This window comes from Nelumbo nucifera, chromosome 8 (assembly GCF_055504915.1).
Source record: "Nelumbo nucifera cultivar China Antique chromosome 8, China Antique-T2T, whole genome shotgun sequence".
Classification (NCBI taxonomy): Eukaryota; Viridiplantae; Streptophyta; class Magnoliopsida; order Proteales; family Nelumbonaceae; genus Nelumbo; species Nelumbo nucifera.
Genome location: NC_142656.1, coordinates 48975143 through 49047231, shown reverse-complemented (window position 1 = coordinate 49047231; position 72089 = coordinate 48975143). Strand labels below are relative to the sequence as shown.

The 72089-nt window shown below is 37.6% G+C and overlaps 1 protein-coding gene, 1 long non-coding RNA gene and 1 pseudogene across 2 annotated transcripts; 1 reads left to right on the top strand and 2 right to left on the bottom strand.

Moving 5' to 3' along the window:
- The first annotated feature begins 17835 nt into the window (after positions 1–17835).
- LOC104611744 (uncharacterized) lies at positions 17836–19838 on the top strand. Its single transcript, XR_016079256.1, has 2 exons — positions 17836–18595; positions 18756–19838. It is a non-coding gene; the product is annotated as an uncharacterized LOC104611744 (long non-coding RNA).
- A 10401-nt stretch (positions 19839–30239) lies between these two features.
- Positions 30240–47325, bottom strand: ORP4C (OSBP(oxysterol binding protein)-related protein 4C). Its single transcript, XM_010278905.3, has 8 exons — positions 47239–47325; positions 41234–41359; positions 40413–40568; positions 38122–38367; positions 35218–35314; positions 33013–33304; positions 32047–32149; positions 30240–31262 (listed from the first exon to the last, which is right to left on the bottom strand). The coding sequence occupies exons 1-8, from the start codon at positions 47239–47241 to the stop codon at positions 31005–31007; spliced, it is 1281 nt and encodes a 426-aa protein (XP_010277207.2). The 5' UTR covers positions 47242–47325; the 3' UTR covers positions 30240–31004.
- A 16375-nt stretch (positions 47326–63700) lies between these two features.
- On the bottom strand, positions 63701–66177 carry LOC104611745 (L-type lectin-domain containing receptor kinase S.1 pseudogene; annotated as a pseudogene).
- Between the last annotated feature and the right edge of the window lie 5912 nt (positions 66178–72089).

The following is a 72089-nucleotide window of genomic DNA, read 5'->3' as shown; positions in this document are numbered from 1 at the left end:
GGCCAGTGTGCCGGCCTGATCCAGTACACGGCACAGCATGGCCCATGGGCGTGCAACAATCCAAGTGCACCTCACTTGAAAAACCTAGCCATTGGGGCCCTTGGGTGACCCTACAAATGGCTAGTTTCAGCTTTTTAGGGGGTTTTACAGAAATACTCCCTTGTTAACACTCGATTTTTGCTCGGTCTATCACTTGAACCTCCAATTTACCCTAAATTCCCAATCAGACCATTCCAATTCCCTCTGAAACACCTAAAAGGCCTAAAAAACCTAAATTCCCTTCGAGAGCCCTTAGACCCATTGTTAAACCTATCCAATATCAACCTGATGACCCTCGATCAACCACTATTTGCACCTCAAACCTCATATCAAACACTGCCATCAGACTCAAGGCCTCTCAAAATACCTATCCAGCAAATCTCAACTCAAAATTCCTTTGTTTACCCTATCATCAAACGAAGATTCCATTTCAGCCCCTGTTGTTAGCCTAAAACACCCACAACCTAAATCTCCTTGATTTAAACACATCTGAGCCAATAAAACCATATGATTGAGCCCTGGGCACACCAAAACACCTGACCATAAAGTTTCAATCCAAGATTCCCCCGTTTACCCCTTCATCAAACCAAGATTCCATTTCAAATCCTCTCGTTGACCCAAATTCCTACGATCTTGACTCCATTGAACCAATTAGACATTACCACTAGATCCCGGATACCCTAAAATACCCACTATAAAATTTTAACCCCAAATACCCTTGTTTGCCCCTACATCGCACAAAGATTATGTTTTGAGGCTCTAAATCGATTAAATTGCACCCTTTCCAGATCTGCCTGATCCCGACCCACTTGGCCCAATCCGACCCCACCAGTCAACTCAGAATGTCTAAAAACCCCATCCTGCCATATTTCAACCCAAAATACCCCTACTTGACTGTTTATCCAAAAATATTATATTTTGGCCAATCCTATTAGCCCGTACACACAAAACCAATCTCTGCGCTCAGATCCATCGCAACCCTTTGACCATTGACCCAGAACACCCACCATTGGATTAGAACCCCAGTCTGACTCCATTGAGCCCCTTATAAATAAAAGGGTAAATTTCTTAAACTACCCTTATGGTTTAGCAAATTGACTAAGTGTATCCTTACTGTTTGACAATTGACTAATGCTACCCTTACCGTTTCTGACAATTGATTAATACTTCCCTTACCGTTAACACCTCTTAATTTTCCGTTAACAAAAAGATAAAAGGACTATTTTACCCTTTAGATCTTCGTTTCTCTCTCTCTCTCTCTCTCCTTATTTTTCCTCATCGGCCTCTCCCTCTTTCTCTCTCCTTTTTCCCATCGTTGTTGGGTTCACAGAGTAATAGAACACAATTGTTGAATGTCGCAGTGGTCACCGGTCTTTAGAGAGCTTCAGTAGGACGAATAGGGGAGATCCGTCGCTGCTCTCTATCACTTGGTCCGGCCAACACATGAAAAAAAGAAGGGGAGATCCGCTGTTGCTCGATCTACTGCTTGGTCCAGCCAAAACACACAAGAGAAAAAAGGAGAAGGGGAGATCCGCCAGAAGTTGCTGGTGATAGTCATCCATATTTTTTGTGAGCATTAGGGGTGTTCACGGGTCGGGTTGGGTCGGTTTATTAGGGTTTTCCCAACCGACCCGACCTGGTCGGGTTGCTTGAGGTGGAAACCGAAACCGACCCACTGATTGGCCAAACCGACCTGGTCGGTTTGAGTTGGGTTGGGTCGGTTTCGGTTTTGCTCCTGTACAAAAGGACACCTAATTGAATTCTAATTGTAATTGCCTAATGGGTTGCCTATTTGGTGTAAAAGATTATAGAAAATTAGAAACTAGGATAGATTACCTATTCTAATTGTAATTGCCTAATGGACCTTCTAGTTTTAGTAGAAGACTAGTTATAGTTAAGTAGGAAACTGCTCAAACTATGAACTACCGAACTAGTAGAAGACTAGTTCGGTTCGGGTCGGGTTGGTTTTGGTTTTCACACAAGAAAACCGAAACCGACCCGATATATCGGTTTATATATTTGCCCAACCCGAAACTGACCGGTACTGATGAAAACCTGGCCGACTCGGGTTGGGTCGGTCCGGGTTGGTCGGTTTGGTCGGGTTGGGCATTCTTATGAACAGCCCTAGTGAGCATGTTGCTGAAACTGCCGTTGTGGGTATGTTGCCGAAACCACTGCTATTGACGAACAAAGGGTAAGAACAGAGAGAAGAGAGAGCTTGCAGCGGCGGTTGAAGAAATCGCCGCTTGCCTTCTCCTCCACTACACAAGCCACTTGATTTTAGGAAAAAAATGATCTCAGATCTACACAAACCACCTGTAGGTTGAAGAAATCGCAAGTAGTAGCAATGACGACCACCACTGTCTCTCTGAAGCTCTTTTCAGTTTGTCCTTCTGTCTGTGTGACGGTCATAGTGGAGCTTGCACTAGAGTTGATCAAAGCCCCGCTTCACATAATGGAGTGGTACACCTCTCAGATCCCCTGTTAGACTTTCATCTCTTGAGGTTTCCATTATTTTTCTTCATAGTGATTACTTTCATCTCTTGAGGTTTCCCCTTTTCTTACTTTTAATTTAATTGATGGATGGGGTTGATGGGGAGGATGAACTCCAATAACAATCTATTATAGCGGACAGCCTTGAGCTTCTTCCCATTGTTCCGCCTGTGCATCATCAAGGAATTGGTCAACCTCTCCACAATGGGGCACTGAGCCTTCTTGAACCTCTTCACAGAATACCTCTCCACAATGGGGCACTAATCCACCAAAGATATGTCACCAACCTGGACATCGTCCAAGGACCATCTGTTGAATAGCTTCACCTCTGGTTCATTGGCGTTCGCCATGGCTGCAGAGTGTCGGGCCGGGATCGGGTCGGGCTTTGACTCTTTATTAACAGAAAACTGTTAGGCCCGAGCCCGAGCCCGGCCCGACCAACGGGCCTATAACTTGGGCCCGAGCCCGGCCCTGATAAAAAGCCCGAAGCCTGACCTAATAAAAGAATTTCAAAATTTTCCCTATTCAAATGGACATTTTTTATTTTAATTTAGATGTTTTTCCCTTATTTAAATGAACAATGAGCCTACAAGTGAATCAATGACCTTTTCAAATCAAAAAAATTATTCAAATAGACATCACATAGGGTTTTTACTTAGTTTTAACTATAGGTCGGGCCGGGCCGGGCTATTTTGGCAAAGCCCGAGCCCGGCTCGAATTTTATGCGGGCCGGGCATTTTGGCCCGAGGTTAAGCCCACGGGCCAAAAAGCCTGTTCAAAACCGTCCGGGGGTTGGGCCGGCCCTTCGGACCACCCGGCCCATGGACAGGTCTAGTGATAAGACAAAGACAGAGACAGGGAGATGAATCAGAAACAACATACATTGGGAACAAGAACAAAGATGAGAAACCTTGCTACCTCTTCTGCTTCCTCCTATTTTCTTTCGTCAATGCAAATAATTGCTAGTGATGAGGTGGTAATTGCCATTGGAAATGGGAAGAAGCATAACACCATTTGTGGCTGGGACACATGTAAACAAATAGAAGATTGCTTCTTCAAATTACACTTTTCACGGCTTTCATTTTTTCTTGTTTCTGACAAAACAATTTGCCGCAGCGTGACGCATTCGATCGGGCTAACTATACAAGCACTAGGACGATTGAGTCGGCTTCGGACTTGAAGCCCCACAAAAAGAACTAGGCATAGAGCTTTAGTAGAGAGAGAAGTGATAAAAGAAATTCTTGTGATTAAAGCTCATAAATAGAAGTATTTATAATAGACATTGGTAGACTCGTAGAATAAAATAACTAAGTAATTCAGACTTGTAAAACAAGTAGGAAATGTGACTTGTCGTCCGATGTCAATGCCTTCGACGCCCACCGTTTGATGTCCACCATCATCCGAGGTCAGTTGGCATAAGGAGTCCTTCTAATCTTGAGCTGGCACCGGCTGGTTCGGTGGGTCCCGCGCTGGCCCTCCATCACAATTGATCTACGTAATTGTGCCATTCTTGTTTCGAAACGGACGACAATCTCGTATTGGCAGAGATAGTTAGAGAAAGATAGAGAGAGGTTGGAGGAGGAAGGGGACGAGAGTAATATTGGGTTTTTAAAATTTTAAATGTCACATGATGTCACAAACATACGGGTTTTGACGAAATATCAACGGTAAGAGTACAGCAAGACAATTGTCAAAATGGTAGGGATAACATTAGTCAATTTTCAAAGAATAAGGTACACTTAATCAATTAGCTAAACCATAAGGGTACTACCATAAATAATACCCAACTTAAGAGTTCGGCCCTAATGACCAATCGATGAAATCCCAATTTCGGGACTGTTCATCTTCTTCGAGTTCTCGACACCCGAACAGCAGCAGTGGCGAACAAGAATCCGGTTGTCTCCTTTCTCTCTCATTCTCTCTTGTTTTTCTCCGTCAATCCTTTCTCTCCTCTATCTCTCCTCTATCTCTCCATTCCATTTTCTCCTCTTCCCCTCATTCTCTCTCTTTCCTTTCCCCTGCATCGTCACCGCCGCTGCAACTTCAGCAGCGGATTTCCTTCCCTCTCACTCTTCTCTCTCTCTCTCTCTCTATCTCTTTCTCTCTCTCTCCGTTTCTCTACTCCCTAATCCCTTTCGCGACCTCTCTCTACGTCGCCCCCGACTGCCCCCGAAGGCCATTGCTATCTGAGACGGAGAATCCCCTGTTTTCATTTTCTTCATGAGTTGAACAAGAACAATGATTGATCTATCCTCATCAGGTTCCAAGCAAAACCCGCGCCAAGATGGTCTAACCTCTTCTTCTTGTTTTCGGTTGAAGTCACGCCATTGTCGATAGAAGAAAAGAACTCAGGAGCATGTTTCGGACTCAACCAATCCCCGATACTTTGTCATATTCGTCGTGTTGAACAAATTTCATTGCAGCAACCGGAGATCTCATTCTTAATAAACCGAGATACCCCCCATTGGAAGCTCGCCTTGCCTCTACCGACCTCCTGGTCACATTCCCCTATCATCGTGCCTACTCGAAGATTAGCAATCCGACACAAAGATTGCTGAGATCTCCGGTTTATATCGTCCGAAATCAAGCTGAAATCCTAACAAAGTACCCTGTCATCTAATTTGGCTGCACCTAGATTGTGACTTCTTCTCTTGATAAACTTCTTCCTCTTGGTTTCCTTTTTCCATGTTAGATCTCACCATGTGTTATTCAAATAAGCCTTTGTCGGAACAACTTTGAAAGGTTATTCTATTCACACGTTTAAATGGAGTCTGATGAGGGTGATTTGGCCCGACCTAGTAAAAAGGGGACATGTGGACACGACCTGACCAAGAGATGACAGTTTAGCCCGACATGCCTAGTTCGCAATAGTTGAGCTTGGACACCAAACCACTTCGGTATTAAGTCACCTCGGTCCCAAGGCACTTCGGCATTTAGTCTAGTTCGGAACTAAAAAGTACTAGCTCAGGGATTCTGACTCAGACCACTACGTGACGACCCCGGAAATCTCTCCAACAGACCCCGAACCTCGCGGGATCACACCGCATAATGGCAAGCCTTATCTCCTCCCCACCCGGTTCGGGAGGAATTGATAAGCCTTATCAGTTGGTAACGTTATCCTCCAATTAAAGCGAAAACGGATCCCATCATGACGAAGATCCCGTAACCGATCCGCAAAACCCCTCGACTCAGCTATATAAAGGCTCCAACTCCGATGGCCCAAAGTATGCGTGATTTCTCTGCTCTCTAGCTCTCTATACTCTCAAAGCTATTCAGCTCGCAACTTCTATCTAACTTAAGCATCGGAGTGACCTCGTCGGGTTAGCCACCCCGGGTTCTCTGATCTTGTCTTGCAAATCCATCTAGCTCGCCATCTGATTGGAAGCCAAATTATCCTCCAGCAGGGAGTAGTCAGATTGCGCAACATCAATTGGCGCCGTTTGTGGGAAACGCTACAAAAATCCTTCTCCACAATCAACAACTTATCTGAAATCAATGGCATTTTCCAGTCACGCCGGACAGAGCATTGAAATGAACGTCTCTGGGGGGCAACCTCAGTTGCCATTAGTGTGCATTGGTCAGTTCACCATACTACTTACTGCGGCTGGGATCCCAACACTGACCGTGCCACAAAGTGCTACACAGGTAAATGCCTCACTCCCTCAAGTCGTGGGCATGACCTTCGCTGAACCGTCTACGGTTCCCCCCGGAGTCGGGCAGTCCCAGTTCGATGACCTGGTACATTGCGTGCAGGCCATTTAGGTCCAAATGCAATAGGCCCAACAATTCCAGCAATACCAGCAATAGATGTTCTACCAGTTCTACTAGCAACAGTTCCCTCCACTGCTGCAAAGCCAGCAACCAGTTCCACCATAACACCCAGCATCTTAGTGGAACCGATCTCACGTGCAGGGCATCACTCGATCTCCCCACCGAGGCGAGGAGACTTCTCAGGTTCCAGTCCCTCCCAGGAGCCAAGTCTCACCTCGTGGGAGGAGAGACGGGGACATCACTCCGCCTGCTTTGCAAGACAACCTCGAAAACATGTCCGGAGACACTCAGCCTGCCAGAGCCATTCTTCCTCGGTGTTTGCATCAAGAAGGTGGTTTGCTCGCAGGTAACGGATTCGGGGTTCTGGCTGCGAACTCAAGGCAAGGCCCTTCCATCCATCGCAGTCAGTCTCAACATCCAGGGAATCAAGAGCTACCTCGCGGCAAAACAGTACCAGACCACACAGAGGTTAGCAGCACCATTGCAGAACAGATGAAGAAGTAGCAACGAAGGAGTCGCAAGGCATGCCGAACTTCAGCCCAGAACAGCCAACTCGCGAGGCCAAACCAGCAAGAACAGATTAAAGGTAAAGAAGAGGCGAGCTCAGTAGCCACAAAGACCGCTCCTCTCCTCTCCGGGTCATCCCCTCTGTCCTCCGAGCTGTTGGCGACCTCGATGCCCAAAGACTTCAAAATGCCTCCCCTCGACAAGTATGACGGATCTTTTGATCCTAATGACCATGTAGATTCCTTTCAGCCCTAGATGCACCTAGCTGGGGCTGATGAGTCCTGCATGTGCGTGGCTTTCTCCAACACATTTAAAGGAGTAGCTCGCACATGGTACCGAAACCTCGTGCTAGAAACAATCAAGAATTGGGCGCAGTTCATGGAGTTGTTCACCTCACGCTTCATCACCAGCAAGAAGTACCCGAGGTTCCAAGAAAGCCTCCTCAATGTAGTTCAAAGAGAAGGGGAGTCCATCAGAAGCTACATCAAACACTTCAATGACACCTGCCTGCAGATCCCTGACCTAGACCCAGCGGTGAGGCTCATGACAGCAAAGAAGGGCATAACTCATAGGGAGTTCAAATGGCATGTAGTGGCCAACAAGCCGAAAGACATCACATAATTCTTCAAGCTCGCTGATCAGTTCATCAAGACTGAGGAAGAGATGAATCAGAGGACCGATAATCCAGTAGAAAAGAGAAAAAAGAGAAGGTGACAACACAAGTAATGACGGGAATAAGTGAAGAAAGAGTAAGTCCCCGACCAGAGGAGGAAATAAGTTCGGGAGCCGATCTCCTTTGTGATCTCGCAAGTCAGGTCGGCGTTCCAGAACTCCGCCTGTTGAAAGGACGAGCTATACACCCCTCAATGCGAAGCGAGGAGAAATCCTGGTGGCAATCAAAGACTCCTCCTATGTCAAGTAGCCACCTTGCTTGAGGGGAGATCCCGCCACCAGGAACAGGAACGTCCACTGTCACTTTCACAAAGACCACAAACACAGTATCGAGAACTGAGGAAACCTCCGCGACGAGATCGAGGAGCTCATCCGTCGTGGGTATCTAAAAAATTTTATACAAAGATAAGAAAGAAACCAAGCAAATCAGCAAACAGACCGGTAGGGGGACCAGAGAAGAAACGCTCCCGAGTCCAATAATAGGCAGAACGAATAGCCGCCATGATAACTGCTCGAGGAGAGACCGATCCACGGAGTAATCAATATGATTACTGGTGGGTCCATCATCGCGGGCTACACTTCGGCAGTAGGTCGAACTTCAGTTTGCGAATTAGAAAACGAGGAGTAGAACCCGCCGAAGTGACCCAGACTTGAAGACCCTATCTACTTCACGGAGGATGATGCGTGCGGGATCCAATATCCTCATGATGATGCCTTGGTGATAAAGCTGAGGATAAATGATTTCGAAGTCAAGTGCGTTCTAGTGGACTTGGGTAGCTCTGCCGGCATTCTGTTCAAGGACGTCTTCGACAAGCTCCAGCTCCAGCAAAGCGACCTTAAGCCAACGGATACCCCCTTGGTAGGCTTCAGCGGCGAGGAAGCCAGACCTCTAGGGTGAGTCAAAATACCCGTAGAGGTCGGCACGTGGCCAAATATTGTAAGGTTCGAGCACACATTCTTAGTGGTCACAACTCCTTCCCTATACAATGCCATAGTAGGTCGGCCCATTACGCACACACTTCGTGTGGTAGTATCCACCTACAACTTGGCAATGAAGTTCCTTACAGACTATGGAGTAGGGGTTGTGCGAGGCGACCAGCTCGAACCTCGCAAATGCTACGTTGCCGCCCTCAAGGGGAAAGCCAAGCTAGCGGCTGACATCGAGCTCGAGCGACCTACGAAGTATGCCGAGGAGCGAGCTACATCGATAGAGGAGACGGTTCATATCCCGGTCTCAATAGATGATCCAGCTAAGACCCTCTAGATTGGCGCTTCGATCGAGGAACCACTTCGCTCTCAGCTGGTAAGTTTTTTACTTAACAATTTAGATGTATTTGCATGGTCCACAACAGAAATGCCTAGAATAGATTCTAAAGTTCTAACTTGCAAACTAAATACTGATCCCTTAGTTTGGCCTGTTAGACAGAAAAAAATGCAACCTCACCCTAGAGCGCTGGAGGATAGTCGATGAAGAGGTCGGGATAGCGGCAGACTTCATCAGTGAGGTCCATTACCCGAGCTGGGTAGCTAACTCAGTTCTGGTAAAAAAGGCCAATGGTAAATGGCGCATGTGCGTCGATTTTACCAACCTGAATAAAGCCTGCCCAAAAGATTGTTTCCTGTTGCCCAAGATCGACCACCTAGTGGCTGCGACCTCAGGGCATGAGTTGCTGACCTTTCTGGATGCGTACTTGGGTTACAACCAGATCAGGATGGACCCTGCCAATGAAGAAAAGATGGCCTTTGTAACTGAGCTCGGACTGTATTGTTATAAGGTTATGCCCTTCGAACTAAAAAATGCTGGGGCAACCTTTCAAAGACTTGTAAACAGGATTTTTGAGCCGTTAATCAGCAACAAAGTTGAATGCTATGTAGATGATATGGTTGTTAAGACCCAATTTTCAAAATTTTTATTAAATGATTTGCAAAATGTTTTTGAAATTTTACAAAAGTACAACATGAAGTTAAATCCTAACAAGTGTGTCTTCGGGGTCACCTCGTGTAAATTCTTGGGCTACATAGTCAACCAACGTGGCATCGAAGCCAACCCAGAGAAGATAAAGGCCATCTTAGATATGAGAGCACCTCGCAAACTAAAAGAGGTTCAGAGGCTGAATGGTCGCATAGCCACTCTGAGCCGTTTTATGTCTAAGTCGGCAGATCGCTGCCTACCTTTCTTTAAGGTTATAAAGAAAAGTAAAGACTTCGAGTGGAACGCGGAGTGTCAGCTCACATTCTACGAGCTAAAAAGATACTTAGCTAGTATCCCGGTTTTGACCTGACTCGAGGAAGGGGATATTTTAAAGTTGTAGCTCTCCGTGAGTGACGAGGTGGTCATCTCGATACTAATAAAAGAGGTAGATCGGGTCCAACAACCCATATACTATTTTAGCAAGGTTTTGCAGGATGTTGAAACATGGTATCCGGAGATCGAGAAGCTGGCGTACGCGCTAGTCATAGCAGATCGGAAGCTTCATCCATACTTCCAAGCTCACACCATCATCGTCCTCACCAACAAGCCTTTGAGACAGATCTTGTTCAAGCCCGAGGTGTTTGGTAGATTGACCAAGCCTTGGTCGATTTCATGGCAGAATACATGTTCAACACTGCAATCCCCGAGATGGACGAGCTCGAGCACACAGAGAAAACTTTAACCAGTGCAACACCAATCCTGATTAGAGCAAGTCCGACCTGGGACGAGGAGCCCTGGATCCTCCATGTTGATGGCTCGTCCAACCATCAAGGAAGTGGTGCGGGGATAATTCTGTACAGTCCAAGTGGGGTGAAGTTGGAATATGCGCTCCAATTTGGGTTCACAACATCCAACAATGGAGTAGAGTACAAGGCATTAGTAGTCGGGCTCGCTTTCGCAAAGGAAGTGAAGGCTAAGCATCTCATCATATGCAACAATTCCCAACTCATGGTCAATCAAGTCAGCGGCGAGTATGAAATCCACGACCCCACCATGGCTGCTTATTTGGCCAAGGTCAGAGAGGTTCTACGCGGCTTCACATCTTATTTCATCAGGCAGATCCCATGATCTGAGAACGCTGAGGCCGATGCCTCGTCTTGGTTAGCCAGCACAAGCAGCAACACCATGCGGGCCGTGTACATAGAGGACCTACCTCGACCTAGCATTCTCGGGGGGGAGGGGGGGCTGGAGAGGTTGCTTCTGTAGCACAGGCAGGCCGAGCTGGATTGATCCACTCACAGATTATCTGCTTCACGGGACCCTCCCTACAGATCGCAATGTAGCCTGAAGGGTAGAGCGCTTGTCGGCTAAGTACGTCATTATAGATTGACAACTGTATAGGAGATCTTTCACGCTCTCCTACTTGCGTTGCTTGTGACCCTCAAAGGCTTGTGCGGTGGACACTTGGGGGGCAGGGCTCTCGCCCAGAAGGCGCTACGACAAGGTTACTACTGGCCCACAATGAAGGCAGACGCAATCGAGCTCATCAAGAAGTGCGACAAATGTCAGAGGCATGCCAACATCCACCACCGACTTGCTGCCGACCTCAAATACCTCACCAATCCATGGCTCTCCGCATAGTGGGGAATCGACATATTTGGCCCATTCCCACCTGCGACAGGACAGAGGAGGTTTCTGGTGGCAGCAGTGGATTATTTCACGAAGTGGGTGGAAGCGGAACCCCTAACGACGATCACGACCCGCAACATACAAAATTTCTTATGGAGGAATATAGTATGTTGCTTCGGGCTACATCGGGTACTCATCTCCGACAACGGAAAGCAATTCGAGGACATCAAGTTTCAGAATTGGTGTACCGAGATGGGAATACAACAAAACTTCACCTTGGTGGCACACCCCTAGGCAAACGGGCAAGCGGAAGTCACCAACAGAGCCATACTCCATGGACTGAAAGCTCGCTTAGCCCGAGAAAAAGGACTGTGGGTGGACGAACTGCCCAGTGTGCTATGGGCCTACCAAACCACTATCAAGACTGCCACGGGTGAGACTATCTTCAATCTCACTTATGACACAAAAGCGGTGATCCCAGCAGAGATCGAGGTGCCTATGCTACACTTGGAAGCCTACGACGAGGAGACAAATGATGACGAGCTCCGTACCAACCTACACCTGGTGGAAGAAGTATGAGATCTGGCATACATCTGGACTGCAACCTACCAATAGAGAGTAGCTCGTTACTATAACGCCCGGGTCAAAAAGCGACACTTCCATGTCGGCGACCTGGTTCTTCGAAAGGTTATGGTACCTAAGCCTAGTGTTGGTAAGCTCGGGCCAAACTGGGAAGGTTCGTATCGAGTAAGATAGCTATTCGGGGAAGGTACGTACAAGCTCGAGACCTTGGAAGGGAAGCAAATACCTCGAGCGTGGAACTGGAGAGAGGACTGCAAGTCACTCCCAGAAGCCTAAGGGCCATGATGCCGAGCTGATATAAGACCTTGGCACTATGATAAGTCCCAGTCGCCTCTTCGGCATGGGCGCACAAATCCTAGTCGCTTCTTCGGCATGGGTGGATAACTCCTAGTCGCCTCTTCGGCATAGACAGACAAGTCCTAGTCGCCTCTTCGGCATAGGCAAATCAGCCCTCATGCCTAAGGTATAGACAGCTCGGGTACAAACCCTATGACGTCTAGCCCACCTCGGCGTATAACGATAGGTTGATCCCATTCGAGGTCAAGCCCGGTGGCACAACCCTAAGGGACAACCAACACCTAAGTAGCCCGTGAGCAGACAGGTCGGGTATATACCCTACGATGTCCGCTCACCTCGACGTACAATAGTGATAAGTTACCCCTACTCGGACTCTAGCTTGTTAACTCGACTCTTCGGGGTAACCAACACTTAGAAAAATTTCTTCAATATCTCTACTCCTATTTGGTTTAGTTCGCCAGTTTGGGAGTTGCTCATACTTGGAAACTTTTGCACAAAAATAGTCAAAATGTTTTCATTTCATTGATGTAAAAATTTTTGAGTACAAAGGAAAAACTTTCACTATAAGCCGAGCTCGGAGGCCCGGGGTATACATCATAAGGGTCCAAGAGAAGAGGCAAAAATTATGCATCCGGACTGCCAGGCAGGTCGGTCTCCATATGATCCTCCTCCACGTCCTCTCGACCTGATGGGCCCGCCTCTGGGACTTCATCGTCACTTTCCTCTTCGGAGGAGTCAGGCTCTTCATTCGCTGCCTTCGCCACCTCGGGAGTAAGGTTAGACATAGAAACAACTCCAAGTTCTAGTTTGGGGAACTGCTGCCGCATCAGATATTTACACAACTTGAAGTCATAACGATAAGAGCTCGATCCATACTCGACCTGGAGGTTGTGGAACTTCGGAGACTCCTTGAAGTTTTCAATGGCGTGCTCCCTCTCTTCATCTCGTGCCTCTTGAATGGCAGTGTCGAAAATCTCAGTGCGCTCTTCGATCGTCGCTTCAAGGTTTTCGACCTTGCGTTGGAGCTTCTCCTTCTCCTCAGTCAGTTCCAGGATCAACTCCTGTTGACTCCGAGCTTCCTTCTTAGCCTGATGAATCTCACCCCGAGCTATGTCCAGCTCATGGTAAAGCTTCTGTGCCTTCTCCTCGGCTTCTCGAGCTTGCTTCAGCCGGATCTCGGACTAGTAGACCAATGAATGAATGGCGGAGTTCACCTAACAAAGGAAACAAAGGTAAGTACACTTAATAAAAACATACAAGGAAACAAAGTGTAAGGTAAGAATACTCACCACCATGCAATAGCTGGCAGCCCGACCTCCGAGCTGACTTGTAGGCATGTCGGCCAACTCCGTGACCTCGGCAGGAAAAACGACGTCCTTACTCTTGAGAAGCCCAAGCTGTGGGGTCATTATACTTTCCTTCGGGAGCTGGGGCCTGGGCACGGGAGTGCTCTCCGGTTCATGAGGTAGAACGTCTTCGCCCGGGTTTTCGTCTTGGTCCACAATGGGAGGTTGAGGACGGACCTCCTCCTCCGGAAGCACGGCAGAGATCGGCTCCGATGCAACGACCTCGGGCGGAACGGGGGCAGAAGGACCGGCCTCCCGGCAAGCCTTCTTTGAGGCCTTCCTCTTCTTCCCTCTCTGGAAGCTCTTCAGAAGGTTCTCTGCATCGGCCTCCAGCATGGCTATTGCAAGAGGAAAAGAAAAGGTTAGTCACGAACTAAAGAAAATTCGAAGTAAACAAGTACCAAGGTGGAGGCCAACCAGGAGGGCTCAGTCTAGCTCGTACAAGCTTCTCCTCAGCCGAGAAATCTCTCATCTCCAGGCCGAGGTCCCTCCAGGAGTTAACAACCGCCCTAGTCTCTGCGTCTAAGCTTACTCCGGGATCTTTGATAGCCACCCTCCAATGAGTCGAGAAGGGCCACCCCTCAGGATTCCAAACAAAAAAGTATCTCCTCTTCCAGGCCGGTACTTTGTTCGGGCTATTGAACAGGATTTTAAACTCGGGCCGATGAGAGATGTAGTAACTTTGTCGGACGTCCCCACGCAAACAAGTGGAGTTCTTTTTGATCGAGCAGATTGAACTAAAGATGTCTAAGGACAGAGGTCGGTTGTATTCGTGGAACAGGGAGATGGTACCTACTATGGTCTGGATAGAGTTCGGGTGTAGTTGGTCGATGGTGATGTCAAAAAACTTGATTATTTCTATAATAAATGGATGGAGCGGGAAGCGCAGCCCGGCTACAAGTTGCTCTTCGAAAACCGTGAGCTCATGTTGATCGTGAGCCCAAGGGTTTTGACCTAAAGGAACGCTAAAAACTAGGCTATCAGGGAGACGGTAACGAGCTACCAAAGACAATAGCCTACCCGAGGTCATGGTCGAAGGACCAAAGTCATCCGAATCCTGACCCCGAGAAGAAGATGGGACCTCCTCTCGAGCTTTGGGCTCCTCAGGCCGAGATGGCCCAACTACAGGTAAAGAGGTTTCCTCTAAGGGGCGAAGGGGGGAGCTACCTAGTGAGGAGTTGACCTCGCCAGCGGGAGCCAAGGACTGCACCTTAGCACTCTCGAGCTCACTAGAATCGCCAAGAAGCCTATTAATGCTAGCACTAGACATGTTAAAACAGGGACAAGAAAAGAGAACAAACTAAGAAAAGACGAACTCACCAAAAGGAGAACGACCTCGGAATACAAAGAAGGAAGTAGCGAGCTGAAGGACTCTGATGCGATCTCGGGAGAGCTCAATCACAGGATTTTTGGCGAGGAAGAAGGGTTCCTCGACCCCCTATTTATAGTTCACCGCGAGGCGATCAATGACTGAGACTTGCTCGATCCAACGACTCTCATGAAAACCGATTGCACGACGCCCGATGACAAAATCGGTTGAGCGCGTTTTTGACATCTGCAGAGTCAATAAACAACGTGACGTCCGCGCGTACACCTGACGCGACCTGGGTTATTGCTGGTTAAACCAGAAGTTCGAATAGGTCCGACCAACCGATCCACTTGAACTCGTCATGAACTCCCCGCACTGGGTCGAAACCCCTGTCTCAGGGAGTGGGGGGCAATTGATGAAGAGTGATTTGGCCCGACCTAGTAAAAAGGGGACACGTGGACACGACCTGACCAAGAGATGACAGCTCAACTTGACATGCCTAGTTCGCAACAGTTGAGCTCGGACACCCAACCACTTCGGCATTAAGTCACCTCAGTCCCAAGGCACTTCGGCATTTAGTCCAGTTCGGACCTAAAAAGTACCAGCTTGGGGATACCGACTCAGACCACTACGTGACAACCCCGGAAATCTCTCCAGTAGACCCTGAACCTCGTGGGATCACGCCACATAATGACAAGCCTTATCTCGTCCCCGCCCGGTTCGGGAGGAATTGATAAGCCTTATCAGTTGGTAACATTATCCTCCAATTAAAGCGGAAACGGATCTCATCGTGATGAAGATCCCGGAACCGATCCGCAAAACCCGCGAGGACTCAATTACTTTTAACTAAAAAGTACCAGTGGAACCGATCCTCAATTACTTTTAACAAAAATGTTTATTTTCCAAATTTTCTCTTCATATGAATCACTACCCCAAACTCTTCCAATCTATTTTCTGAAATTGATTTATTTTCCAAATTTGCCCTTCATATTAATCATTCAAAGGTAAAGCTACAACTTTAAATTCTTTTTCTTTTTGCTGTTCATAAAATTTGTATTATTGTTTTTTTCCATAAAAACTAGTCTCAATAGTAATTGTATGGGTATTTTGGACATTTTCATTTAATATTCTACTAGAGGACATCTACTTGCAACTCTATTAAAAAGTTCAGGGGAAATGATTGCAATTACTAAACTTCAGGGGAGATTTTAGCAATTTGCCCTAAATATTATCTTAATATATATATCTGGATCAGTAGCACATACAGTGAACACATTGAGTAAACACTCGGTAAATATTGAGTGCTAACTAAAAGTGTGCTTACAAGGAGTATGCCTTCTAGATCCAGATTCACATATTTGTGATGGCCATCACTGTGAATTGTTTTCTAATCCGTGAAATCTAAAAACAAATCGATACCATCTTGTTTGAAAAAAAAAATGGTGCTTAAAATACAAATACACACACACAAAAAAAAAAAAAACATGTTCTTAATTAGATGTTTTTTATTCCTGAAAAAATGGCTTATTGAATTTCTAGTTTAATTTTCATCTAGTGATTCGATATTATGTTTCATAAATAAATCAATGGTGGATCCCCCACACAGTCCATAGAAACTGTAAAATGAAATATCTTGCAGCAGTTATGAGTAACTAATGTGAAATCTCATCCACTAGTTATCAGGAGCCCTACTCTCTGATTAGTTTCTCTTCATTTATCAATAAAAAATAAAGGGTTTTCTTCAATGATAATGGTGCTTAACTGCTTTATTAATTTATGACAAGATGTATCATGGGGTCAAATGAGAGCCTCAGCCTCTTAGTTGAAATATGCAAGTGAGTTGGAGGAACCAAGGGACATTAATTGAACCTGGCCCCTGGTTTGCTTGGATTGAGTAAAGCAGGGTGGCAGCCATTATTTGGATCGAATTGGGTTGAATTTGGGTGCTAGGTCCACGTGGCTCCAATCTCATGAAGAGATGGTGAGTGTGGAGGTAGTCGGTAGAGAAGACCACCGTCTTACAACATTTAATAAAGCTTTGCATTCATACCGTGTTGCCAACTTCAAACCTAATCACCTTCTAGTTTCCTCTTCCCTTCTCTTTATACCTTCTGACCAATTAAAACTAAATTTTATAACAAGATTAGATTAGAGCTTGTTTGGTAGAAGCTTTACCTGTTCCACCATACGAGAAGGTTAGTTAAGATTGACAATTATCATTGCTTTTTTACTAATACAAGTTATCTATTCTTAATTAGAATTGCCTTGCTTAGTTGATGGTTGACTTTCATTAATTACCTTATTAATAGTGTACGTCGCTTTATCCCTTTAATTGGTCAACTAACTAATAACTGATAGTGGATATTCTGGGTAGGCACCACTTTTACAAGGAATTTTTTTAAACAAAACTTTTACAAGGAAAAGTACCCTAGAATTAATGAGGTTACATGGACCCACATAGATATACAAGCTAGCCAATCAAATTAATGCCTTGCCCATGAATTATGTGTTATAGTATGTTATTCTTAAGGTTTATTTGGTATGTTTTTTTGTACGGTCTTTCATTTGTTTATAAGTTGGGTAAATCAATTTTTGGTTTATTTTCGTTTGGCTTGTGGAAGATGTATTTGTCAAAAGCCAAAGTACCAAAAAAATACGAAAAATCTATTTTGGACTGATTTTTAGAAACTCCAAATGAAGCTTTTCGTGCCTTTTTACGTTTTATTCTTGCACGGAAAAACACATAGCGAGTCATGTATCTACCAAATGTGCTTCAAACTATTCTGATCTTTTAACTGTCGAAACTATCAAAAGATCTTCCAAAAAAAATACACCAAACGGGCCCTTACTTTGCCATGGCCTGAAACCATACAATCTTGTAACTCTCATGTGGGCCGTGGCCAGATCATTTTTATCTATGACCCACTGGACCTACAACATGGAATCATGGGCCAAGTCCCAAAGCCTTTACCTTGGAGGACTGATTCCAGAAAAAACCAGCCATCCTTAATTCTTGTTTTTTGTCAACCATCAGTTAGCAAGGGACAACCAGTCATAATCTACGCCATGAATCATGCACTGGCGTGGGCCTCTAAGCCCACTGTTTTTGGTGGCTTCTTGCTTGCTGGGGCCTGCTTCCCCCTGTTTGCCCAGCAAAAAAGGAAGGAAAACAGAGCTTTGTCTTGTTCTTTTCCCCTAAAATAAGAGAATACAATGAAACCTCATGTAGATAGCTTATTACACTTGAAATAATAAGCAAATAAAACAAAACTCAATTTTGATATCCCCTCCCCATGTGGATAATTAAGAAAGCAAGAAACCCAAAGAAAAAAAATGTGAATCATTTCCCAAGTCTAACTATATATGATAGTTAAAGCAATATCTGATCCAAAAACCAAAAGTCCAACAAGGTGTATCCAAATTGCAGGCTTGGGGTGCTTCATCTACCAAGTCAAAGAAGATGACATGAAGCTAGCGGTGCAAAAATGAAATGGTCTCTACTCTCTAGTTAGGGGATCTGCTCTGCTCTGCACGCTTTTATGAGCTTAAGCTTACCAAACAGTCCTTTAAATATCTAGGTATAGCAGCCACAAGTCCACACAACGATCCTTGAACTTGATCCGGTTAACCCACCGGAATCTGCCCTTGGCTTGACCTGTGGTTTAAATTTTAGGCAGCAACCAGCGTCACCGGATTGGCCTTGTCAAGGCTCAGATATATTTTTCCGGTCTTGGCCGACTCATGAATCCTACCCATTTTCATCTCTAAACCATCAACTATTAATTCTTGAACGAAGTCGTCACATGGTTTGATGGGTTCTTTGTATACAGAGTTTGAAGATTAGATAGGGTCATTCCATTATGTTCAAAGAGCAACGTCACTGAGGCTGCTATATTATATACCTTCACAATAAACAAACTGGATAAATGGATATAATAATCTTAGAAGTGTATTTAAGAGAGAGAGAGAGAGAGAGAGAGAGATGGGTTGCTGTTTGTCTTGCAGATCATCGTCTTCATAAGTAACAGACTCGATATGGTAATCTCTTCTGTGTTCATTTTTTTTTGAGAGAGAGAGAGACAGGCTGCTATTTGTCTTGCAGATCATCGTCTTCACAAGTAACAGACTGCATATAGTAATCTCTTCTGTGTTCATTTTTTTTGAGAGAGAGAGAGATTGGTTGCTGTTTGTCTTGCAGATCATCGTTTCCACAAGTAACAGACTCGCTCGATATACAAATCTCTTCTGTGTTTATTTGAGAGAGAGGAGAGAGAGATGGGTGGGTGTTTGTCTTGCAGATCATCGTCTTCCTTCGATGGAATAAGAGTGGTTCACCAGAATGGTTTCGTGGAGGAGTTCGATTATCCGGTGACAGTGAGCGAGATCACGGGAAAGCCACCAAAGCACTTCGTCTGCACCATGGCTCAGCTCCACTCCTTTGGCTCAAAACCAGCACTGGCCCCCGACACTCAGCTTCAACCCGGCCAGCTCTACTTCGTATTACCTTTCTCCGTGTTTCAGTCCGATGCCTCTCCCGTCGACCTCGTCTCTCTGGCCACAAGGCTCACAGCGATCGCCAAACGCGGCGTCTCCGCCTCCGATGCTAGACACCCAGAAAACAGTCCTATGTCGAGGCTTAACATCTCCGCCGGTTTCAGAAGTAATTCCGCGCCTGCAAGTGCTAACTCGTTCTGGGACCGAGTCACAAGCAGTGTGGCACAAGAGGCAGATCTAGCGGCTTATCGGTGTCAAACGTCAACTACGGCTCGGTCGTGGAAACCCATCCTTGAGACCATCAACGAGAAATCATTCCATCGTTGTGAATCGGATTTACAGAGCAAGCGGTTCGAGGTAACGACTCAGTAGCTGATCTGATATCCGTGTTGATTATGTATGGAGCTCGACTCTAAGGTGGGATAAGATATTGACTCAATGCTGGAGTCATTGTGATGCCAAGCGATCCGAGTCGACGATGTAGATCGGTTCCGTGGTTAGGTATTGTCTATTGACTCAGTTTGGGCAGAAAATTTTCAAGTGGCATATCACGTGTGGCCATGTGGGATGGGAAACACTATACTTGACCATTGGATTCCCCGTTTTCTATCTTGGGCCCTGCTGTGTAGTTTTCTTAACCTGTACACCATGACCTCTTGCGTGTATGATGATGTCAGAGGCAAATGATTTGATTTGATGGTATAATTAACACTAAATTGCAATCTGTACCTCACCTTCTGACAGGGGACGATGGTTTTGGATTTTAGTCATTTGAACGTAATTTAGCTAATTCTTGGGATTTTGGTTCAATCTGTTTGTTTTTTATTTACATGGAATGTTGATTCTGTACAAATGGAGATTTGAATCCATTGAAAACTAATACCTATCTCATGCATGTGAGTGTGTAAATGGACTAGTTTTGGGTTATACCACATCCAAATCAAAATCAATTATTGGATGGACCAACATATTGAATAGGACCATCCAGACTTGGTCCCAAGTATTTAGTGGTTTGGATCGGACTTAGTCCATTTCTAATGATTTTTATTGGATTGGGTCAGATTGAATCAATATGGATCAGGTTTGGATTGGTATTATCCAATGTTAAGTTTGAGAATGCTTAAAAATAAGTATTTATTCAAATAGCACTTATTTTGGGCCGGGATCACACATCAATAAGTATTTATTTGTGTTTGGAAAATAAGTATTTATTATGAGAATAAATATTTTTAGAGAAGCTTAAATTTTGGGTTTATTTTTAAGTGCTTATTTATTTTCTGACTTATTTTGACCCGCCATATCATTTTAAAATTACCTATACCATCCCTATTTAAATAAGTGCTTTTTCACCAAAAGCTCATAAGTACTTATTAAAATAAACATTTGTTTTTTAGCACTTATTCAACAAGTACTTATTTTTTTTAAATAAGCACTTTCAAACTTGACCTAAAATAAAAGCAATTTGAATAGATTGAATTGTCCAGACATTAAATTAGATCAGTCCAAAGTATTCATCGGATCAGATTGGACTTGATCCATCTATAATGGAATTCATATTGGACTAGATCAGATTATACCAAATCTGATTCAACTGACAACCCTACGAGTGTGAAGGAGATCGGATGGCTCAGAAGCAACATCATATGTAGGGAATAGGACTGGCAATGGGGCGGGGCGGGGACAGGGAGCCTCTCCCCATCTCCATCCTCGTGAAAATCCCCATCCTCATCCCCGCTAACAGGGACAAGGTTATCCCCATTCCCCATAATTTTTTTATAGTGTTAATAATTTTGTTTTTTTTAAATAAAAATAAAATAATTAAAATTTACAATCCTATTAGAAAAGATTCAAACATATTCGACCATATTTTTTAAAATATTAATATATAGATGTATGTGTATATATATACATATATAACGTATATATATATATATATATATATATATATATATATAGTGGGGATCCCGCGGGGCAGGGAGTGCTCTCCCCATCCCTGACCCGTCCCCGTGGGGGGAAATCATCCCCATCCCCGCCCCATTCGGAGCGGATCCCCATAGGGATCAGGGAAATGGGGAAAATTTCCACCCCTAGTAGGGACCCATGGAGCTCAAACAATCCTCATGGTTTATAATACGGGGCCTTGCTTGGTTTTTGAGGAAGCAAATCCCATACAAATTTCTGCTCCAAGTATTTGAAGTCAAGCCTAGAAAAGCTATCATAGAAGTGTACAAAACCTATTTGTACAGTATAAATACATACAAAATAATATAAAATAAGAGGCTTTGCACTCTACATATTTGTATTTGTATTCCTTCCAAATTGAGCATAAGCTAAACCGGGATTTTCTTATTTAATGAATCCCAATGAATAACAGGTCCATCCCAATTGGAGGACAGGTAGCCTTATTGTGTACCTAGTCCCATGAATCTAATAAATAAATAAAGATAAAGTTGGCTCCAATTATCATTAGCACCATGGATTCTACAGACATTCTTTTTTTTATTGGTCAAAAAGAAGAAAAAAAAAAGAAAACTTCAGATATTCAAGATATATAAAGATGCATGTCTACATGTTGGAAGAATTCATCAGAAGAATATGGTAAGTTTTATAATGTTTTGAGAGCCTAATTTGACAGAAAAGTTGTACAATTTCAGTGGTACATTTTCCTTAAGGTTATGTTTGGTTTCAAGGAAAAGGTAGGGAAAGGAAGGGAAAGGTAAAGAAATCTTTACAAACCTTGTATATGTTTCCTTGTCTTTCCCTTCAATTCCTTTCCCTACCTTTTCCTTCAAACCAAACATGACCTAAAGAACTTTTTCATACAAAATAGGAAGATGATCGAATTAGATACTACTTCACAATTGACTTCTTAGTCTCCTCAATTACTTTTTTGTTTAATTAAAAATGCAAAAAAGGGAGAAATTTTCAACAAGTCATAACAAGCATACATCACTGCTGACGTGGACTATTCTCTATTATGTACACTAATGTAAAGGCATGTCTAGTGCAACTAAAGAAAAAAGGGTACAAAGAAAAAAAAAATGATTAGATTTAACCACCATTTGCAAGCATTGACAATATATTAATGTTAAAATGTTCTGATTTAACTTAAGGCTTTTTAATGTTTCTTTTTTTGCTGCTTTTTATCTTTTAACTTTTAAGAAGTGCAAAAAGGAAAATAAAGAGAAAATTTCTAAAGGATCATAAAAAGCATAGATCCTATTGATATTGACTATTTCCTTTTATAATTTACTAGTAATTAAGCACGTGCGTTGCTTTCCATATTAATTAATTGAATTTTAGATATATCATAATTAAGATATAAATTGAAAATTAATAAAAGTAACAATATGACTAAAAGTAAACTTAAATACTTGTACTAAATGCACACTTGCAAAAATTTTAAATTGCAATAATTATTATGATTACTACTACTACTACTACTACTACTACTACTATTACTACTACTACTACTACTACTACTACTACTAAATTTTGTGTTCCATTTCTATCTTAAATAAAAATAATTTTTATTTTCAAAATTATTTTTATTTAATATGATGATTATATAACATTAAAATGCTCCAAAATGTTTTTGACAAAACTTTGTACTTTTTATTTTTTGTGTTTGATTTTTTTAAAATATTTATTATTCAATTATGACATCATGATTTTTTTTGAAAAGTTGGATCATTGACCCACCATTTAGATAAGAAAATAGCTTTCTTTTCAGACCGGTTTTAAATTATATATTTCATCTACAATATATAAATAAATTTTACTTATCACACTTAAATTTTGTTTGACATAATTAATATATAATTTTTTATATATTCTTTTGATTACTTGTACTTTTTTATTATTTTTTAAATATTTATTATTTAACTATCATATCACCGATTAATCCATTTGACCTAAAACACTAAACCATGACCCAAAAAAAGTTCTAGGTCGATATTAAATTTTGTATTACATTTCTATTATTGGTAAAATTATATCTTATGTATAATATTTATTTTTGTTCAATATAATGAATGTATAATATTATAGATGCACCCAATATTTTATTTTTTATAAATACATAACATTATATCTTATGTATAACATTTAATTTTATGATTCTTTGTATTTTCTATTTTAAAAATTTTATTATTTGACTTTGCCATCATTTCACTTCTAGGTTGATTTTAATTTTGGCATTCCATTTTTATCATTTACAAAAATAATTCTTACATTTCATACTTAATTTTGTTTAGTATAATGAATATACAATATTAGTGACATGCCCAATTCTTTTATTTTTTTTGTATTATATATTTTATATATTTTACTTATTATTATTTAATTATGGCATTATTTATTAACGCATTTGACCATAAATGGTTGAATTGTTTACCCACCACCAAGAGGGAATAAAATGATTTTATTTTCAAAATATTTATTTTTATATTATTAAAATTAATATTATAGATTTAATTAGTAGAATTTAATGATGAGAAAAATATATCTTAAATATATGATTTAATAAGAGAATATACCTTAGATATGAGATTTAATGAGAGATCATAGGAAAATAGTTTTACTTCCAATTGGTTTTAAATTTTACATTTCATTTCCATCATTAATAAAAAAAAAATTTATTTATGATCAATTAATGTTTTCAACCTTTCGTTGACCTAGGCGATTGAACTATTCGAACTGTCACTCAGCGGTTTGAACTGTCTAACTTGGGTAGTTCAACCATTGCCCCATTCAACCAAGTAACCAGGTTACAGGTTGCACACTTAATTATGTGCAAACTTTTGGAAGTCGTAACTTTGCACTCCGATGTATGATTGGGGTAACTTTTCAAGATCTACACGTTCCAAGGGCCTTAGGCACCTTGCCTTGCTATTTTCGTGGAAAAACCCCATTTTTTGGCCCCAAATTGCAATTTTTAATATTTTTATAAATAAAAAATAAAATCTGAATTAAAAACATAAATAAATGTAATATATGTAAAATATAATTATAAAATATATCTAAAACAAAACTATACTATATGTAAAACATAATCATACTATTTATTGATAAAATATGTACTTTCACACACACACACACACACACACAAACACACACATATATAGTGTTGATGCAGAGCGGTTTGACACGTTTGACATTGATAGTCGAACCGGTGACTTGTGACCTGAAGGCAAAAGCGGGTCAGCCTCCGGGTTGGTTTTTAAAACATTTTTTATCTACTTATTATTGTTTAATATGTCAAATATATGATGTTAAAAACGTTCCCATTTTTTTAATTTCTATATTTTTTGTATTTTATATATTTTTGAATTTTATTACTTAGTTGTGGCAACATGGATTGGCCCATTTGAGCCAAATCATTTAATTTCTTACCACCACCTAGATGAAAACACTATTTTTTTCAGGTAGATATTAAAAGTATAAGTTTCTATGCTATTAAAATTATTAATTTATTTTGTATGGGTTTAATTATAGAATTTAATGATGAGAAAAAACAAAAAAGCCTTACATATATGATTCAATGAAGGCGAATGCAAATTAATACCTTAAAGCTATGTTTGGTTTGAAGAAAAAAGTAGGGAAAGGAAAGGAAAGGAAAGCTAGGGAAACCTTCACAAATCTTGTATAGGTTACCCTACCTTTCCTTTATTTTCCCTACTTTTTCCTTCAAACCAAACATAGCCTAAATGTTAGATTTAATGAGAGAGAATTGAGTGCATTGAATATCTTGAAATTACCTATTTACAACTAATTTAATATCAATAACCAACTACCCTATTTGCCCTCATTTTTTATTAATAAATTAAAATATAGATGGATAAATTTTGTCCTTAGAAATTTCCAGAAATATTCTTGAGGCTATTCGTACTTTTTAAAGTAGTATAGATATATAGTGGTGTAGGGAAGGTGTAAAGCATGCTTGCAAGTAAAGAGTAAATATATAAATTAACATTATGTAATCAAATTTTGACTTGTATGACTTGTATTATGGTTTTTGAATCATTGTTGACCTAGTTGATCGGACCATTTGGCCTAGAAATCGTCCAAGCAACCAATTCCGTTTCACCCCTAAATCGCTTTTTGGCAAAAAATTGTTGACTTGGTTAGTGACCTGCTGTCTCAGGCAGTTGAACCATCAACCTATTTGACCCAGACAATTCTTTTGGCTATTCTTTTTTGTTTTAGTTGTTTTTTTTATTTATTTTTTAAAATTTCAACGGGCCTTCTATTCAGACTGGATGGTCAAATTGCTGACTTGAAAGCTGATGGCCAAAGCCATTTTGGTTTTTAAAACATTGGCCTGAACCAAAGCTAAGGCAAGTATCTGCTTTACAAAGCACAAATTAGTAGAATTTTAAGCTTCTTCCAAGCATTTGGGTCTTCTACCAACAAACCCAAGTTCATTTAGAAATATTCTTGTGGTTGCTTTTTCTAGGTGTATTTTCAAGCTACTATAATTTGTATAACTTTACAGTCCGTTTGGTTCGCGCGACATGGATGGGAAAATAGGAATATTCGTTTCTCATGTTTGTTTCAAGAGATGTGATGCAATGAGATGGTATTAGTATTCTCAAAATAAGGGACGCAGGGGTCTCACCAAATAGGTGCGACCGTAGTGAGAAACGAAAGTTGCGTGGTAAGTGTGAGAAAATTTTGTCGAGGGTGGATAGTTCTCATTTCCTACCTCTACAACGATCCGAACTTTGACCACCTTATCTTTAATCTCCGGTGGGGTTTACGGCTTCCAGTAAGTGCTCACATCCCCTTTCACGCTATTTGGTGTTTTATTCCACCAAAAAATACCCTTCTCTTCCTTCATCAACTTCGATCTCAAATCTTAGATGACAAGGAGACATGATATTGTCTTCATCTTCTCCAGCGAAGGTAACCTTGTCTTCATCTTCTTAGACGGCAAGGAGATAGGATTTTGTTTCACGCATCATTCACGTTTTTTTTTTTTTTTTGCATTTTTTTATCAAGAACGTTTTTCCTTCCATGTGTTTCAGGTGCTTAGCGGACAAGGAACACAGGCTTGCCTCTGGAGATTGGAGTTCTCATCCTCATCTTTTACGAAGGTCAGTTTTCATCCTCATCTTCTTCATATCTTCTCCATTTGCTAACCCTTTACTATTGGGTTGCCATATCTAAAACCCTTTTATTTTTTTGTTGCTATAAACCCCTATTCATTGTATAGATATGCTAAACTATATGTGTTTTATTACAGATCTAACATGGATTTAATTTTTTCATGATTTATTTGTCCTAACAACATAAACTTCTATTGCAGATCTGCCAGCTCTCATCAATCAAATGCTAGAAGCAGATTCTATAGAATAGTGGGTCTTAGCAAACAAAGATAGTGACCAAAAATGAGAAAATAAAATTTTCCTTTCTCATCCCACTATTTCTCGGCAACCAAATGGACCTTAGGATTAATTTTTGAGTAAATGAGAGCATGTCCAAGTATCGAGAGATTTGAGAGATCTATCTTTGGAACACAAGAAATGTGTAAGGCCTATAGAGGCTCTAGAAATTTAGCTCAATAAGACAAATGGATCTATAGCTTGCCAAAGTTCTAAGAATGATAAGGATAAGGAACCATTTTCCAACGTAAGAACTTTCCTCTTGAAAATGAGTAGTTGAAATGTTAATTGCCTCTTTGCTTTGAATATGTGACCTCCATTCATTTCAAGCGACTTTAGAATCATTTGGCTCTCTTTGTTTCCTTGGAAATAAGTAAGGGAGAATGTTGAGAAAGTTATTAAAGAATTTATACTATCTCTATGCTACTATTAAAAGTGTGAATGATAGTTTATAACTTTTGTTTGACTAAAGTAGTCCAATTTTTGAATTTTGCCTCACTCTAATTATAATGACAAAAATGTAATTCCAACAGAACCATTTTTCTTATCATTCAAATCCCTATGATTAAGTCATATATTTAAGGTATTTATGTCCAATAACATTCACTGAATCCTATTCTTGACTAGAATACCCCTACTTTTGAATTTGGTCTCTCTCTAATTGTGAGAGCACAAAATGTAATTTGAATTATTACATTTATCCTCATTCAATTCTCTCCCATTAAGTCTTGTATTTAGGTATTAACTGCTATTCTTTCATTGAATCATATATTAATTAACGATATCAAAGAAAAATAAGTGTGAAAAAGAATAATTGTTTCTATTGATGATATAAATAAAATATAAATTTAAAACCAACCAAAAAATGGAATTGTTTTGCTATTTGGTGGCAATTCAACAATTCAGCCTTTTAGGTCAAATGTGTCAATCCTAAATGTTATAATTAAACACACAAAAGCATGAAAAGTATGAAAAAATACAAAGAAAAAAGATGAAAACACACAAAAGTATGAAAAAAATACAAAAAAACAATTATAGAAAACTTTTGGGTACATCTCTAATATCGTATATTCTTCATATTTAACAAAAATAAGTGTGAAAAATAAAAATATTTTTTATAGACATGGAAATATAAAACATATTACTTATCATCATCACCATCATAAAAAAATTGTCATATACAAAGTACATGTAAATTGATTAGTTTTGTTAAATGCCTTGAGGATTTTTTTTTTTTTTTTGTGATTTCTCCCTTTCACACTAAAATTTTGAGAAACCAAATAAAGCCTCAGGTCTTCTTAGAATTTTAATTACTTCATAGCCATTTAGGTCTTCTAGAAACAAAAGCAAGCTTATCAAGATTTCTTTTTTTTTTCATTTTTCTTTTAGTTGTTTTTAATATTCAAGTATCTTTGTTTGGTTTTAGAAGCTCCCTAAATTTGAAAGTTGCAGGCATTTTAGATTGGAAAATTGCATAGAAATACCAATTATTGAGATGAACAAGTAGGCCTATAAAGTCTTTTGAACTCAATAAAACACAATGGCAGTCAAAGTTTCATAAATGAGTGTAAAGCATTTTTTTTCTTGTTTAAAATGTTGTGGGTAGGTTTAATCTTGTATCAATTTTTATGTACTTTTTAGATTAAATAATTTTTAATATAATAAACAAAGCATTTATTTAATACTAAATTAAATAAAGAGATTATTAGTAGATATTTTAATTAATGACAATTGAGTTCTTAATGCCTTTTGGTTACATTTATCTCTTAAAAAATGAAAAAAAAATATGGAGAAAATTTCTAGGGGTAAAAGCAAGCATGGAACACTACTGATGTGGGTACCATGAATTGGTTATGAACTTTTAGGTTCTAATGCAATGTTCAAACAAAATACATGTGTAGTGATTTCTTTGAATCATAAATTAAACTTGCATGGGGAGAAAAAGAGGGGAAAATTTACTCTCCCATTGAGTTATAGAATGATGAGGCATGTTTATTACATGCCCTTAGGAACCAAGCTATTCATCAGTTGTTTTCAAAGCTTTTGATCAAGTGTCATGGTCCTTGATCTCTTCTTAATACGTACTTTATTGTATTATATGGAAATGACAAATCTTCTTGGATATGTACTCTCCTCTTCTAATATTGTATTATTGTTTTCATCATCAGTTATCCAAGATAGTTACGAATCCTAACAAGCTAGTAGCCGTTTCAATCGAGCAACCATAAGAGATTGTCTTGGTGGCACTAACTCAAAGAAAGAGAAAAGAGTTGATGTCATGTATATATATGGCCCAATCACTAAAACCGATATACATTTGGATTGAGTCTGACAATGTTGCTATTAAGGATTGGTGGCTAAAACAAGGGCATAACACAAATAAAGAGAGCCTCAGTAGAAAACTAGATTAAACAAGGATTGAAGGTGGCTCTAAACTAAGTAATCAGCAGTGTACACACCATCATCAACAACCCGTGGACATCAAAATGTTAATCCTTTGAAATAGGGATGCCAATTAGACTGGATTTGGTCCAATCCTGTCTAGTCTAATGTGAGCCCATTACAAATGATCTGGTCCAATCCAGTCCGATGAATATTTTGGACTGGTCCAGAGACTGTCCAATCTGTTCAAATTCCTGTTAATTTAGATTGGTTTCAACTCAAACCTGGTCCATTGATACCTATGTTCTTATCTTTTATCAATGGACCAGATATTGGCTCAATCCAATATAAATTCATTATGGATGGACCAGGTCCAATCCAATATGTCATATTGATATGTTCAGTCCGTCCAAATTCAATATGTCTTATTGGTCCGTCGACGGAGTCCAACCTAAAACCGGTCCATTGACACCCCTACTTTGAATACAGAATAGTGTGAGGGAAAGTGGAACTAGAGTGACAATATCCTACAGATTTACTAGCAGGCAAAGACCATAGAGCATGAATTTACTAGGGGTTGCATGATGATTGGCAAATCCTTCTTGATAGCTCAAGGTTAAGTCTGAGTTATCAACTCAGGTTCAACCTTAGCTTAACCCAACATCTCAGGCTGGGTTTGGGTTTGGGCAAGTTGAGCATTGTAGCCCAATTTATAGGTAGAAATAGATTGATAATATATAGATATATATATCATAAAATGTTGGAAAGATTAGGCCTGAGGACTTAACCGAAGACCAACCTTAATTTAAGTTAGGCCTGAGATTTTTTGCCCAACCCTAATTTGAAGTTCGAAAACTCAAACCCAACCTGTGAAAAAGCTTTGGTTGAACCAGATTGGGCTTGGGTTAGGGCCACCCAAGTTGCACCCCTAGCTCCTTTTTTCATACATTCTTTTAAAATCTGTGCTTAGCATAACATGATTGATTTTTAAACATCTGATTTAGGTATTATTTGCTGAGTGGCTTCTCAACATAAAAAGAGTTTTCGCCACCGCAATAGCATTAATTGAAGGATTGTAAAGTTGGGCTGACAAGCATGAGATTTCTAGTTGGAGAGAGAGAGAGGCTACTTTCAAAAGAGAATGCCAAAGGTTAGGTCGATATCCAGTCTATTCCTTCCAAAACCTTGAATCATTAGAAAATGGTCCTTATTAAAGGGTTATAATAGGCACTAGATGCTTTATTTTTTGGCTTGATCTGCTAGGTATTATCAAAGTAACGATATTCTTGATATGAAAAATTTGTGTATTGATGTTTTGTTTTCATGGGAACACTTATTTGGTTTGATAATTTGATAGAAGACATGCCACGTCAGTAATTTAAGTTTAAAACAATTGAAATACTAATCATGGAAAGTATCAATGAGTCTAAATTTCAGTATATATATTAGTTGATACACACCAATACATTGGGATATTTTGAACATTAGTATTACACTATTACCCATGGTGGTTTTCAAAGCTAAAAACATAGGGTGGCAGCTATTGAGATCTCAGACTATATCTAATAAACAGTGATACTATATAGGGAATCACATGGGAGTATGGGACAGAAAACAGAGTAAATCATCATCATCATCTTTGTCGTCCAAGCCTTATCCCAACCATATGGAGTCAGCTACATGAATCCTGTTTCTGCCATTCCATTCTGCTTAATGTCACACCCATCGTTAAATTATGGGCACTTAAATCATTTCTATTACTTTCGCCCTTGTTCTTTTTGGTCTACTCCTATCCCTTTTACCCTTTCAACTCCACCGATGTGAGCTTGTCTTACACTACCAGTCCCAAGCATGGACAAAGGAGGAGGGTTGCATCAAGTTGCCGGCCGGTACTAAAACTTTCCAAACTCTCAAGACATGGATTCCAGAAACAGAATAAATCTTCCCTATAAAATAATAGAAACTAAAGAGACCTATTTCTTAGGAATTTTCAAGTTGAAATGGCTGGAGATTAGACAAATACTCGACCATCATATCCATTATCCCCATCTTACCAACCATTTGATGTGTTTTCCTTTTCTATTATTCTTTTAGTTTTAAAGGTGGATATTATTTGAGTACAAATTTTTCTTCATTTTCTCAGTTTCATTGTGTTTAAAATGAAATAATAGACTTATCATCTGAGCTTATAATGAAGGGACAATAATAGGTGCTGGAGGGACCCATCTTTGCTTGGGTGAACATTCCCACCCACTTTCCTTGGTGTAGGATAAAGTAAAATACTTGGGAATCCAAGTTTCTCCTTTGGACTCCCTTTTTCTAAACATTTCTCTTTCTCTCTCTTCAATATATTTCTTCGCTTCGCTTGCTTTCTCCCAATTTTTGCTTAGAATGCCCTGGCTTACTTTGTTCCAGACTACAGCCGATTCACTTGGCCATAATCCCTGTTAGAAAGAATGTCAACTTAGAAAAAGCACAGATTATACAAAGGAATTAATGTAAAAAGATATGACTCATCAAAATAAACAAACAAGGATAACAATTGACTTACATCATGCCAGTTCAGCTCAGGTCAAACATATTGGTAAGGGTGTCAATGGATCGATTTTAGGTTGGATCCCATCCAAATCAATATCAATTTGGACGGATTGGATGGACCAATAAGACATTGAATTGAATTGGACCAGTCCAGACTTAATGGTCCAAAATATTCATCGGATTGGATTGGACATGGTCCATCCATAATAGATTTATATTGGATAGGGTTGGATTGAACCAATATCTAGTGCATGAAGAATACAAAGATATCAATGGACCAGCTTTGGGTTGGAATCAATCTAAATTAAGACAAATTTGAACAAATTGGATGGTCCAAAATGATCCAAAGTATTCATCGGATTGGACTGGACCTGGTCCATTTATAATGGACTTGTATTGGGCTGGATCGGATTGGACCAAATTCGGTCCAATTTTCACCCCTACACTTTGGGAAGCACAGGGCTAAATTCAATCTGTAACTCTGAGCCTTTCCCAGTTAAAATTTTGAGTTCCGCTGAGATCAAATATACCAACTTGGGGAAGCAGAACCAACTCAATTTCAGTCCTAAAATTGAGCCCAGAGCAAATACTGAGCTGGTATATCATTGCTGAGTTGCAGTTCTTAAAAAAATAAAAAAAAAAAACACTGGAAAAGATAGACATACAAATCTGTGAGTAGAAGTTCATCACCTTTGGATTCTTAACCATGGGGGTTTTTAGTGTTGATATGACATCTTTTGCGTTGTATAATTCTGTAACTTTCCCATTGTCAACATCTCTTACTGTAATGGTTCTGCAAATTGACGGCAAAATTCTTCTTAAGGAACACTATGTATTTCATGTGCTGTAAGCAAGATGATTTTGTTGAATAACTAATCATAGGCTGGAGACATACAATTTAATACAAAGATGACTAATACTAGTAATCTGATCTATAGATTTTTGCTCGTAGTATTTGTTCTATAATCATCTAGATGTATGACATATTAAACCATCCTAGTAACAGGCATTGTAACATTAAGTTATGATGTTTATAGAGCATAACAAATCTACAATATGATGATGAGGGCTCGAATTGGTTCCCCACAAGGTGCACCCCACAGCACATCCCAACGGTACATTGGGAACATCTCCCCATGATGAGTGCGGGAGATGTTCCCAATGCACACCGAGATGTGCTGTGGGGAGGCAATTCAAACTTTGATTATGAACACCCATATGTATTTAAGATAGTAGTTTTTTTGGCCTTTAATGAAAATAGTATTTGCTTGAATGGGAAATTGAGGCAGGAAATGGCACAAATATATTGAAAAAGGAGAGGCTATTTCAAATTTCAAGGACGCAATACCTAAGGCTGTGTTTGGTTTGAAAGAAAAGGTAGGGAAATCTGTACAAACCTTGTGTAGGTTTTCCTACCGTTTCTTTCAAACCATACACAACCTAAAAGAAACCAGAAAAATGGAAAAGAACAGGGATAGAAAGGAAATTGGATGGAAGATGACTGAGATGATTAGGAAATGTGTTTTTGAAGCCTTTCTAGGCCATATTTTATTCTTGGATTACCTTTACATGTTCAGCGCCAGTTACCTTATTGTGCAACTGTAACACAAGAAATGAAAGCACAAAACATATGTGAAATTTGTCCAAGATACTAACCTGTCCCAGTGGCCATTTATCTCATAAATTGTCTTCAATGATGCTGAGTTAAATATCTTTCCCTTAACAGATCTTTGATTTCCTCTGAACCCAAGAAAAGAACTGCCTCCATAACACAACTCTGCTCTAAGGCCAGACTTTTCACACTGAATTGTAACATTACCAACCCAATCTACTCCCATAACTGGGAAGAATCTAATGAAGAGCTTGGGAGAGTTCAATACATAGCTTTCGCCATAGGTCAAAAGTTTCATTTGCCTTTTCCCATTCACCGCAACTTCAACTGAAGCACCTACAATTACAAAATGAAATGAATTGATATTTAATTATTAAAAGAAAAACTCCACAAGAGAAGAAATCATGGCAGTTCTCTGTGGTCTATTATTGAGGAGAAAATTACAAAGACATCATGGTGGAGGATGACTTCAAGGTAGTAGTGATCTGATTCAGAGGTAATAAAATTGGCACATGGAAATACAGATATATCATGATGGAAGTTAGAAAATTGGCAGCTGAACTGAATTCTTCATTCCATTGGACACATAGAAGTGCCAACAGCATGGCTAGATGTGTTGGCCAGATAAGAAACTCACAGGGATCAATTATTTTGGGGAACAGATCCATTGGGGGAAGTAGTTATAAGTATAAATTATACATTGAGGTTTAGCTAGGATACTAGCCTACAATAGAGAACAAAACATGGCCATATCAACCTCAGGGATTCCTGTCTTTTGTATGCTATTTGTTCTGTTTTAATAAACTTCTATTCCTGTTACTCTAAAAAATTATTAAATGAAAAACATAGAAATAAAGGGACATTTCCTATGGATAATGCTAAAGTTCTTTTTTATATTTTTTTACATGGCAGACAATTTACTGCAGCAATTTGGGCTTTAGTGGTGCATCACTTTTACATGCTGCATCATAGTTAGAATAACAGCAATCTTATATCAACCCAAATTCTCTTTTTAGGGACAAGTTTCAGCTTAAAGGAGATCAGACATGAATCAGATAAGATGCTATTTACTTGGACATTTTAATTAACAAATTAAAGAAACAGGCGATGCTTCCATTCCCTCAATAAAACTTCATAGGTTGCAAATAAAGCACCATTGACAAAGTTAAAGGACTAGAGAAATATTGTTTTTCACTCTGAATCCTTAGAAAAGGTTTCCCTGAGGACATTTGTAGGAAGCAGCCTTAATTGAGTGTACCTGGCATATTGTATGCATTCTATTTTTTGATCCTTTACATATGTCATATAAATTTACTGTAGACCATAGATATCTACATCTCTATGTATTCCTCCTAATGTTTTAATTCCAATCAGAAGAGTGATTCAAATCTCACATCCTCTGAATTGACTTCATTTGTTTGTTTTCACATTGTTCTTCCTCCTCCCTTGATTCAATTAGGATGATGTTAAACATGGAACTAGATGTGCACAGTTATGAAATTTTCCAAGTGTACTATAGATTAATCATAAACGAAATGTCAATTTCATCTATCTATAACAATACCAAAAAAAGAAGAAGCTATTTAGAACAGTAATTATTATTTATTATCTCTGGGGGAAAAACTTATCAGACATACCCAATAAGAAAGATATACTGGCTTTAGATCATATCCCTCAATTCTGAACTCATCTAGACCATAACGATTAACTAAGGATATACTATAAAAATGGACATAACTTCCCTAATAGACAACAAATTACAGTCGCACAATAAAATAAATGGTAGAAAACTTAAGGATACTACTTATAGTACCTATGATCCTAAACAAACTGGAATAACAGAGCAGAATATGGATAGCTGTTCTCAAATAATAAGGATAAGCTGTAGTTGAGTAGATACTCGAATGATGTAACAATAATGTTATATCAAATAAATAGTGCCTCCTTTTCTTGCATTGTAAGTTTTGATTGGCATATCAAATATGATAAGTATATGTGTTGATCCTGTGGGATGGCTCCTAAGGTGTGGACTGTGAGGTACATAATAAGGTTTGTGGGCAGGGGTGCCTTTAAGACACATTTAAGAATTAAGCTTCTGAGTCAATCCACAAAGATGAAGTTTTTCATAGAATATCTAAGTTAGATTGTCAGAACTGTGAGAAATCATTGTAGTTATTTCATGTTGAATGATTTAAAAAGTAGTAAACTACTAATATCATCCTAGTTCTGAGTCAGAAGAGTTTAGATACCATTGAATTTTGGGGCAGCGTATTGACACCAAACAATTTCAACATTTTCTCTTCTATCAGTTGCATGTAGAGCAGTAACTGGGGGACGATGTGAGACCTGCATAGTAATGCATAAGTTTGAGACAACACATAATTCAATCGAATAGTTAACAGAAAACCATATAATTAATCATTGATTTATTACAATACATAAACAATTTCTTAAATGGAGTTTGAATCAATCTTCACAAAAATTGATCAACTAGGAAAATTCTTATGCAAAATGTTGACCTGTTAAGATACACAAATTGATAACACATGTAGCAAACTTTTTAAGGATGATTGAACCATGAATACATTTCTCAAAAGATAATCTGTCACTTTGGACATTTCTTTCAAACAGAAAAAGTTGTCATTGTTAACTCCCTTAGTTTTTATGAAAAATTCTGTTGATGTTGGCATCTGCACTTGGAAGATTCAGCAACATCCTAAAGTGCTTTTCACCTCAATAACTGTAATCACAGGCATTGGTATAAATTCCTAGCAGAACAAAGATGCTGAGCTTTTTAAGTGTGGATGAATTTCAGATTTTGATCGACCTTTTCTATCTTCTTTTTTTTTTTTCTTTTCTTTTTTCCTTTGAAATGGTAAGGTATTATGTATCCTATACCCTAAAGATTGTAACTTGAAAAATAAAAATAAAAACAGATAGGACAGAGCCTAATGTTGAGATTATTAAAATTAATTTTGATGCCTCCTGTATCCATGAAATCTGCACCATTGCCTGTGTGGCCCGAGGTCGTATGGGCCATATTTTGAACTTAAGGCCTACAAATTAGGCAAATCTACTATTAATGTAACATAAGCCTGGGCTGCTTGGGAGGCCCACAATGTGGCACTTAATTTTCCTGACAGGTTCATCATCATCGAGGGTGACTCCAAGCTGGTTATAGATTGTTTGAAGAGAGCATCAGCCCCCCATGGAGAGTAATGCCGATCATCAAGGATTGCAGGGAGCTGTTCGAGAGATTAGAAGGCAAGGTGGAGTATCGTCACACCTATAGAGAAGGGAACTTTGCTGCAGATTGGTTAGCTAATTATGTTCACTCTAATGATGTACCAACCAATTCCATTCCTAGACCTCTAGACCTCTAAGAGTCATTAGCTGTTTTCGATTTGTGGGGACATGCTTCCCCCCGTTCTGTGTAGCCCCTTTCTGAATTTATCAAAACAAAAAAAAGAAAGAGTCTAGTGGTTCATCATATTAGTGATTGTTGGCGAAATATCTCCAAAATCTCCCCATTTCACTAGGGGGCTATACAAAATATTCAAAAAATGTTTCCCCTAACATCTTCAATACATTGCTGATAAATCAGCGATATTTGAAATTTCATTGGTAATCTATAGATTTAGGCTGTGTTTGGAAACAATGCAAATGGAGTGTAAATCCTGGTTCATGGTAAATTTGCACTCTGGTTCACTTTTGCCTGTGTTTGGCAACATTACATTTATACATCAACAAATGACAGAAAACACATTTTCCAATGCATATTTACATCGATAATAAGATGTAAAAGTACATCAATAAAAAAGAAGTAAATTTGCATTCAAGTGGACTTTTGATAAAAGAAGGCATATGCTTTCTTGGAATTCGTGTTTGCATCCATTACAGCTAAAAGTCTGTTTGGTAGAAAGGTAAAATTGTCAATGCAAAACTAATCCAACTTTGCAATTTATATGGACCATTTTACACTCTACATATTTGCATTCACACTTATTTGCATCGTTTCCAAACGCAGCCTTGAGGGAAAGTTCTTAAAATAACTGTGTTGTTTTACACTCTATATATTTGTATTTACACTCCTTCCAAACTGAGCCTTAAGGTTTAAAATTTTAGAATATTATTGAAACTTACTAATATTTCAATAAAATCATTGAATTTTTATAAAAATATTTTCCTAAAAAATTGGGATCAATGATTGGATGATTGTCTTATTATTCTGATATGACTCACTAAATTACTATAATATAAATGAAAAAGGAAAAAGACTATAACTACAAGAAAGGAAATTTCAAACTAATCAACACATATGGTGACAAAAGTCAAAATGGCAAGTAAATGTCACATGTAAAGAAGGGATGGCTAAAAGAACTAAATGGGAGACAAAAACAGATAATATTAAAATTGTTTGCTTTAGTTTTTTAAACATTAAAATTGCACTTATGCTTTTCACAACAATTCCATAAAGTTTTAACAAATTCCATGCTTTTAGAATTTTTTTCTTAATTTCTTTAGATTTTCCAAATATCTTAGGAAAATTAATGAAATATCCCCAAAAATTTCCCCTTCTCTACATGGTGAAATGTCTATCAATATCAAAGTTGTAAGCCATGGATCACTGTTTCATTGATCAAGTGGATTATATCTAAGCATATAATGATGTTGACCAAGTCAATTAGTACAATGATTCAACCAGATGGATTATTGGGTCATTGACAAAGTCAACTGTTTTTTGCATACAAGTGCTGGGTGGTCAAATTGACACAAAATCTTGTTTAGGGAGATGGGTCAACCAGTCTCACAGCTGATTTGATTATGGATTGGAAAAATTGATAAAACCCAATGCTCCAAAAGTAGATTTCTGTAAATTTTATAAATTATGATAAAAATAAATTTTCATAAACAAGTTAACTTAAGATGCCATAAATTAAATAATAAAAATAAAAAAATTCATAAATTTTATAGAAAAAGTGTACACATCTCTAACATCATATATTAAAAAATGTGTAATAAATGAGAATTATTAATGTCTAACCCATGACCCATGTACCAGGTCAACTCAAATTCTTTTGGAGTAATAATCCACATAAGATGAGATAGAACAGATTGTAAATAGAATGGTAAATAACTAAGAAATTGATTACCTGCTCAAGTAGAACATTCAAGGTCCCCTTGGAAACATGGTGTGTCTCCCCAAGAGTAGGATTAAAGGGAGCAACACCGAAGATCATTGGTCGGGCAGTTGATATACTCCATGCAACAACAGCTACAAATCTTTCAAGGGGGTTCTTTCCAGCCACACACTTGTGCAATAAATCATCACCAATGCAATAAACTGACTCTCCAAAGCATTGAAGGTGTGACTTTGGAAGATTAAAGTGAGGTGGTACCTGCATTTGAAAAATAAAAATAAAAGGAATGAAATTTTAAATTTTAAATAATTTGTTACGAGTTCTTGGCATGCTTTTGTTATAGCTTTTTATTTTTTTGGGGGGTTTCATTAGGCTACACAAAAGGGTAGGTAGGGTTCAGCATTTTCAGCCATGAATGAAAATTCGAAGCTTATGCCTAGGTTTTCTGTTCTGGCCCAGCCTGCAGATGTTTAAATTTTTTATTTATGAAAAAATCTATGTTGTGAGAAAGATATGATATTGGAAGAGCTTTGACCAATCAAAACCCTCCGGGAATTTTGATAAATACCACCTAATTGGTTAGCACTTTTATGATACTAGTTGATTGGTTATAAGTTTTTCACTTGAACCAATTATTTGTACATATGTATACATGTTATTTTATGTAAGGTTCAAAAAATCGATATGATACACCCTGTATCGGGCGAATCGTATCGTACCTATTTTGGGACCCCACCCTTTTTTAATAAAAAAAAACCCTTTTTAACTCCCCAAAAACCAAAATTTGAAAAAAAAAAAACTAAAAAAGAAAAGTTGATTCCATGTGTTTCTAAGTACCGATACGCCTCTGCGTATTAATACTTTGAACCATGATTTTATGTTATATTATATATATATATATATATATATATATATATATGTTATAATATCACAACTATAATACATACTATATACAATATTCTATATTTTATAATTATAAAATAGTTATATCCATATATTATATGACATATCATAGGGCTGGATTGAGCGTGGGCCTGGGCCATAATCACCCTTAGGGGCAGCTCAGCCCCCAAACTCATTACTCCCCAACCCTGGTGAAGGTGGGATTTGATACAAGTATCCGCTACAACCAGCTAGAGCTTTTACCAACTGAACCAGTTGGCACCTTCAATCTTATAACTAATTAGAAAATGACTTTTTGAGCAAGTATTTTACTTTATTTTTGAAAATTCAACTATAGCTTGATTTCATTGGGGTTTTATAATAAGTATATTATAATTTAAGCTTGTAGAGAGTCAAAATACTCATCTATAACAAATACAATTCATTTATTGTGACAGGTAATTTATATATATGCCCGATAGACTCCAACACGGGCCTGAAAGTGTTTGGGTTTAGGTGGGTTTTTCCTCAGGTCGGGCCTGGGCCTGGGTTTCTATTGGCCCAGAACCCAACACAGCCCACCTGTTATAACGCGTGAAAATTGGATTATATTGTTTTTTATATGGTAGCCAATCAACTAGTATTCATCAAAATGGACCGGGGTTCTAAATCTTTTAAGTGGTGCAAATTACATGCAATGGCATTTTAGTCAATTCACTGGAGAAGCTGCCAGAAGTCGCATATTGCGCAGTCAACCTACAAAAGTGGGCTGGGCTGGATCTGTATTAGTTGCAAACCCAATTATTCCTTCTACCCAATATCTGCAGTTGGACCATCTTTTTCTTAACCTAATGTCTGGCCCATCCAGTCGATTTATAGTTTTATATCCATCACGCACGCAGTGGCATTTTCGTCAATTCACATAAACTGCCAGAAGTCGCATTGTGGAGCAGTCAACGTTAAAAGTGGGCCGGGCTAAATCTATGCAAGCTGGAAGCCCATATTCCTTCCACCTAACCCAGCTGAAAACTGAAAAGAAGAAGAAAAAGCCGTCTGAAGCGTTGAAATCTTACTAGTTACTAGCATTATGGGATTCTTCCAAGGTGGCAGTAAGGTGGGCCCAAGATGTGGCATGGACCTGATTTGGCAGTCTCGGCTCACATAAGACATAACTGAGCCAAATTGAATCCCAGGTAGCCTTTACACCTGGCAAAAATCGATAGCCACGTGTGAATATCCTATTGATGTTCCACATTGTCTTGCTTTTTTTATTTTCTCTACTTGAGAAAGAAACCGAAACGTTTTTCGTGACGCATCCCTCAACCCAATGAACCCATGTGTCACCCTTGAAGAAGAAGCAAGAACAAGCCGAGCCTCACGTCAGGGATAAATAAAATAGAACTAGAAGAACTAGAACTTACCACAAAACTTGAAAGATCAGATCCTGGCCGTACATTCCCGAAGAGGCTCAAGACACGCTGGACAAGATTCGGAGCTCTGTAATCGGCGGCCGATCCACTCTCCAACGACAACGGCGGTGTGAGCACTGCATTCAGCTCAACCTTCGCTTCCTTGATCTGCACAACACCATAGTAACTGATCTCAAACATTATCAACTGCATCGCGAGCTACAGAAAATCATATACGTCCAACTATTTATACTCTGTGAACGGTGATAAAAAATCGACAAAAAGCAAGAAAAAAAAGAAAAAGAAAAATTCCTGGAAAGCACAGATATCGTCGGGTTGTCCACTGTGTACGCGAACCTACGTACGTGCGCATGATAGATATTGCCAGCCGCAATTTTATAATCGGCGGGTGAGTTTAAAACAAGACACATATCGAATAATGGGAGTGGTGGTTGAAACTTGAAAAAGCAGAATCCTGCCAACCCCGGCGCATGTTAATAAAATAATATAAAAGCAATGCCGCATTTGGGAACTTTTTTCTATGGAAACCAGAGGAGAGAGTAGAGACAAAGTATACAGGGAATTCGTCTGAAAACCGCTTGCCCGTATCGGAAAACCAGTTTCTCTTTTCGTCCACATCCACTAGAATCAAAAGAAAGGTGGTTTTTTGTCATTTGAGTCAGAAACCCACTTAACCAACAAACCAAAAACCACCTTCCAGGATTCCAATATGATGATGAAACCGCCATCTTTTTTGTACGAAGGAGAACAAAAAACTTTTGGGTTCCGACGGTGGATAGAGATACAGAGAGAGAGAGAGAGAGAGAGAGTACCATTTGGAGAAGGAGAGTGATTGAACTCCGAGTTTGTTGTTCCTGAGATCGAAATTGGTGTTGAGGAGGTTTGGTTGGTTCTCTTCTTCTATGTTTTGGAGTTGCAGAGGTCCCTCCTTGGGTATGCTGACGGCCGAGAAGAAAGGAGGGGGAAAGAGGATTAATGAAAGAATTTCTGTCTGTCCAATTTCTGGGAAATACCGACCCAGTTGCATTTGATTGAGCCTTTTATTTGAAAAGACGACGAGGGACGAGCTATTTTCTTATTGTTTTATGTTTAGTTACAGCCTTACGGTAGTCTGGCCTTCTGGGGGGTTTGATATGGGCACATCATTTAAAATGCTTTTTTGTTATTACCAAAAAATGCTTTTCTGTTTTTCAAACACAAAATAGAAAAATACCAGAAGATTTTAGTTTTTGTCGTTTTTATTTTAAACAGTATTTTTTAGTGGTTTAGTTAGGAACCGGTTTATTAAAAATGGGACGTGCCCAAATAAAAAATAGTTGGGCACGTGTTTAGAAAAGGCTGTGTAGGCTCAAAATAGTGGGCCTCCGTGGGCCTTGAGCAAGCCCCACCGCACGTTTTGTCCAGGGCGTTTGGAATTTGTAATTTCTGAAGGGCTTAATCTCTTACACCAACAAGAAAAATAGAAAATGGCATAAAAAGTTTATCAAATATTATTTGCAGAAGTCAGAACTGTTGGCTGGGTTTTTTGTGATTTAGAGAATTAATGCTAAACCAGTATGTTTTGGGATGAAATACAGTTTTTTTTTTGTTCTTTTTGGAGGGATGAAACACTGGTTTTATTTGCCGATGGATTTAAAATTTAGGGTTAAGTATGAATTTAATTAGATTCATCCCATTAATTTATGGACTGTAAAATTAATGATTTTGCAAATAAGTGATCACTCCAGACAGGATACCGCAATACAGGAGATATTCTCAATGTACAGTTAGGTTTTTCTGTGGGTAAGATCCAAATGTGGGATTCAAATGGACTCCCCACGGAGAGTATCCCACATATTCCTAACATTCACATCTAAGCATGCATTCGAAATATCATCTTAAAATGTTATAAGGAGATGCACCCAACGCACAATTGAGATGTGCTATTGGGCGCATGTGAGGCGTTATAGTTAGAGAGTCCATTGGTATTCCCAAACGTGTGGAAGAATTGATCCCACGAACAGCTATCTGTAGGTGTGTTCACAGTTGGGTTAATATGGCTCTCTTTTTCAAACCCAATTGATGCTATTGATTTTTGGAAAACTGGTAATCAAGACTGAATTGAAGCCAATCGGTTATTTTGTTTATCAGTTCGGTTTATACTTTTATATTTATAATATATTTTATAAATAAATATATAAATATAATAAAAATACTAAATATAATATATAACCAAAATCGAATCTATATCTTTGATTTTTTTTTTTGAAAATATCAAATTAAAACCAAACCTACCGATTTAGTTAACCAGAATTTTCGGTTCACTATCACCTATTCAATTAGGTTTTTCGGTTTTTGATGATCACCCTAGCTATGAAGTTTAGTAGGGCTGTTCACGGGTCGGGTTGGGTCGATTTATTGAGGTTTTTCCAATCGACCCGACCTAGCCAGGTTACTTGAGATGGAAATCAAAACCGACCCAATGTTAAGTAAAACCGACTTGGTCAGTTTAAGTCGGGTTGAGTCGGTTTCGGCTCTAAAGTTCATCCATGCCCCCTATGGCCCATGTGCCTGTGTGGTGCAAGTTTGGATTGTTAGATATTTCAGTTTTTATGTAAAACTGAAATATCTTTATTTAACAGTTTTAAATATAAAATATATTTAAATTAAAACCAAAATGTATATTTAAATAGATTAGGTCGATTTAATTTAAAATTGAAATATATATTTATATAGATTATATTTAAATAGTTAAGTAGGAACTAAGTCGGTTCGGTTCGGGTCGGTTTTGGTTTTCACACAAGAAAACCCGAAACCGACCCGAACCGTCGATTTATGAATAACCCTAAAGTCCAGTTAACTCATTCTAAGGGTTCGTTTGGTTCGTAGTCAGAATCGGAATCCTCTGGAATTGGAATCTGAATGATCCATTCCCATAGTCTGTTTGGTTCAAATAGGAATGGGAATTAAAATCAGCAGGAATGGGATCTCATTCCCAAGGGAGAGGCAGGGAATGGCCATTCCTTCAAATGGGAGAATGCTATTCCAGCAAGAATGGGAATAGGATTCCAATTCCGCCCAACCAAACAATTGGAATCGGAGTAGCCCATTCTGATTCCAATTTCAGACCCCTATTCCCACAAACTAAATGGGGCCTAAGTTTAGTTAAAAGAATGTTTCATAATCTTATTCATATTTTTATTAGTAGTGTAAATAAAGAATTATAGATGTGTTCAATTTTTCTATAATTCTTTTTGTATTTCTATGTATAAAAATAATTTTGATATGTCACACTTCTTGTTTAATATGATAATTATATGATATTATACATGTGCCTAAATGTTCTTTTGCAAAATTTATGTATTTCTTTTTGTTTTGTACTTTTATATTTTATTAATATTTATTTATTTATGACATTAAGCACTAACAAATTTGACCCAAAAGTTGAACTATTGATCTTTGCCAAACAATAAAATAATTTCATTTTGCTTAGTTCTAAATTATGTATTTAATTTTCATTAACAATAAAAATAATTCTTATTTATTACACTTATTTTTATTAATAAAATATCATAAATGTGTCTATTTTTTTCTATATTTTATAATTTTTATATTTATTTCTATTTTAAAAATTTTATTAACTAACTATGACTATGTAAGTTAATCAATTTGATTGGGATGGATGAATTTCTTAGCCACCACTTTGTTAAAGAATGGTTTTGTTATTGAGTTAGTTTTAAAATAAGAGGTTTATATTGTTAAAAATATTGGCATAGATCTAATTATTATCATTTGTTAATGAAAAATAACCTAATATAGGATTTAATAAGATAAAATGGGAGTTAATATTTTAAGATAGGGGTAATTTTAGTCCAAAAAAGCTTCCAATCTGCATTCTCACTTTTATATATAGTATAGATTTGGTGTCTAAGGCGCTAGCTTTCATAAATAAATAATAAAAAATGTGCATTAGATCCCAAATTACCTAAGAAAGCAATATTTTTTGCACAAACGTTACCTAAGAAAATGACAATGGTCCTAAACATACCCTTAGGCTGTGCTTGGTTTGAAGGAAAAAGCAGGGAAAGTGATGGAAAGGTAAGGAAACCTATACAAGGTTTGTAATAGTTTCCCTACATTTCCCTAATTCCCTTCCTTTCCCTGCTTTTTCCTTTGAACCAAACACAGCATTAGTGACTGGATCTATTGAACCGTTGAACCATTTGACCTGATCAACAGGTACAGGTGCTCATGGTAATCAATAGCTTTCATAAATTGATTTTGAAAAACAACAAACCGAAACCAATCGGTTAATTGATTGATTGATTCAGTTTTTGACCAATTCAGTTTTTCAATTTATCCGTTTTTTTTTTATATTTACAATATATATTATAAAAATATATAAATATATATCAATGAACCATGAGTCAAATATTAACTCCCTTTTTTGTTTTGTTTGTTTTGTATCTTTTTCATTTAATTGCGTCATTATAATTCTTATTTATCTCACATGTTTTTATTTTTATTTAATATGATGTATATATAACATTAGAAAATGCCCTTTTTATTAGGCTTTGTATTTTTCTCTATTTTAAATATATTTATTATTTAATTCTGATATATTAAGAAAACATGTTTGACCTAGACAATTGGACCATTGACCCTTCACCGGGATGGAAAAGCCATTAAGCTTTCAAGTTGGATACTTCCTTAAGGTTCAGTTTGGATGAATTATAAATACAAATATCTACAGTAAAAATATATATATAAAATACAAAGTTTTATACTCTCCAAATTTGTATTTATACTCCTTCTAAACTGAGCTTAAATGTTAAATTCAACCATTTACCTAATTGGAACATCATCATCATATCATCATTATTGAAGTTTTCTCCTAAACTATATGTATGAGGTTAGGGAGCAAATTGGGTTCGGTACAGGTTGCCTCAACCCTAACCAAACCCTTCGATGGTCCCAACTGAACCTGACTTGACTTGACCTAACCTAATAGTTTTTAATTAAATATGGACCCAACCCCACCCAATTCATTGTCTTTTAAATATATTTTTATAATACATTTTGAAAACTTAAAAGCCTTTAATTTAAGTTAAAATTTGATTGATGAGTTCCTAAGTGTTTATGAAGAACCAAAACAAACATACAAAGAAATCCTAACTTTAAAGATATGGGAGTATCCAGTAGGGATGGCACCCAACTGAGGTCAAAGAGCCAAAACCCTATCTAACCCAACCCTACACCCAGATAATATAAATCTGATCCTAACCAAACCCTATAGGATTGGGTCAACCCAACTTTACCATTTAACCCGACCCATTGACATCTCTATATAAAGCCGACTACATGAATCTTGTTTTGCTATTTATGTTTCTATCCAATGCCATATCCTTTCTTAATTTATGAGCCTTTTAAATCATTTCTTATCAACCCACGATTATATACCCCTGGCTATTCCAATCCCGTCAACTTGTGACAAATTACTTCTTATTACTTTTTTCATTCGCGGTTCTTTTTTTTTTTTTTTGCCTAAATAATTTCTTATTACTGAAGTTGTGGTTAATATCCTTTCTCTTATTTTATTACCTAGTATTAATTTCTTTTGAAAATGTTTATTTTTGACCCTATCCTCTTTAGTTTTCCATTCACCCATTTCAAATTGATAACCCATTTAATTTAATTCTATACTAAAATGATGCATACAACTTGAATTAACATGAAACCAGCATGATTAATCTATTTAAATTAAACAATAAATAAATTTAAATAGTAAAATAAAAATGCAATTGTCCACATATAATAGTATTTCATCCAAATATAATTTAAACCAATAACTCTAAATTAAAACTAAAACACATATATCTATACATCCATGATCCAATATTTGAAACTTTAAATGAATTAATGCCAAATTCCCATCGATAGATTGACACGATTTGTGCAAGTTTTTGGGAGCATAAAAAGATAGTTCCAAATTCACTAGCTCTGTGTTGTATTTGATTCGTGTCTAATATTGCCTCAGTATATTATATATACAAAATTGTGATGTCATAAGAAAACAAAAATCAAATGAAAACATGTTTTTAGTTTTAATTTTGAAAACAAAAATAAACACACAATCAAGAACATGTTTTCTTTTTTGTTTTAAGAAATAATCTGTTTTCAAACAAGATGGTTTTGATTTATTTTTGGAACTGACAACAAGAAAACAATTTAGAGGGCATTCTATAACATGAATTGTTTTTTTCTTATCGGTTCCAAAAATAAATCAAAACCATCTTGTTTGAAAACAGATTGTTTCTCGAAACAAAAACACAAAGAACATGTTGTTGGTTGCATATATGTCCATAGATTTTTAGTTCAAAAAACGTGTATTTCATCTACTTATTTAATATCATGTTCCATAAATCATATAATTTCCACACTACAACGATTGCTTTTGTTTTAAAACCATTATTTTGGTAATTCCAAAAGCATGTGTATTGCTTTTTTGAAACAAAACCAACTTGTTTTCACCTTCTAAGACAAATTTCAAGAACGATGTTTTTGTTTTTACCGATGTAACATTTCAAAATCAAATGAAAACGAAAATCCCTAAGCCCCACTTTCCTTCAAACCAAACACAGCCTAAGTATCTGCACCATCAACTCCATCGTTTAACTGCATACACACAGGTTCAAGGATACTGATACCAATGCCCCCATCTAGCCCAAGCTAAAGTTTTTTGCACTCTAAACAAACACAGTTGTTTTAAAACAAGATCTAAAAGAAAAAAACAAGAGGTGGTAGAAGATGATAAGAGGGATGGTAAAAGAGAGCATACCATCTTTAGCTCTAGTGGTGAAGAAGAGACACTAATAAGGAAGAGGTTTCTGCAAACAAGATTGAATATTTCTCTACTTTCTCTACTTTCCCTGTCGGTCTGATCTCTCTTTCAAAGTTTGTCTACAGATTTTAAAGGAGTATTTTGTGCATTCATTAGCAACTAGGTCCATCATGTCTTACAATAAATGAACAATATTAATGGCGCTGGCTTAATAGAAGGAAGGAAGAACACGACTTCTTCACATGGGTAGGTTCAATACTTATCTATTACATAGTAATATCTTCTTTAAAGTATTCACTTAAATACTCCAACCATTTCTCAAAGGGAAAATTGGTTGGAAACTTACACCTTCAATGCTCCAACCGTTATTGTTGTCTTTGTTTGGGTTAAATTGAATAGTGCTGCAAATAAATCGGATCAAATCTGCTTCGAACCTGAATTAGATTCGATAAGAGTCGGATTCAGATACCTCTTGATTCTAATAAATCAGATCCAATAAATCCATTTAAGCTGTATTTGGTTTGAAAGAAAAAGAAAAGAAAGGTAAGAAAACCTTTACAAACCCTAATTTAATTCGCCACAACCCGATCTAATCTACTAGCTATGAAATATTATATATAATTTATGTATTATTTATATTATATCATTAAAATTTTTAATCGAATTCAAATCAGATATCTGATAAGTCATTCAAATTTAAATTCGAATCATAATCCAATGAATTCTTATCCAATTCAGATCGGATATCTTTACCAAATCTAAGCCTTATAAATGAATTACTTGTTTACCCAAAGAAGAAAAAAATTAATGATTCCAAGAGTCTATCGGATCTGCTATATTTGGAATGGAAGTGACTTTCAAATTCAATTCCTTTTTTAACATAAAAGTCAGAAGGAGAATTCTATAATACCAAAAAAACACAAAATAAAAAATGTTTTGACCAATTACAACCCTCCATAAATTTTGATGAAAACCACTGATTGATTCCTACTTGTATGACGCCGGTTGATTGGTCTTAAATTTGTTTAAGTTTCCCATGTTGAATCCAAATTCGAATTCAAATTATAATTTTGAAAATCCGATGAATTACAATTGAAAACCGGTTGTTATCCAATCCAATCCGATCCGTTTGGAACTAGAAAAAAATTTCTTTTTGATGACTCCGAGAGTTGATCGGATCTGATACATTTGGATTTTAGAATTGAAAATCAGATCGGTTTTAAGAAAGGACAAAAGGTGACAGTCGCAGGTGATATATATATATATATATATATATGTATATATATCAACCGACAAGATTTAATGCCAAGTTGTAACACTACACTACACTTGGCATTACAATATAGAAACACTGCACTTGGCAATGGCAAGTACCTTTCAAATGGCAATAGGGGCGGCTTAATTGAAACCCAGCCCGAAAAAAATAGTTTGGGTTGAAGTTCAAATTAGAGTTGAAAAATATGAATCCATCGATTTGAATTTATGTATGTATGTATGTATATATTAATTATGTTTCCATAATAGGAATAGCAATAAAAACGGGTGGGACTGGGTTTTACATGCTTTATTCTTGATCCTGAATTTAAATGCCTCATCGGGGCTGGAAATCCTAATTCCACCCTGTCCCTTAGGGAATGGGGATCTCCGAATTTGCTCTATTTAGTCATTCTTACTTGCAAATTTATTTTTTAAAACTTTGACCAAACCCCAATATGCAATTAAGAAACCTGCCTCAATTAAAATGAGATGAAATAGAACACCTAAAAAATGGAAAAAATTGTCATCTCTAATATAAATGTATATCTATGTATTTTATGTTTTATTTCCTACAAATTGGCGCGATGAGAGTAATGAAGAGATTAGAATTTGGTCAAGGAATTTGGGTGAAGAAGAATGATCCCTTTTCCCATTATAAGTCTCTATTTATAGAGGGGCCCATACGTGCATTGAATGATTGATTCTATAATTTTCCTAAAACAGTTATTGATTTGACAAGAACACGTGTCAAATTGTAGAGTGGGTATCAAATGTCAATCCAACTACCCTTGTTCCCAAACCCAACCCTAACCCAATCTAACCTTGTATGTCAAAAATTCAAGTATAGAGGCAATTTTTTTTCCTAAAACATGAAAGCTATGTTCTTTATCATATAATAATGCTAAAACTACCCTTAAATCTAGAAAATAAGAACATTTGGCAAAAAGAAATATAGAAGTCAGGGTAACCCAAGTTCAACCAGAACCCAACCTAAACCAAAATTTTTGGATCGGGTTAGGGTTAAGGTTGGGGGTTCAACAGCTCAGATTGGGTTAGGGTTGAAATTTGCACTCCTAACACCAACATGGATCTCACATACATCTTTCTTTTTTAATTGTTTTTTTTCTGAGATCAAAATGTCACAAACACTTTCTAGTTATACTTGTTTAAAAAAGAATGAATTTAGTTTCAAAGTTTTTCAACATTTTTCTTGGAAAAAGTACCCCTATATATTGGAACTGGCCAATTGGGTCATGGATCAAGTGGTCTCGATGTATTTTCCTAACTATATCTATGAGGTTGGCTACATGAGTCCTGTTTTGCTTTTTCTATTTTGTTCAATGTATCATATCCTTTTTTAAATTATGAGCTCTCTAAGGGTCTATTTAGTTCCTTGGAATAGGTTTCTATAATTGGAATCTAAACGGCCCATTCTGATTCCAACCAATTGTTTGGTCAGGATGGGATTCTGATTCCCATTCTTGGCGAAATGGAATTCCCCCCATATAGGGAGAATGGCCATTACAAGCTCCTCCCTTAAGAATACAATTCTCATTCTAGAGTCTACCAAAAAGTAAAGAACTCTTAACAAAAAAACTACAAACCTTGATCTTAATAAAATATTAGTAAAATAATAAAATAATAGTACCATAATAAAAAATTAATAAATTCATAACAACCAAAGATATTAATTAATAAATAATAATAATAATAAATTACAGATAAAATATAAATATCATATAATTAAATTAATAATAAAATAATAAATTATTAATAAATTAGTAATGAAATAATAAAATTGTTGGAAGGGCTGAAAGCTTGATTAAACATACTTGATTTGTTACAACTGTTGGTCAGATTTAAAAAAAAATTCCAACCCAATTTGAGATCCGATTTCTTGGTATTTTGAAACATGGATTTTTTAATTGATCTTATGCTGAATTGGACCAGATTTGAACCCAAAATTAAAACCAAATTATACCTAATACAGAGTCCACAAAATGAAGCTCCTAGAGTGGTTGTTCACATCCAATATTAGACCCAAATCAGCATCAAACTAAAGATGACACAGTTGTGTGTGCAAAGCTGATTCAACAACACCATTTCTGCAAAACCAAATCCCAACTGGCATGGATCAATCTAGAAATGTGAGCCTAATAACTCTGATGTTTTTCTTCTAAAAACATAGCAGAATTGTTGGAAATCAGTCCCTACCATAGTTGGTTCAAACTAGTGTTTTGGGTGCAAAGGGAGAAGAGAAAGAAAGCAAGAGAATGGAGAGAAATGATGGTTGGCCCCCTCCCTCTTACCCCTTATATAGAACACTCTCCTAATCCTATTAAGAGTTGATCCAAATCAGATTTAGATAAAGAGTTATCCATATTTAGATAAGCACATTCTCTTCTTAAGAGAATGAGTGCTCTATACCCATATTTGATCTATGTTGCATGACTAGAACTATTCATTGGCCGGGTAGCCCGACGGGTCGGCCCGACCCTCGGACGAGCTTGAGCATGCATTTAAGCCCGTAGGCTTGACCTCGAGCCTAAAAGCCCAAGCCTGACTATTTTGTAGGTCTGGCTCGGGATTTGTTAAAAAAGCCTGGCTCAAGCCCGACCCAGCCCGACCTTTGTATAAGTTAACCTAAATTCCCAAACTACCTAACCCTAACCCTAAATTCTTAAATCTTTTCTTTTCATTATCATTTCTCATTCTCACACTCTCAATCGACTCTCATTTCTCCCTCTCAAACTCTCACAATCTGCGAACCCAATTGCACCTGCAAACTCAGGCATCGGCAGCTAGCGCCACCAGAACTAGGTCGTCTCTCTCTCTCTCTCTCCAGTTGGCACCATTTTCATCTTCTATCATCTCATTCTCAGTTCTTTCTCTTCTCATAACTAAGTCTTCTATCTTCTCAGTTCTCTCTCCAATCGGTGCCACTAGAACCTAGGCGCACTGTTTTCACTCTGCGAACTTAGGCATCAGCGGTTGGCGCCACTAGATCTAGGTTGTCTCTCTCTCCAGCAGTGAGCTCTCTCTTTCTCTTTCTCTGACCAGCACTATTTTTATCTTTTATCTTCTCACTTTTTTAGTTTCTATTCTCACTCTCAAACTCCCAGGAATTCGCAGATTCAGCCCAAGCACCATTCTCTCAATCTCAGAGGGCACTAGTGGTGCTCAGACTCCAGGTCGGGCTTCGGGCTCGAGCCTAAAAAATTTTTGTTAATGAAGAGCAAAAGACCAGCCCAAGCCTGGCCCAGCCCGACCCATGAACAGGTCTACGCATGACAACTTTCTTAAACTAATCTTATTAGTAATGGGTATATCTTCGCGTTGCATGACCACTTAGGCTTGAATATTGTGTGGTGTGGGATTGGCAAAAGTCTTGCACAAGTCCACATGGGTTCGGCCCTACATGTGAAAAGGGATAAGCCAAATTCACTAATTAAGGGCAATGAACCCTAAGCCAATCAGTTTGGGCTCAGTTTCAGCCCAACACTTAAACACAAATGACCATTGGATTCAGCCACCCTATGTAAACCTAAGAATAACAGACTTATGTAAGATAAAGTTCATCAGATTATTAGCCCTCTAATGGTCTCTCGCCCTTAACCTCTCAGCTCATAATAATCAAATCACTATTCATAGGGAAGGTTTAAGGAGTAATCCACTGAAACACACCATTTGAACATAAAATGATCATGTACTTATATTATTCATATAGAATTGTCTATATACATCAATCTGATTGGAACTAAAGGCATACTATCTAACAAATATATTCATAAATTATTCATAAATTAATAATAAATAATAAGATATTGATTATTAAATACTAATCAAATAATAATAATAAAGTACTAATAAAACAATATTGAAAAATAATTAATAGAATACTAAATTATAAATAAATGTGTTATAAAATATTCATAATAAAGTGCTAATAAAGTAATAATTTTATATCTATGAAATATTAATAAATTAATACAAAAATGAAAAACCAAAAAATAATGATTGGAATCTGACTCTGATTCCCGTCTTAACCAAATAAGCATTGGGAATAGGTGATTCCAATTCAGATTCCAAATTCGATGACTACGAACCAAATGGACCCTAAATTGAGATCATATTTGCTCCCAACAAAATACCATTTCAACATGATTTAGTCCCATACATCTCACCATGATTATTTGTGACACGGATAAGGTTAGAAGTGTGATAGGATATGTTTTGTTGGGAGCAGATCCTAGCTCCTATATATTAACTCGTCCTTTTTAGTATACCCCTAGTCGTTATTTCAGCATCTTCAATTGTGATGACTGATCACTTTTAACCGGTATTGTGGATAGTCTTCTTTGCAGGTGACCAAACCATTTTATTCTATATTTTTTTCTCTTTTTTTTTTGATAAAATGAAAATAATTTTATTAGAAAGTTGATAAAATTAGGTACACGTGTCTCATGGGAGGCACGAGCTGCAACCTCCCCACACAACCAAAACCAGAAATAGATTACAGTTACCCAATACAAGTGTTCCCTATTTGTTCCCCGCTTGGCCAAACTATCAGTAAGATGTCAATGGACCAATTTTGGGTTGGACTCCGTCCAAATCAAAATCTATTTGGATGGATTGGAAAGACCAATAAGACATAATGAATTTGGATGGACTGGACGGACCAATATAACATATTGGATTGGACCTGGTCCATCCATAATGAATTTATATTGGATTGAGCCAATATCTGGTCCGTTGATAGAAGATAAGAACATACGTGTCAATCGACCAGGTTTGAGTTGAACAGATTGGACAGTCTCTGGTCTAAAATATTCATTGGACTGGATTGGACCATGTCCATTTGTAATGGACTCACATTGGACTGGACTGGATTGGACCAAATCCAGTCCATTTGACACCCCTAACTATCAGCCATGGTATTTGCTGATCTCCCTGCCCAATGTGTTCTAGCATATTTCTCGTTAGCCATTTGAATTTCTTTATTTCATTCTTAAAGCACCAAACCATAGATTCTAGTTTTTGCAACCATCCCAAAACCAACCTGGAGTCTCCTTCTATTATTAGTTGTTCAACTCTTAGTTGTATTGCGAACTACACCCCTTGAAGGGCAGCTAGTAATTCTTCCCTTGCGGTGTCTCCCACACTTAAAGGGCACATGTATATGAGAACTACGCATTTCCACTTTCACTCCTCAAAACCCCTCCCACCAAAGAGGGACTTGGATTACCTTGACAACTGCCATCAAAATTTAGTTCTAAAAAGCCTTCAAGAGGGGTTTCCAACTCATACACACCCAGACACCCTCTTTCTCAGAGACGAGCAATTTGCCACTACTGTCCAATTCCTCCAAAGATCATCAGATGAAAACGGGTGAAATAAATCCACAGATTTCAGCTACAAGATATCCCTATACAAGATGCACTCCTTTAATTCTTGTTGACTTCTCTCCTCTCTTGAAAGATCCTAGCATTCCTTACTTCTCACAGTGTCCATATGAATGCTGTTCTTGCACACCTCTACATATTATTCTTCCTCTTCTAATGCACCAATTAAAAGTAGATGGATAAAAGAGCATTATTACATTTTCTCATTTTATCTCCTATTAGCACTACTACTATTTAAGTTACTTTGAATAACTTCATTTCTGACATATCCTTTCTGTGGCTGTTAATGGACCAGATTATTGGTCCAATCCAATTTGGTATGGTACTAGTTTATATTGGATCGGATCGGATTAAACCAATATCCAATCTATTGACATAAGACAAGAGTATGAGTGTCAATGAACCAAGTTTGGGTTGGACCCATTAATCTAAATTAAAATTAATTTGAACAGTTTGGATGATCTAAACATTGAATTGACCAATTCAAAATACTCCCAATGGATTAAATCTGGACTGGTCTAATTCAATATATCTTATTGGTCCATTCAACCCATTTAAACTGATTTTGATTCGGACAGGTCCAACCCAAACTCGGTCTATTGACACCACTAGCCCATTCCAGTCTTATCCAAGTCTTACAACACTTATATTTGGCGGTATATTTTTGATAATTTGGTAATAAATTATATATTAAATCTGATTTAATCTCCTAAATTAAACAAGAAATTCAACCCAAATTTACCAATTGAATGATGGATTTAAGACAAAATAAGTAGGTGTAGTTGCCTTGAATTAAGTAAGAAGTGATCTATTATTGCAAGTTGAAAGGGGCTAAGAGGGGTAGGAATAGACCAAGAAGGACACAAGTAGAAATAGTAAGAAATGATTTAAGTGCTAATAATAATCTAACAATGGGTATAACATTAAACCAAGGTTGTCTACGTCACATGGCCTCTCCTTTCTCCAAATCCCCTTCTTTCATTCTCCTTAATTTTCTCTCTCCTTTCTCTACTACCCCTTTCTAGCCTTCTCATTAGGCCACATCAACAAGCCTCTCTTTGCTCCCATTAATCCCTACTCCCCAATTACCTAAAAATCATTATGAAACATCTCTCTTAAATCTTCCTAAAATCTCTCTCTCTCTCTCCACAATGACTTTTCTCACTCTCTCTATCCACATAAGTTCTCTACTTAATTAGCTCAATATATGTTTTACCCTAAAATCTCTCTCCTAAATTATCTGTAATTCCTATTTATCATCGCTTCCACTTTCTCTTATTTATTTACTCCAAATTTATTTCTAATTTCCATCCTTAACTATCTCAATATATGTTTTACCCTAAAATCATCTTCTTTCTCTTGAGGGAAGTGAAAATTATTGTCTTCTTTTTTTTTAATTTTAAATTGTAATTCATTGTTATTTAAAAATATCATTTTTGATAAATTAAAACAAATAACAATTATTTACTATAATTAATTTTTGATAACTACTAAAACAATTAATATTAATAAGAATTCTCAGATTTTTATGATTTTAATTCTGCATAATTTTTTTTGAAAATTTCAGTAATTTATTTCAGTTAAAAATATTGAAATTTATTACATTATTAAATATCAATAATATTGAATATTATTATCTTTAATTTCTTAAAATCCTTTATTAACAATTTATTATTTTTAGTTTCTGAAAATTACAGTAATTAATTTCACTTAAAAATATTGAAAAACATTTCAGTAATTGACTGTCTGAAATTAAATTCTGAATATTTCATATTATTAGATCATATAATTTCTGAAAATTTCAGGTAATATTGAAAAATAATTATTTCATATAATTTATGAATAATTTCATTTATTTATTTTCCAAAAATATTTAGTAAAATTTCAGATAATTTTTTCTTACTTTTATTGGAAATATTAAATTTTCATAAAATTATTGATTAATTTTAATTTGAGAATAAAATATATATTAATGTAATATTGGAAATGTTATAACATTTATGTACTTTTTGGAATATTATTGAAATTTTGTACAATTTGCATTGTAAATTATTTAAAATTATTTTTTGGGCTTGTTCATTAACAATAAATTATTTCCAGAAATTTATTTTTTTCACAAATAATTTTCTAGATTATTCATTAATTACTGTTAATTAAGTTATTAATAAATTGATGTAACAATTATTAATAAATTTTTATCATTAATTCCTGAAAATTTCAATAATTGATTTCGGTTAAAAAATATTGAAGTTTATTACAATCTCAGGTCATTTTTGAAAATTTCATTATGTATTTCCTGAAAAATATATATTACAATTTCAGATATTTATTGATTACTTTTTACTGTTAATAATTATTAATAAATTATTATCTTTAATTTCTGAAATTTTCAGTTAAAAACATTGAAAATTATTACAATTTCTGGTCATGACTGGATTTTGTTTATGTATTTTCTGAAAGTATTCATTAAATTTTATTAAATTAGAAGATCAAAGATATATTACTGTAGATTTTAGAAAATTTGCAACTTTTATTTATAAATTTGCCATGATTACTCCTCTCTCTAGTAAGTATATCATTGATATAAATTTCCCATGTCTTGCATGACCAACCTACTATTTTTTTTTTTTTTAATTTTCCACATCCTTAATGATATACCTACTAGTTTTTTTTTTTTTGATATGCCCATATGGTTGAGATAAGGCTTGGATGATGATGATGATTGAAACCCATACCCACTAAAAGCATACAAGTGATTCGAATTCCAACTTTTTAAAAGCTTTGTAGTTAAAGAGATTCAAACCCAAGTCACTGTATGTCTAAGCCAACTGATACACTCCTTAAGCCATTAATCCATTTTAAAATTTATAATAATGAATGAAATAAAATAAACTTTGTTGACTTTATTGTCAACATGGTAATTCAAACAAATCCATATGTTAATGTTCAAAAACTCCAACTTAAAATTAAAAAGAGCAATATTAAAAATTCGTATTTTATAAACGTTAATAGAACAAATAATCTATCAAATTTGCATTTACATTAGAAATCGATTTCTACTCTTAATAAATTCATACAAATAAAATATTAATAATATAATAATTATTTTAGTACTTAAAATTTATAAATTTGCACATGATATGTATCTTAAAAATTTACATTTTTATAATTTATTAATTAATATTTTAATTTACACTATAACATATTTATTATTTAAAAAGTAAAAATTTTGTATACAAAATATTCAAGAATATAACATTAAATTGAATTTATCAAATCCACTAATCTACATTTATATCAAAATTGACTTTTTTTATTTTAGAAAATTTATATAAATAAAGATGTTATTATGTTAATAATGGAAAACTTTTTTAGTGAACCAAAATTAGAAATCAATACATTAAGGATGCAATTTGGGTGGGCTTGGGTTGTGTTGGGCTTTTGTCAAAATTTGAGTGAACCAAACCCAACACCCGAATCAAAAGCAATTGATCATATGTTTACGGGTGGAGAAATCCATGCTACTGGAAAGACATGATATATATTGGAAGAGCTTTGACAAATCAAAACCACCAGTGGTTGAACCCAACAATAAAACGTATAACTTATAGCATAATACACATGTACATATATATCACCAAACCGACCAAACTGGCCATAATCGACCCAATATGGTTGATTTTCAAAGTTGTTGGATCAGTTTCGGTTTATCAATATGTATAAGCCAAATGGTCTGTTTGGTTTTTGGTTTATCTATATCTGTATATTAAAATGGAATGTGCCAAGTTGGCACTTTCCTACTTTATGTTTTATCTCAAAGTCACTTATCTTTTTTCTGGTTTCTTCTCAAAAGCACTTGTCTTTTTTCTTGGTTTTTTTTTTTTTGAATTTTCTCATTTTAAAATTGAACAAATAACTTAAGTACTAAGCAATCACCTTTAAGACATTTTACACTCCTCATTAATTTACCATTCTCTCTCTCTCTCTCTCTCTCTCTCTCTTCCCTTTTTACATTAACTCTTTTTAAACTCTCTTCATTAATTATGCCATTAACCCTCTCCTTCAATAACTAATGCCACTAATTCTCTCTCATCTCAATTACTCCATTAAATTTCACAAAATTCATTAGCTTTATCTATATCTATATCCATTTCAATTTAATTATAATTTTATATGTTAGATATTTTTACATTTAATTGTAATTATTAGTAAAGATTAATTATATTGAAATTGAGATATTCAATAATATATTATTACTTAAATAATCTACTTAAATTTAAAATCATAATCCATTTATATTCCATTTGAAAATAATAAAGATTAGTTAACCATAAAAAATAATTTAGTAAGTTACTTAAATGAAATAGAAATAATTATTTATTATTAATTAATAATATAATAAAAAGAATTTAATTAGTAAAAGGAATAAGATAAATTAAAAACTAATATCAATTTAAAATTAATATAAAAATAATACAAGATTATCTACCAATTATTAGTTTTATAATTAAATTTTACTAATTTAAAACCAACTTAAGTTCTACTGAAAAATAAAAAATTAATATAGTTAATTAAATTTCATAAGGAATTTAAATTTAATAAAAACTTAATATACTTAATTAAATTTAACTTTTACTAATTTCAAAAGTTAATTTAAAATGTCAATTTTAAATATAGTTTAATTATTTTAAAATCAATTTAAATTCCATTTAAAAATAAGAAAAACTATAAAAACCTCCTTGGGTTTTCAAACAATCCTATGAAACTCCCTAGTGTTTTGACCTTAACAAAAACCTCCCTTATTGTTTTGAAGAAAGGTGCAAATACCATCCTTTCTCCATCATTCCATATAAAAAATGTTGAATTCAATTAATGGAGGGTAAAGTTGAAGAGTAAGGAGAATTATTTTTTAAGGTTATCTAGCAAAGTAAATTAGTGGAGGGTAAAGTTGAAACTTTAAATTGTGAATGATAATGCATTAACAATGATAAGCATATTTTGGTAACTTCAATGTCTTGTTATTAGGGGGTGTTCTGTATTGTGGATGAGAAATTGATGAGTGTGGACTAGTCCACACCACACCATGTGGCAGGAACCAATCTACACCACACCACAATCCACAACTGTTCTGAACTGTGGACAAACTGTGTGGACTGGACTAGTCCACACCACAGTGGCATTTTATAGGCGTGGTGTGGACCAGTCCACACCACACTTTTTGATTCCATGTATCTCATATACATTTTATGAATGATCTACACAGTTAATCATAAATATCTAATTTTTACATTTTATATGATAAATATATTGAAAAATACATCAATGAATTAATATTAACCGATAAATATTATTTTTTTATAAAAACAATAGTAAAATAATTAAAAAATTAAAAAGTATATTTTTTAAATATTTAAAAATATTATTTTATTAATAAAAACATTAAAATTTTATAAAAATTAAAAATTTAAGTAAAATAATTAATTTTACTTAAAAACTAGAAAATAAACACAAAGTTTATTTCACTAATACAAGCACAAAGTTTATTTCATTGATACAAGCACAGTTTCAAAGAAGGTAAGTTCATAAGCACAAAGTTTATGGTGGTGTAGCAGCGGAACCAAGGTTCAAAAAATTGATACAATACGCCTCGTATCGGGCGTATCGTATCATATCTTTTGGGTCCCGATACGCCTATTTACAGGTGTTTCGGGATCCTACTTTTTTTAATGAAAAATATAGGTTAAAAACTCCCCAAACACCAAATTTTGAAAAAAAAATCATATTTTCGCGTTGTTTAAAGTACTGATACGCCTTTGCCAATACGTAGAGGCATATTAATACTTTGAACCATGAGTGGAACTAAACAGAGAGTGAGAAAGAGAGAAAGAGAGAAACTTCAGCGGGTAGAGAGAAACTTATATCGGTAGGTGGACCAGTGGTGGAGAGTTGTAGCGGTGGAGAGCTTCAGTGGGCGAGCGGTGGAGACTTCCAACGGTAAAATGTGAAACAGACAATATAGGGTTTCAGCCTTTTAGGGAGAGTGTGAATAAGGGATCAAAAATAGACTGTGGACGAGCCCTATCCACGAGTTTTTCTCATGGACGAGATGAACACGGTGCCGAACACCGCCTAAAAAGCCAAGGGAAAGGAAGTATTTGTACTTTTTTTTCAAAACTATATGGAAGGCCATTGTTAGGGTCAAAACACAGAGATGGTTTATAGAATTATTATTTAAATGTTTTTATAATTTTACCTAAAAATAATAAAAAATTAATAAAAAATATTTTCAAAAAAATTGACCATTCTCACTAAAGCACAACTTAAATTATCATTAGACAAACTAGACATAACCAAAAGAATAATATTTCAATTGAACTTACATGAATTTCACTTAATTGAAAATGTGATAAAGCTCCATCCAAATTTTACTTATAATCCTAATTAGTAAATTTGCAAACCAAAAATAACCAACCTGAATTTGTTAGTATAGTTAAGATCTCTACTCACTTTCTCTCATTCATTAATTACTTTTTACTCTTTTTGAGGCTCTTAACTTGTGACAGACTAAATGCAATTTAATCATGCTATTTTAGTAACCAATGCAATTTAACAAAAGTAGAAATATTTTTCTCTCTCTCTTCATTAATTGTTTTTCACTCCTTTTTGAGGATCTTGTACTGTAACCAATGTTCTTTTAATAAGCTTAAATTGTATACCCTACCCTTTTTTCATGTTATAATAATATTTATTTAATTTTTGGGGTGAATGATACTTGGCAGGCTCTACTTTTTAGGCATTTTCATTGAGACTGTCGTAAACTTAAATGTTAAAATCAAGCAATTTTTTTCAAATCAACAGTCATTGGGCTTAAAAACCGACTTTGAATCGTTAGTTCGGTTTAGAAAATTGTGTGCAACCAAACCAATGGAGGTCTGAAACAGGTAAAATGATGCACTCAATTCTATGCCTTCATGGGCCTTCTATGCCTTCATGGGCCGAGTCGGAAATTGGATTTTAAGATGGTTCTAGAGGCTGGGAGAAAGGTTTGATTGTGGGATGCATTAGGTTCAAAGCTATTGTGAAGAAGATTCCAAACGGAGGACCCAAATTGAATATAGCTTCGGGTTTCAAGATGGAGAGGTTAACGATGTCGGAATTCAGATTTCATATTCTTGGTACAGTTGGACTCAAAATTTAGAGATCTATCTATTTATAAGGTCAGATTTCAGATTTCATATGGATTAGGGTTCAGGATAAAAATTGATTCTAATCAGACGATTGAAATCATTTCTAGCTTTTAGTCTTGAGATGAAGGGGTAAACAGTGTCGAATTTGAGTGATATTGGTGTTGTTGGATTTGGGTTTTGGGATCTACGTACCTATGGTCTCAGATTTTTGACTTGACGTGAGATGGGGTTCAAGATCAAAATAACCCTGACCGGACGATCGGAATTGGTTCCAGATTTGGGTCTTAAGGTGAATGGGTAAACAAAGTCGGATTTGGGTCATCTTGGTGTTGTTAGATTTGGATTTTTGGTCTATACATACCTATGATTTTGGATTTCTGCTTTGATGTGAAATGAGGTTCATGATCAAAATGACTCCGATTGGATGATCGGAATCGATTCCGACTTTGGATCTTAAGATGAAGGGGTAAACGATGTTGGATTCGGGTGATCTTGGTGTCACTGGATTTGGATTTTTTGGCCCTATGCACCTATGGTTTCGGATTTCTGATTTTATGTGAAATGAGGTTCATGATCAAAATGACTCTGATCCGATGATCGGAATCGGTTTTTACTACGAGTCTTAGGATGAAGCAATAAACGGTATTGGATTTGGGTGATCTTGGTATCATTTTATTCGGATTTTTGGGATCTACGTACCCATGGTTTTGGATTTTTGAGTCCCCAACTTTTGTAAAATTCCAAAAATACCTCCAAGTCGACTATAAGGTTAGCTGAATTATGCTTAAAACTAGAATTACTAAAAAAAATCTGAAAGGCACAAAAATGGAGTGTCTATAGATGATTTCTATGTTAAGGATAAGAGGACGAGGAAGGAAATATTTCAAAGACCACTCAAAAATGGTTTGTACACGTTTAGCTTAGTCGTTCTAAAGGTGCTACTCTTGTTGAGGAAAGGACTTCAGCCTCTAGTTGGTACTGCAAACTCGGCCATCCTAGTTCATCATTAACTAGTAGAGTTTTACAACAATTTCATTTACCAGTGTCCAATAAAGTAATGTCATTTTGTGACGCTTGTAAGTTAGGAAAGAACTATCAGCTTCCTTTTATGTCTAGCTCCACAGTTGTATCTACTCCTTTAGAGTTAATATTTTCAGATACTTGGGTCCAACACGAGTCATTTCTTTGATGCTTTTAATCTCTTCTCTTGGATTTTTCCAATGATAATAAATCTTTTATATTCAATATTTATTCATTTAAGAAAAATATTGAGAATATTTTTGACTGTCACATCAAGAAACTACAAATAGATGGAGGGCCTGAATAGACACATAGTTGAAATTGGTTTGACACTTCTTACTATGTGTGGTGTTCCTCGAGTATTGGTTTGATACATTTGAGACTACAATTTACTTAATTAATCGCCTTCCCACTTCTTGCTCGATGTGTATTTCTTGTCTATAACAGTCATCATCGTGACTACAAAGGTCTACATTTGTAAACAATACGCCTAGTGATATCTCGCAATGTTGTTTTTGATGAGAATGATTTTCCCTTCAAGGATGCTTTGCAATGCTCCTCTGTTGATACTATTGATAACAATTCCTCACCATCACCAGTTGGGCCTCTTATAGTTATTTTTCCATGTTCTAATCAGCAACATACTGCTATATGTTTACATATAGATACACTACCAATGTCACCCTCCATTGCTGCTTCATTCGACTTGCCTACAACACCACCATCATCATTTAGTTCTCCAATGGACACGCTTCCTCCTATAGTTTTTGTACATCTCATTACAAACAAGAGCTCAGTCAGGTATTGCCAAACCCAATCCTAATTAATGAGTATTTTATTAGAAGAAACCAAACCTTCTTCCTACATTAACTGCATGGATATTTTGGAGATTTTTATCTCTCTTTTTAGAGGATTCTAACAGAAGGGGTCTATTTACAAGTTATCACTAAATCAGAAAATTCAAGAGAGGTCATTGCAATTACCAATTTTAATAGGTTTCAGCAACAATCATATACTTGAGGGGGAAGTTTCAGCAATTTACCCTAATTAATTTGAGCCATGGGCATTAATCTTGAAGGTTATGTTTGGTTTGAAGGAAAAGGTGAGGAAAATAAAGGAAAGGTAGAGAAACCCATACAACGTTTGCAAAGGTTATGTTTCCCTACCTTTCCTTTCCTTCCCCTACTTTTTCCTTCTAACCAAACACAGCCTACGGGTCAATAAAACGGGCAGTGTCCAGGTAACGCAGGACGTGGGACATGGGTTGAATTGTCTAATCCCTGCATCAGTATTTGGATAATTATCACTACATGGTTTGACTCTAAACACTATGACTATAGGTTTCAAATTAAACTATTATATCGATGGGATTCAGATATCTAGAACTGTTCAGATATTATATATAATTAATAAAATAAATTGAGGAATGACTCTGCCAATAGATGAACGTCTTTGACATAGCTCTGCCATTGAGGAAAATGCTATAAGAAAACAGTTTCCTAGCTATTTCTTTGGTTGAGACACACCACTTCTTTCATTAGCCAAGTTAGTATAACTTCAAAATTAGAGACTGAAAAAAGCTAGATAGGGACTTCATCAAAATAATAATTTGTTCAACAAAATTATGCAGTTGATACAAGATCAGTTGCCATCAATAGTAGGTGGATTTTATTTGTCTGAATTTGAAACAAAGGCTCTCATTGTTTGCAGTGTGAAATTTCATTTGCATGGGAGTGCAAACAGCTAGGCATGCACCCCAGATGATGTGAAATCCACTGATGATACCCACATCAATATTGATGTTTCCTCCTAATATCAATTAATTACTGGACACCTCCTATTACCGTGGCAACAACAAGCTCAAGCTCAAGCTCAGCGACCCTTTGTCATCGCCAGCAACAAGGCCACCACCATCGTCACTGCTGTATCCATAGGCAAGCTCTGATAACAAACTCACCATCCCAGACTGTGGCTCATCGCTCGTCAGCACCACCACAACCTCCTTCATTGTGAGCCTTCTATGGGGCTCTGGATGGCAACACGCCAACCCAAGCTTCAGCACAACTTCCATGTCCTCAACTTCATACTCTCCGGTCATTCTGGCATCAGCCGCTTCACAAAGCTTGCCTTCTGAGTGAAGCTTCCTCACCCAATCTACCAACAGAGGTTGCTCAACCGAATCCGACCATGTCTCGATCGGCTTCCTCCAGCACCATCACCCCGAAGTTATAGACATCGCTGGCCGTTGTCGCCCCAACTTTCACCAACTCCGGCGCCATGTACCCGACCGTGCCCACCAGCCGTGTCGTAATCGGCGCTCTCCCGTGCTGGTACAGCTTTGCAAGGCCAAAATCTCCGAGCCGACCTCGCATTTCAGAGTCCAGCAAAACGTTGCTTGGCTTGATGTCTCGGTGGAGCACCAATTGGTCCCATCCATGGTGCAAGTAACTCAAGCCCTCTGCTATGTCCACCAGCACTCTTCGCCGTCCCTCCCAGCCCAAGAGCGCCTTTGGTTGGTCGAAGATCCAGTGGTTGAGGCTGCCGTTTGGCATGCAATCGTAGACCAGCATCAGCTCTCTGTCTTTCCTGCACCACCCTCTCATGTGCACCAAGCTCTTGTGTTGCAGCCTGCCCATGCTTGAGATCTCTGCCATGAATTCTCTCATCCTCTGCTTTGAGTCATGGCTCACGCACTTCACTGCGATCTCCAATTTGTTGGAAAGAGTCCCTTTGTAAACTCTGCGGAACCCACCAGACCCCAGAAGCTCATCTTTGGAGAATCCATTTGTGGCTTTGTAGAGATCTTCGTACGAGTACCGGTGAGACCAGTACTCGAACTCCCATTCCTCGCTCTCATCCTGTTCCTGATCATGTTCCACTCTCTTCATCCTGTACCGAAACCAGAACAACCCACACGAACATAGGATTGCCGAGACAACTGCTGTAGCTGTAACCCCGACCCTAAATCTTAAGGTCATAGATGCCGGTGCCGGTTCCGGTGCCGATGCCGGCAGCGGTGAGAAACTGGTCGGGAGGTCCGTTATGTTTATATCCCTGGCCACCCCGGTGTCGCTCAGACTCCAAGCTAAAATCCTCTGAGCCTCTACCCAAGTGACCGTTGAAGAAGAGAACCCGGCAAGCATGTTGCTGAATAAGTAGTTAGCGATTTTTGGGTCACGGAAAGTGATCAAAGGTTTGGATGGTCGGGATATGCTCGCCGGTGCAATTGTAACGTTGATTTGAAACCCAGCTCCGTCGAATTCTACCCAAGCGCGTATATTTTGGCCGCTACGCATATCGATGGGAACGAAGCCTCCGGCGGAGTCATAGCAGCCAGCAGTTTCAGTTTTGACAGACTCGATGTTATTGAAGTTGATACCGACGTGATTCCCATCTGGGTCATTGAATTCTGGGTTCTGGCCCGTATCGAACTCAATGACCAAGAGGGGGAAAGGAGATTGAACATTGGCATTCGAAAATAGTCCAAAGAATTGCCCCGGGAGAGCGCCGGCAGGGAAGGTAGAGTTGGAGAGAACAAAGGCAAGGCCAAAGCTTGGGGATGAATTGCTAGAAGGGAGGATATTGAAGACAAATGAGGTCGAAAAGGATGAGATGCTCGTAGTTCCGGTCACCATGGGAATTGGTTCGGGGTAAAAGGCTCGCCCGAAGGAGAATTTAACGGAATCATCAGTAAATCGGATGACCCCGGATTCGGCTCGAGCATCGCCAGCGTATAAGAGATCATAGTTGGTGAAGGAATTGAAGAGGAAATCAATAGCTAAAGCAGAAAGGGAAGTGATGGTGACGATGATGATGATGAGGGAGAGAACGAGGACGATCGAGGACAACATTGGGTAACATGTGGCCGGTTCCCGTTCAGCTGAGCGTCTTCTGAAACCACCCAGAAACTAAAAATTGATTAAGAATGAACAAATTGACTGAAGAATAATAGCTCCGATTTTCCTTCTGCGTATAAGGTCAAGCTGAAAATTCTAAACACACTAGCAGTCAACTTTAACCAACTATAGAATAAAATATCGCATGGAGTTCGGATTTCCTGCTCACAACCACTTCACATTCACAGTTTGTGGAATTCAAATCAGATTTTAGAGCCATGGAAGATGTTATAAATATATATATATATATATATATATTTATTAATAACAACATGAGGACTTTGACATTGAGGAAATGATTTCTACTTTCTAGTCCTGGGCATGATCAGATGGGCAGTGGATTCTTCTCTTCTGGTGGAAAATATGAGAGATGATCCAATGAAGTATTTTGGTGCTTGCATTTGTTTCCTATTTTAAAGGAATTTGGGTTGCCCACGACGAGTTTTGCAAAAAATTTAATTGCTCTCCGGCCAGATTTCGATGCCATTGTTGAAATTCCAAATCTGGGATTTTCCCGTCTAAATAATTTTTTAATTATATATATTAAAAAGACTCATTTACTAAAATACCCTTATAATTTACAACTGATTTACTTAATCGACCTTTATTAAACCCTTTATATTTATGTCTACATATGGCTTTTTTTACAAAGTATATATACATATGCTGACCATATAAACAGAGTGGAAAAATCCCATGCTTTTATATTCGAAATTACCCCCTAAATCAATATTATAACAAGCTTTTAGAAAGAAACAATGTTTGATTTTCAAATTTATGAAAAAAAATGTCTGCCTTCATTACAATGACGAAGAGCGAACAATGGCATCCATCAACAGTGGTGTGTATTCCTTATTCTAATAGACAATAAATTTTACCGAATAGAATTTCAAGCATGTTTGCACCAAGGACAAGAATGATATTTTCATTTTTGTTTTTCGTAGATTAAATTTGTTAAGGGATGTTAAAGTCAAAATTGTTGTTTTCTACTTCCATCTAATGAAAGGTCGACTAAGTAAATTGATTACAAATAATAAGGGGTGTTTCAGTAAAATGCAAATTAAATGATAGATTTTAATAAATCCATGAAACTATAAAATGGTATTTAGTAAATGGCCCTATATAAAAATACATAAATACAGAACATATATATATATATATATATATAATAAATGCATATACTATATAGTTGGACTTGGATGGATCAAATCCACATCTGATCCAATTACTATACAGAATACCCTTTATTTGTGTTTAAAGAGACAAACAAAGGATAGTATTAGCATATTATAACTTAGGTGCTGTTTGGCAAGTCTTTTTACAAAGATCTTCTAGTAGCAGCTCAGATGGCCAAAACGACATATTGAGCTTGGGGGGTCTTCTCTTTAAAGACAAAAAACTCTTTGATTAGTGGATTGGTCTGCCAAGCTTTTAAAAATGTGTTTAGAGGCCATCTATCATGCAAAAGACCAGAAAGCTTTATTTAAAGCTTTTTGAAATTCGGTGTTTTCGGGTATTTATGTACACGTCCTGGGTTTTGGTTACCAAATGAAAAATGACTGGTTTTCAGCCTTTCAAGCTTATTGAAACCCAAAAGACCACATGAAAAGAATTGCCAAAAACTGCCTTAATTGCTAACTATAGGAGCCTTTTGCAGAATTTTCATAATTACATTATCTCCTTCATTCCCCGTGCAAGCAATAAAATTTCCTTCACTTGATTTGAATGTTGTGTTCTTATATTTATATGGTCCAATATAAGAGACATTTTCAGTTCATTTTATTATAATATATAATACTTTGGTAATTTTTAGTTTAATATATCGGATTTGATTTTAATCCGATTTCAAAAAAATCAAAATTAGGTTGTAGCCCTGAAAGATAGTTAAAAGAAAGTACCATTCATTGGAGTCTAGACTCAGATGTGGTCAATATCAATCTAACACACTCAATTGATTAAACCCTATTGAACTGTGAAGTGGGTTTACTTATTCCAACCCAATTAAGACTTTAACTGATTATCGATATAATTGAAAACACCAAGGGTCTAAATGCAATAAAGATTCTAGAGGAGTCTTGCATTAATGAGACTGCTTTGTGCCACATTTAAAGTAATTGAGTTATTCTATTATTAGGGGAGAACTAGTATGGCTTAGTTAAATTTAGTGTATATATTTGTGTAAGGAAAAACCGAAGAAAAGAACACAATAAATTGAGATTCAGAGCAAGAGAGGCAGTAAAATAAACGAAACTTGTTAACAAAGGTGCAGATACAACAAACCTAGAGTTCAAATAACAATTAGATAATAAGTATAAAATACAATAGCGAAGCAATTAGAACATTTGAACTGTTGTAGTCAAGGCATAAGATTGAATATCAGTAATACTCGGAAAAGGAGCAATAATCTGGATATTCAGAAATGAATATTCTAAGACAATCACCAGAAAAGGGAAAGGATTAACAAATGAAGACAAGAAATAAAATTTGTTCTGTTCCTAATATGCACAATATTATAAGGCAGAATCAAGTTTGAAACCGTGCATATGAAGTGTAGCTAAGCCAGGAATAATATTTTTTTTATTCTTGATGTTATTGGCGTGTCCAAATCAGAAGCATCTTAGACAATGGGGCTGCAAATCAACAGCAAAACAGCATTCTAAGACCGCCAAACTATCCGCATACAACCCAATTAAAATGATATTAACAGCGACAACAAGTGGTAAGCACAGTTAGAATAAATGAAGCAAATGAATAAGTATTAAATAGAATAGTTTAGATCTTTCCTGATTATCAATGATGAGTTGTTGTTCATGCCAACAACAAGCTTCTTCTCTGGCATGCATTGCTAATGGATGCGAATGGTTGACGTTAGGCTACAGAAGCGTTGTTGTGAAGATGTTAATAGTGGTTGCTGCAGTTGCTTGCCCCAGTGAAACAAGAAAAAAAAAGTGGATTGCTATTGCAAGGATGTTAATCACTTGGTGCCGATCTAAAATTGAAAATGATAATATGGGGATCTAAAAGGAATTTTGTGTTGCTCTGTTGAATGAAAGAGTATTGGAGACGTTCCAAACTTCTTCTTTTTTTAGGGCTGATTTTAGGGATTTAAAGAGGGTTGTCAAGAGACGTTAGGGAGAGGGAAGAAAGAAAAGGAAAGGGGAAGATGAGAGAGATTTTGGGAGCAAGAATGGTAAGTAATGCTGTACAATCTGGGCACTCCTAGCCGGCTGTGACTTGGCTTCTGCTTGGGACGGGCGGCACCTGAGAGGAAGAAGAAGGTGAAGGATTCTTAGGGAGCCCTCCTAGTGGAAACACTCCGATGGGTAAGTTAGAACTGGAGAAATCTCAAAGGAAGAACAGAGAGTAAGAGTGCTGAAAGTGCTTAAGTTTCAATACCTTTGCTTTGTGAGGGTCAGGGTCCTTTTATACCGGAGCTCGGTCACATCAGGCATAGCCATCATTGCCCTAGCCATTATTGACAGGGTAGAGGTGGCAAGTGCAGGCTGCTATTACAGGCCACTACTACAGGGCACGGAATCGTCAAGCGTGCCATGCCTTTCAGCGACGGCAAGCAGAACGCCGCTTGGCAAGGGATCCGAGCACTGCCACTAGATCCGGCAGGTACGGATGTCAGGCAGGCACGGATGTCAGGCAGATCTCCCTGCAGTCTGCCAAGCTACCGTGCACCGAACCACCTGGAGTAGGTTTTCCTTGCACCGAGGCGCTAAGGTACACCGAGGTGCCCGAACTGGAGGCGAGTTTTAAGTAAGTACGAGCAGGAGTCTCGATGGTGCTGTCTCGAGGTGTTTCTCCCTCGAGACACTTAGCCAAAAGTTGGGGTGCTTCCTTCTTAGGAAGGGAGAGCTCGAGTCTCAGGAGGAGCTCGGGTCCCTTCGCATGGGGGAGCTCGAGTCTCAGGAGGAGCTTGGGTCCCTTCCCATGGGGGAGCTCGAGTCTCAGGAGGAGCTTGGGTCCCTTCGCATGGGGGAGCTCGGGGTGCTCCACCACAGGTTTCGGGGCGAGCTGGGCCTTGCTTCTCGACGAGCTGTCACACCCACCGAGTTGTTTGGTCGAGCCTCGGCGAGCTCGCTACGCCGAGTAGTGGCCAGGCTATCACGTTGAGTTGTCACTTATGCCAGGTCATGTCCACGTGTCCCCATGCTACGAGGTCGGGCCAAATTACCCTACATCACTTTTCCCCCACTCCCCGTGCTAGCGGTGTTGACCTAGCATGGGGAGTCCGTAGTCTGCCGGGTGGATTTGGCTCGGAGTCCAAACTTTCTTGTCTGCCAGTTCATAGGTTGGACCGGTCTTCTACTCGGTTCTGCCAGGCATAGCTTGGCTCGGATACAGTCTATGTGCGGACGTCACGCAACTTATAGATTCTGCGGACGTAAAAAAATGCGCTAAACTGATTTCACCTCGAAGATCGCACAGTCGATTTTCATGAGGGTCGTCAGATTGCTTCGATCTCGATTGTTGATGCCCAGGGATAGTGGCTATAAATAGTGGGGGTCCTGGTCATTTTCCTTCGACACAAACATTCAGCTGTAGTCTTGAGCTCGCATCCAAAGCCTTCAGCTCACGTCCAAAGCCTTCAGCTCGGGTTATTTCCGTTCCAGTCCGGTCTTATTTTTCTTTGGTGAGTCACCCTAGCTTCTTCCTTAGTTTCAATTATGTCTCCTTTTGATAGTCTTTTAGATGAGCCCGAGGTGCCCAGGGTGGGTACCTCGGCTCAGGGTAACCCTATCGAAGTCTAGTCTCCCGAGGCGCGGGAGGCCTCGGGTCACCAGGCATCCACCTCTCACCGAGTTCGGATGCCGGATAGGTTCGGACCCTCCACCATGACCTTGGAGAGGCTCCGCCAAATCATTCGGCAATATAACTTCCCAAGGGAGTACACCTATAGTTTACCTGCGGGGAACTTCCCGTGGGAGCACGGCCCTGATGAGGTCATGATCTTCCGAGAGCAGCTCATAGCCGGGCTATGCCTTCCCTTCCACCCACTCTTAGTGGAGGTCCCGAAACACTTCAACAGACCAACTTCACCCGAACTCGGTCCGTAATGTGGTCGGGACCATCTCTCTTTGTTATGAGTACATCATGCCCCTTAACTTGGACATATTTTGCTCCATCCTCACCATCAAGAAGAGCGCTTCATGTGTTCTTCCCAAGCACAGAAGGTCTTACTACTTGTCCCCCCGCCCGGGCTTTAAGCTAATGCACAAGCTTCCTAGTAAGGTTCCGGCCTGGAAGCAGGACTACTTCGTAGTCCGGAATCCTACGGGGTGGCCCTTCCCCACTCACTGGAGAGCGGCTATCCAAGACCCTGGCGTCATACTCGACAGGAAGACCAAGGAGGCATTCCAGTCGTGGGCTGAGGTCGCTGTGATTTTAGAGATTATATCAAAGAAGGTATGCTTTTCCAGGCTAGCTTGAGCCCGGGTAAGTAGTTAGTACCTTAGTTGTTTGGCCTGCTCTTCTTTTCCCTCTTTTACTCGAGTACCAAAACCGAACTATTTTGCAGGTCCTATAGAGGCAGACAAACTCAAGGGAGACCGGCTCTTTAAGCATATGAAGGGGAGGAAGAAGCAGGCTGCCAAGAGAGCTCGTATCGAGTCACCACCTGCCCCCACTCCCGAGCCCCAGCTTCCACCGGCTCCGATCTCTAAGCATGAGCTCCCTGAGGCTCCTCCGATCATCGACTTGGTGGAGTCCCTACCGCCTAGGGAGCCTGAGGCCTCGGTTGAGGCTGTTGTGAGGTCGGCATCTGAGGCCGAGGTTGCCACCGGAGCAGCTAACGTTGCAGTTGGAGTCTCCGCCGAGCCCATTCACACAGTCGAGACGGCTGTCTCCAGTTGGGGGAGCCCGGATGGGAGCCGAAGCATCCTGCTCCCCCAATGCGGTCTTCGAAAGAGCAAGGGGGCCACTTACTCCGAGGAGATTTCGGTTTGGGCCGATATGCTCAACCCTACTCAGCTTGGAGCCCGAGCTGCCACCCACACTATGGTGGTAAGTTTCCTTCCCTTTTCTTTTCCTTTTGTATTTGTGCTTCTTTGGTACTAACTATCTTCTTTGTCAGGCGA

Coding starts and splice junctions, on each gene's coding strand:
- ORP4C (XM_010278905.3), bottom strand. Junction 35,315..38,121: donor TGAATGTTCTACTTGAGCAG/GTAATCAATTTC, acceptor ATTACTATGCAG/GTCTCACATCGTCCCCCAGT. Junction 31,263..32,046: donor CCATGGTTAAGAATCCAAAG/GTGATGAACTTC, acceptor TCTTTCTAACAG/GGATTATGGCCAAGTGAATC.